Genomic DNA, 72,089 nt, shown 5'->3' on the forward strand with positions numbered 1-72,089 from the left:
ACAGTGCAAATATGAATATTTAAACTATAAACATATATTTAGTGCTATTAGCAATGTGTTTAAGTTTAACAAAAGTAAAAAAACATATTTCTGCATTGACACGAAGGTCAGGTTACTACAACCCGGCCAGCACAGAGTTCCCCCTTACATCACAGTCTGCAGGATTCCCTCTTACGGTGAAATGAAACTCTTATGTAAAGGGAAACTCTGCAAATCATGATCTAAGGTGGAACTCTGATGTACAGGGGGGCTCTGGTGACCAGAGACCACCTTATATCAGAGTCCACTTTGTTCTCTTTACATCAGAGTTCCCACTTACATCCGGGTCCGCAGATTGAGTTCCTCGTTGCACTGTAAGGGAGAATCCTGCAGACTCTGATGTAAAGGGGAACGCCAGGAACTCTGATGTGGGGGGCACTCTGGTGACCAGAGACCACCTTCCGTACAGTGAATACACTAAGATAAGGGGGTTTACTAATATAGGGGGAAACCTTTATATCGGTGCCCCCTTACATCAGTGACTCCCCCTCAGATTGGCCTGGCGGCGCTGTCACTGACCTCCTCTCAGGTGCACCATGCAGGGCTCAGTCAAATGGCTCCAGCTTGGTGGCTCTGGGTTTTATCCTACAAGAGATGATCAGAGACTGCGGACATGCTAAAGGAGACGGTCGGAGACTGCGGACATGCTACAGGAGACGGTCAGAGACTGCGGACATGCTACAGGAGACGGTCAGAGACTGCGGACATGCTACAGGAGACGGTCAGAGACTGCGGACATGCTACAGGAGACGGTCAGAGACTGCGGACATACTACAGGAGACGGTCAGAGACTGCGGACATGCTACAGGAGACGGTCGGAGACTGCGGACATGCTAAAGAAGACGGTCAGAGACTGCAGACAGGATACAGGAGACAGTCAGAGACTGCGGACATGCTACAGGAGACAGTCATAGGCTGCGGACATGGTACAGGAGACAGTCATAGGCTGCGGACATGGTACAGGAGACCAAATGTGCTCACTACTTACTCAGATAAAAAAGAAATATATGAATAAACACCTCAAGACCATCAAGCACAATACATAATCAATTATATTATGACCATACAGTACAAACACAATATACAGCAGCACTTTTCATCAGAAAATACCAGCCAAATCATATTGCTGCTGCTGCCTCCCCTCTCCTGGCATGCTGGGATTTGTAGTGCCCCAGACACATGAGTTGGTAACTCTGGAGAGGACTGAGGAGGCTGTGCTTGGACTGGTGGTGAGCAGGAGATTGGGGGCAAAACGTCCTCCCTTTAGAAGAAAAGCAGATCTGACACACAAAAAAACGATCTGCACAGTGCACACAAGCCTGCTACAGAAGCCTGCAACACAGCAACACCTCTGCCCCCCTCCTCCTGCCCACTAACACAAGTAGACACAACTGCATTTAGCTAATTATTGCTAGGCTAGCTAAGCTTACCCCCTGCTAGGCTGAAGTCCGTCCGGGCGGGCGCTCCACTGCAGGCTCACTCCACTCCTCCCCTCCCCCTCCCAGCATCTCCCAGAATCAAATCAGGCGCGCTGTCGGAGGAAGGGGGAGGGTACAAAACAAGTAGCAGCAGTCACAGGGATGATCGGAGACTCTCGGCAATGCTTCGGGACTGCACACGCGCAGTTCCGAGCCGGGACCTGCGCGTGTGCAGGGCATGAAATTTTCTTTACGGGTTTTCATTGACATGAAAAAATAGCCCCGTTTTTATGGGCTGCCCTTAAAAACACGGGCGGTTGGCAACACTGGTAGAAACCCGTACGCCCATGTTAATTAGGTTTCTGGTCACAGGTGTATGTTCAGAGTAATATGAGCAGGAGGTATACACCTCCTCTTTTACTGTATAAAAGAGCCTGTATTCCTTTCAATAAAAGAGATTCCTGGTTTAACTTACATACAGCCTGCCTGGTGTTTGTTCTGAGCTACACAACTGGATTAGAACGGCACAGAGCTGTAGTTCTAGTCCCGGAGCATCGGATGACCGAACCATCAGATGTTGCGATCTGCAATCTGATTCTATAGCCGCAGAGCAGTGCCGGGAGAGTGGAACCGAGCGAGCAGGGGCTCGTTACAGGGATATATAAGGTCAGTCTCTGGTATATCTGTTCATGCTGTGGTATATTCAGTGGGGATCTTTGCCGATTGTCGATAGCCATTTATTAAGCCAAAATATCAGGTAAGCTCGTGGCCCTTATGCATTTACATCGATCGATTGGAAGAGCAGTGCACTCATCAATTGTTTCTAGCTATTATAGTTTACACATTGATACCTACTATTTTTTCTTGATCTTAGGTTTATGCTTCCATCTTAAGGCTCATATATTGATCTTTTTGGGCGATCCCATTTACTTGTGTTCATCCCATTGGATGTTGCATTTTTGCGACAGTAACCTACAAGTAAGCATATCTTTCATATACTCATAGTTTATCAATATTGGTGCAAATACACCATTATTTAGGCAGCAGTTATTAAATATCTAATTTATATATATTCTTTAATTATAGATTATTGAACCTGTCATCATATTATCCATTGGCTCAGGAGTCACCCCTCTGGGTGCCCTCTCCTTTCTTCCCCACTCTGAACTCCCTCAGCACACTAACCACTCCAAAGTGAGGTAGGTTTAGTTATGAGCATCCCTTAAAAATATATTAAAAACATCATGTTTTTTCTGATAAAACTCACATGCCCTGACTTTCATGTGCATGTCTCTTTCTATATAGCTTGAGTGTAGTTTTTTACTTTATTTATGCTCTTTATAGGATTATCCAGACTTGGGCTATTCACACCCCTGCCACGGATGGCCAGATTGTGGGTCGGGATTCTCTCCTCTCATTTGGCTCCCCCTCTTGATCTCCATTGTTTTCTGGCCTTCCTTGCTCCCGCCGTCTGGGTTATCGTTGGGGTCAGCGCAGCCAAACTTTTCCTTTGTTTGTTGTCTTTAACCCTCAATTTTTTTTTTGTATTCAAAGATACCTGCTTTCACATTTCTGGTCAGTAGACATGGTTATAAAACTGTAATTAAGTGCTTGTCTGTTAAATTAAGGAATTGTCTGTATACATATATTCTGTACTCATTGTATTTTTTGAATTGTAGATATCATAAACCTCTATATCACTTGCTCCTGTTGAAGAGGAATGACGCACAATCTTGAAACGCGTAGAGTTTCACTCTGTATATTTGTACAAGAGTAATGTAAAATAGGTGGTCTTCTATGATTTCATGTGGATATATACCATTGAACTTGTAAACTTGTGACACAAATTTCCCATGTATGTATGTTTTTAGAATTTGTATTATTAAACTTATCTATTGTCTATACATACAATTTTTGGAGTCATTGCCTTTCAAAGTCCTGCCAGAGGGTTTCTGTTTTGTTGTTTCTGTGGGAAATGCCCCTTACATTGGTGGTCAGTGGGAAATGTCCCTTACATTGGTAGTCAGTGGCAAATGGTCCTTACATTTGTAGTAATTTGAAAATGCCCCTTACATTTGTGGTCAGTGGGAAATACCCCTTACATTGGTGGGTAGTAGGGAAAAGGCCTCTTACATTGGTGTTGGCCAGTGGGAAGAATGCTCCCTTTACAGTCATGCCACTAGCTCTGACAAGTGCTGTTGGGCGTGGAATTATACGGGAACCATCACATGGAGTGGTTGATTGATCTCCCACTTACAATGACCAACAATACTTCAATTATGCCACATTGTTCATTATTTTATTTAAAACTGTCTACAACATACCGATCATGCTAAAGTACCATAAGCTGTAGATATAATTATTTCTAGCTACGGTTCCTTGAGACCTAAAAATTATTTCAAGGGTTCCTCTAGGGTAAAAAGGTTGAGAAAGGCTGCTACAGAGGCTGATTAGGAATACAATACTATTGATTGTTATACAGAACAAATATCCTCCTGGGGTTTTGTGACTACTTTACATATTATCACCTACGGCCGCTGTAGTAAACCTTCCTCCTAGGCTGCATCTTTATAAAATAATAAGCAGGGCAGCCAGATGTGTGACCTGATTTTAGAAGATGATTTCATGATACTTCCACAGTTTATTATTTTTTATAAGTGAAAGGTATTTTAATGCAAGTGGCAGGGGGTTCTCTGCTAAAATGCGTCTCTATTCTGGCACCTCGACTCCTGCTTTAATTCTTCCACCTACTGCAATCTTTGATCATTCTCCTCTTGAACAGCTTTTTGTACTTTTTTCACTTATAAAGACTTGTCACAGCTGGCAATATTTCCTTGGCAATTGAGAGGGTTGGAGCTGTGTCAATTTGGAAAAAGGCTGTAAAATGACATTATCTTATAGCAGAACTAGGGGCAAAAGATAAAAATGACATACGGTATATGATATTGGAGTCGCCTATCTTTTAATAACTATTGATCCTGCCAGTATACCAGTTGATTTTCCCCTTCCTGTCATGTGGTGACAACGCTTCGTGTTTTGCAGAGAAACCAGTGCAGCATTGTTATAGTCATGGAAAGGATAGTCTTAAATGGACATGTTGTTTCAGATGAGGTCACAACCAATAGAAAAACAATACCAAAAAGCATCTCCCTTGGGATTTTGTTGCAGCCAAGAAAGCAAAATTCATCAATAATTGTACAAAGAAAATCTTTATTATCCACCATGAGGACTGCAATGAGGCTGGGAGCCTTGCTTTATTGACGGCTATTGTGGTTGGGGTGGCCCACCCCCTTATCAGAGCCCCTATACATACCTGGTAGATTTTATGTACAGCACCATTTCCTTTTGTCAATTGTTCATTTTTTTTCTTAGTGACTAATACATTTTATACTGTTATTCAAGCTTTTCATTGCCAATATTCCCTCTGGTGGTCCCTTTTTCTACATACTTGTTTCAAGATCACTATCGACATGGTCAGATTTTCACATGTGTTTGTCTTGTCGTGTTGCTGTTGAGTCTTCTTGGCCAATATGATTTTTTGACTCTTTATTATAATACTCTTTTCACTTAGATAATACTGGGGGGAACTGGTACTCCTCAGCCCTTTGTGACCATCCATCCTAGCCTTTTGTGGGATACCAAGGTCAGGCCATCATGGACATGGGGTTCTTCCAGGACAAATTGTAATACTTTGTTTTTTCACTCTGGTACATCCATGTGAGTTAACTTTGCCTGCAAAGTGTTTGTTTGTATATATATACTTGCAATATGTTTTTTTTCTATATTCTACTATTCTTTTTGTGTATTTAGGCACTCTCACAAGTATTCCCTGAAAAAGATTTTTCTAATGATCGAAACGTGTTGGGAGTCTTGTGGCATACCAATTATCTGTTCAAAAACATATTGATGCTTCATGTGCCCATTTATGTGTATTATACTATACTGTATAGTGCATGTACACAGACCAAATTTTTAATATTGAATTTTTTTTTTATTTGTATATAACTAAATATTTACCTTTTACAATTATTGATGTATTTTGCTTTTTTGGCTGCAACAAAGGCCCATGGTAGATGCTTTTTGGTTGTGTTCTGCTTTAAGGGATGTAGCAGCCCTGAACTCATGTACCATAGCGTTTTTAGTTTGGAAGTTCTCAGATACAGTTTAGTTCTACTTTAATATTGTGTCATTCAGAATGTTTTGAGTAAGAAAACAATAAGGCCATGCTCAACTGCAATTCCAAACACATGTTGTCTTCATTTTATAAATTGTCTTCGTATATGTAGCACAGGCAAATGTATTGATTCATGGTAAAGTGAGTATGAATCTGGGTCAGGGTTTACTGCAGGTCAGGCTGGATGACTCACAGAGGCAGGTCTCTGGTGGCTCCCCCTGGGTCTGGAAGTTTGGAGAATCTTCTAGAAGTTAGTGGGTGGAGGCCAGGAGGGTTGGTTTGCATACTTGAAGAACGTGGCCAATCCCCAGGCATACTGTCCTGGAAGGGTGACTAGGTCAGCCCTTAAATATGGATGAATCATGCCAGCAGGGGAGTTGGCCTAGGAAGGGATCCCTAAGTCTGCTGGGGCTCTGCCTCCAGGCTGAGCTCGGGCTGGTTTGGGAATACGGATGAGCCGAACACCCCCCGGTTCGGTTCGCATCCAGAACATGCGAACAGGCAAAAAATTTGTTTGAATACGCGAACACTGTTAAAGTCTATGGGACACGAACATGAATAATCAAAAGTGCTCATTTTAAAGGCTTTAATGCAAGTTATTGTCATAAAAAGTGTTTGGAGACCTGGGTCCTGGCCCAGGGGACAGGTATCAATGCAAAAAGAAGTTTTAAAAACTGACGTTTTTTCGGGAGCAGTGATTTTAATAATGCTTAAAGTGAAACAATAAAAGTGTAATATTCCTTTAAATTTCGTACCTGGGGGGTGTCTATAGTATGCCTGTAAAGGGGGGCATGTTTCCCATCTTTAGAACAGTCTGACAGCAAAATGACATTTCTAAAGGAAAAAAAGTCATGTAAAACTACTATCGCTAGCGCCGGCTATAGTGAATTGTCGGTCCGGCAATACACATAAAAGTTCATTGATAAAAATGGCATGGAATTTCCCCACAGGTGAACCCCGAACCAAAATTTTAAAAAAAAATGCGTGGGGGTCCCCCTCAAAATCCATACCAGGCCCTTCAGGTCTGGTATGGATATTAAGGGGAACCCCACGACAAAATAAAAAAAAAATGGCTTGGGGGTCCCCCTCAAAATCCATAGGGTCTGGTATGGGTTCTAAGGGGAACCCTGCACCAAAATTTTTTAAAAAATGGCGTGGGGTCCCCCCAAAAATCCATACCAGACCCTTACCTGAGCAAGCAACCTGGCAGGCCACAGGAAAAGAAGGGGGACGAGAGAGCGCCCCCCCTCCAAAACCGTACCAGGCCACATGCCCTCAACACTGGGCGGGTGCTTTGGAGTAGCCCCCCAAAGCACCTTGTTCCCATGTTGATGGGGAGAAGGGCCTCATCCCCACAACCCTTGCCCGGTGGTTGTGGGGGTCTGCGGGCGGGGGGCTTATCGGAATCTGGAAGCCCCCTTTAACAAGGGGACCCCCAGTTCCCGTGTGAATTGGTAATGGGGTACAAATGTAGCCCTACCACTTCACAAAAAAAGTGTCAAAAAGGTTAAAAAACACAAGAGACTGTGTTTTCATTAATTTCTTCTTTTTCCATCTTCTTTCTTCTGGTCTTCCTTCGGTGTTCTTCTTCTTCCTCCATCTTCTTCTTCTCCATCTTCTTCTTCCTCCGCTCTTCTCGTCCCGCATCTTCCTCCGGCTTCTTTTCCGCTCCGTTTGTACGATCCGCCTCAGTGGGAGTCTTCCACCACGTGACGCTTCGGTTCTTCTGACACTTCTTATATAACGGAGGGCGGGGCCACCCGGTGACCTTGCCTTCCTCTGGCGCACGGCGACTTCACGGGGAATTCCCTGTGGCTTTCCCCGTATTGTCAGAGGGGGGCGGGGTCACCCGGTTACATAACCGGGTGACCCAGGCATACTATAGACACCCCCCAGGTACGAAATTTAAAGGAATATTACACTTTTATTGTGAGGTAGAAAGAAATCCTGGATAGCCGCACTCTGGGATAAGGACATCTTTATTTCAATAAAATCCAACAATACAGTCAATTGCAGAGACATACAGGGTGGTAGAATGCTAACGCGTTTCACATCATATGGATGCTTATTCTTAGCAAATAAGCATCCATATGATGTGAAACGCGTTAGCAGTCTACCACCCTGTACGTCTCTGCAATTGACTGTATTGTTGGATTTTATTGAAATAAAGATGTCCTTATCCCAAAGTGCGGCTATCCAGGATTTCTTTCTACCTCACTGCAAACCAGCAAAGCCAGCACCTGGAACCAGTTCTTACTAGGGCGGTGTCATTCCAGAGCAAGAGTGTTTGTGAGCTGCATTTCCTTTTTTCCATTACACTTTTATTGTTTCACTTTAAGCATTATTAAAATCTCTGCTCCCGAAAAAATGGCCATTTTTAAAACTTTTTTTGCATTGATACATGTCCCCTGGGTCAGGACCCGGGTCTCCAAACACTTTTTATGACAATACCATGCATATAAGCCTTAAAAATTAGCACTTTTGATTTCTCCCATAGACTTTTAAAGGGTGTTCTGCGGCTTTCGAATTTGCCGCAAACACCCCAAATTGTTTGCTGTTCGGCGAATGGGCGAACAGCCAATGTTCGAGTCAAACTCATGTTCGACCCGATCATAAAGTCCATCCCTACTTGGGAAGATCCTGACAGCAGTTGTGTTTTGAGGAGGAATCTTGCCTAAGCAGCAGCAGGGAGCAAGGAGGACAGTGTTTTGTACATCAGCACACCCAGGCATTCACAAAGGGAGAGACTGCCTGTAGCAAGTCTTTCAGGAGGACCGCACTGTGCTCAACTCTTCCTACCTATCCCTTGCCCTGAGAGATCTTCAGAGCAGCCAGGTGGGTTGGTGGAGAAGCAGCGAGGTGGGCTTGTACTTCCTGCAGGCAGTAGAGCTGGTATGAGTGTCTACGGTGGAGTTGGAGATACTCCTGTATGCAGCTTACAACACACTGTGCTACTTTCTAAAGGGATTGAGAGTTCCTAGTCCTTAAGGGCCTTTTGCTTTTTAAACTCCAAAGACTGTCAGTGTCCAGGAAGGAGGACAGTCCAGGATCTGGACAGCATAGTGAGGAAGGTGTCCCTGGTTATTGTTTCCGTAAAGCTAGGCATCCCATAATTCCTATTCCCCATCCAAGTTATTACCCATAATAAAACAAAACCCAAGCCCAAAGGCTGTTCCTTGTGTCTGGATGAAAGTACAAAATGCTTGTCGCCTGGCTATGCGGGAGTGGGGAAACCAGTTATCAGCAGACCTTGCGGAGGTAGTGCTACATATTTTAAGTGAATACCGGTCAGGAGCAGCCAAAATGTCAAATTCACAGCAAATTCCAAATCCATTTGCTCACTTCTAATGGTTTGTGTTGGAAACATAGACAATATTACGGATTCTAGACCATGATGGAAAATCGGATTCCTGTGGTAGGGTCAGGGATGTCCTGACCACTGAGGTCAGGGATAAAATCCAAGAGTTGTTAAAATAACAAAGGTCATGGTCAGTGTGATGGTGTGTGGTTTGCCAAGACAGCTGTACTATTTTGAAGAGGTGGAAAGCAAGATTTAGCTTTATCACTGAATGGTTAATACCATAAAATGTATTTAGTGTATGAAAAGCTGAAAGTTTTTTTTTTGTTTTTTTTTTTTAAGGCTGGGTTCACACTATTACGAATTGGAAGACCTGAGCAATGTTGAGTGGCGATGTGATAGGCGGGTGAAGGTAAGTAAAATTCTTCTTCATTGTCAGTGTTGTAATATACTCATTTATACTCACGTAAACATGCTTACAGACAGGTAAACACATGCATGCGAGTAAATTACTGCACTCAAATGTAACATTTTTCATTTTTGTTTTAGGCCTCTTGCACATGGGAGTAAAAAACGTTGCATTTTTTACTGATTTAAAGTGAGATGCATTGTTGTCTATGGAACAATGAACACCGCTGAGAAAAGATCAGTCAGGCCCCGTTCACACCTGAGCATTTTGTAGCTGGAAGCTCCAAAACGCTGGAGGAGTAAAAAAATCAATGATCCTCTATGTAGATGGTTCCCATCCCCTCCTGAAGCTCAAAAAAGTTCTGGAGCTTTTTTTGTAGCTTGAAATAGGCAGATTGCTGCATTTTTTAAGCGCTTTTTTGTTCCATAGAAACGCATGGATTTGGGCTTTTTTCAGCATTCCAGCACATTTTGTCGTTCGTTTTTGAGCGTTTTTTGCTCAAATGCAATATTTAAATACAAATAAATAATAAATTAAATAAATAAAGAAAAAAAAATGATAAAGAAAAAAACCTCAACACTAATATTAACCCCAAACCCTAATCCTAACACTAATCCTAACAGATAATCCTAATATTAACTCCTAACCCTAATCCTAACCCCTAACCCTAAGAGCCCTTTCACACTGAGGAGTTTACAAGCACTTTGGCGTTAAAAAAAAGCACCTGAAAAGCTCACGAAAAATGCTTCCCATTAAAACGCTCAGCGTTTTATGGGCAGTTAAGAAGCTTCTTAGGCTGGGTTCACACTATTGCGAATTGTATGTGGGTTTCCCTGCATCCAATTTGCATAGCAGGAGATTGTGACTGGCTCTCCATGGAGAGGAGGCCTGTGTATCTTTTGGTCTGTTTCAAGTCCGAATTCAGCCAAAAATTCAGGCTGAAATTGGACCTAAAATGGTGAATGGGGATGCACCGGACTCCTGCTGTGAGCCGGAGCGTGCTGCAGGGTGAACCCAGCCTCAGTGTGAAAGGGCTCTTATAGTGACCTCTATCCCTAATATTAACTCCTAATCCTAACCCCTAACCCTAATATTAACCCCTAACCCTAATCCTAGCCCTAATAGTGACCCCTAACCCTAATATCAACTCCTAATCCTAATCCCTACCCCTAACATTAGCTCCTAACCCTAATCCTAAAACTGAATATTAACCCCTAACCTTAATATTGACCCCTAACCATAATAATGACCCCAACCCTAAACTCTAACCTAACAAAATAAATACATAAAATTAAGTAAATAAATAAAAGAAATCAATTAAACACTAACTATAACCTTTAACCCCTAACCCTGACCACCTTAAAAAAAAAGTTTAACCAACTAAATAAATAATAATAATAATACTAATAATAATAATAAATAATTAATAAATAAGAGAGGATGAAAAAGCTGAAAAACAGTGACAAATGATGAAGCAGATAATATTTTCTTTATTGGCTAATAAAAAAACCAACAAAACTCAAAAACGCCTTAAAAACACTGTCCAAAAAAAAAATCAGAAATGCGTATACAAATGCCCCAAAAAATGCTCAAAAACATGACGTTTAGGTGTGAACGCAGCCTAATACAGAAATGAGTACAGAGCAGTAAACAGCAGGGAAAGATTAAAGTGGATGTAAACCCACTCTCATCCTTTCTAAACTACTGCCATATTAGTTATCTATAAGGATATACATGCCCCCTGCATGTATCTTTACCTGTCAAATGTCTCCCCTCTGTCTGTTATGAGACCCGAAAAACCTGCAGATTCTGTGGGCGGGTCTGTTGTCCGGAGCTCGGTGGGTGGAGTCGTGATGTCAGTAGACTCCCCGCCCACCTCTACACTCCCCTTGTCAACATGCATTTTCTCCTTTTCTCCTGTGTATTTCTTACACTGAACTTCTGCTATGATTTCTAACATCCAGTCAAAACACAGGAAAGTCACCACATGACTTCAGCATGCCCAATCATGCTGAGGTGTGGAGCAGCCAATCCTGGGAGAGCTGGAGAAGAAAGGAGGAGGGGATCTGAAGTACACAGAATGCCTCTCTCAGGCTCCTACATTTGATATGTAAATTACCTGTCACTCACAGCAAGGGGGGAGAACTGACTACTATTTCTCTGTGTGTCAGTTTTTATCTCACTGAAAAAAGATAAGAGGACTGCAGTGCTCAGAGCTGGGTTAACTCTCCGTGAGCACAGATGACATGAAATCCCCAGTACAAGGTGCAAGCCTTAATTAAAAAAAAACATTTTTGGGTTTAGATCCACTTTAAACCTTTATCAGTTTAATTTTTACTACCTGTGTACCACTGGGGAGATTTTTCTTAATTATCTGCTCTGAAAGTTCAACAGTAAAGGAGAGGAAAGCTGTGCGTTGTGGATGGACTCCGCAGTCTTCTGGGACGTATGATGTGTCCCAGAAGGCTGCGGGGAGAGATGGAGAAAAGGGAACTTTCACTCGGATCACCTTGGTGATCCGAGCAGAAGTGGGAGGGAGCGGGTACCTGTTAAAACTAAAAACGCTCCCGCCCCCCCTCAAAAAAAAAATAACATGCCAATATGGGAGAGGAAGGGAGAGGAGGACTTAAAGCAGAGATTTCCCTTTTTGGTGGAGTTCAGCTTTAAAGTGGTTGTAAACTTTTACATATAACCAGTGAAGTTACTGGCCTCAGGTAATATGAAAGAATTCCTCCTACATATGTTGTACCTGTCTATCTGCAGTCTTCTCTTTTCTACATCTGTTCAAAGTCCAGAATTTACAAACCTGGTCTGAGAGCTCAGAAAAATGGGCCAGAGAGCTGAAATTCCACTCTGCAGAGCTCAATAAGGAGAGCTCTGAGAGCTTAGAATAGCGTATATTAGCCGAAATACAGCACCACATCCCGGATTGAACAAAAAGAAATAGAGTAATGGGACTTTTAGATGCGGAGACTTCCTAATGGAATAATATATGACACAGTGATGTATAAAAATAACAACATTTTATTAAAAAAAATAAAAATGTCTTATGTCATTTAAGACGTGCAACAAAAATATGAAAGAGCAAACTCTGTATACACCCGTAAACAGCCCTGACAACAAGACAAGCAATTTCCTCAACAGTCACAAAAAGGTGTAATCATGAACTACGATAACACACTCGACCAAAGTATGAGAAAAGAGACACATCCCAACACGCTTCGCATGGTAGCTTCTTCAGGGGTTTTCGTTGGCAGAGAAGTCGATGCACTAGAGCTGATTGAGTAAGTAGTAATTCTGGGACACCTCAAAAGAGGCGTTGCATGTTCCCACCAGGGCACTGCAGAATGGGTCAATTGTCTGTCTCAATCATGTAGGTCTGGAACCAGCCCAAGAAAAGCTGTCCCACAAAGCACATCAGAAATCCCATACTCAGGAATTGGCAATTCCAAGCTAAATTGATCAAAGTTCTGCCATGCTGCACTGGGAGAAATCTCCACAGAATAGCCACAAACAACTGAAAAGGTAATGAGCAGCTTCCAAATGCTGATATGGTTACAATGTTAAATCTTCAATCATGGCAGAAAACATCAAAAAGCCAACCGCAAAAAAGGCTCCCTTCTCGGTGTCACAATAACAGCAACATTCCCTATGGAAAGCAATCTCCAAATGAGGATCCACCATTCGAGAGATGATTGGAGGGGAGGGAAGGGACACCCAGGTACAGAGCTGAGGCTGTCAATCATAGGATGTGTGCTAGAGATCCCTGCCCTGTCACCTTTTTTCTCTTGGTGTCAGGAAAACTTCTCAGAAGTGACTCAAGGTGAAAGCATAGGAATGAAGCAGCAGACACAAATGACACTTAGAGCGCTTAATTGAGACAAGTACACACTATATAGAGAGATATGCTTTGTTCATATTTCATGTCTGAGGTTTACAACCACTTTAAGAGCTCATGCACACTGAGTGTTTGCCAGCTCTTCTGAATGCTTTTCCACCTAGCTGGAGAAAAGCTGCTTAAAAAAAACGCAGAAAAAGCAGCGTGTCGGACAAGCTTTTATGAGCGTTTGCATTCTTTCATTCTATTCTTTTCGACAGAATATTAATTTATTCTGGCCATCAGAATGCATTAACACGCGTAAATGCACCTACAGTTTAGGCGCGTGTTTGTGCGCATTTAGCATTTTTTCTGCCCAAACGCCCCTCTCCTCAACGTACTGGTGAGGAGTATTTTTTCAGCCTGTAAACACATCCAAAATGGCTGTAAACACGCATGGACACATGGGCTAACATACAAGTGCGTTTACAAGTTGAATAAAAAAGACAAATGCCTGTAAAATTGCTTCTTTTCTACCCAGTGTGCATGAGGTCTAAGTGCTTTATAACCTAAAATATATATATATATATATACACACACAAACAATATATATATTTGCAAAGTAACAAAAAAAAGTGGATTCAACTCGTTGCAAATGAGCACCAATTGTTTTAAGGCACTTCTGTACAGCCGCAATACAACGGGTACACTTGCCGGTGTAAGGTGACCAGGCATTTGCGGTTAGAGATACCGTCTCCCTGGCAGATGGCTTATCTTGCCGTTTTAGTAAAACAACACCATACACAAGGGAGAAAAAAGAAAGAGCGCTCCTGCTTCTCCTCGCCACCACCGTCATGCCGAGCCATTCACGCTCCAAGCCTACAAAGGACCCTTTCAGAGGCTGTTTCTGTAGACGGTGCTTAAGTATAAGCTGTTTAGGTAAAATGCCAAATCCTGTTGTTGCTAAGATTAGGCTTTCCTGGCTCTGGAAGAAGACTGCGCCCGCCTGTTTATTTTGTAATGATATTTAGGCCTGCCACCTTTCAATGTGCCAAGGATGAAGGTCTTAAAGGGAAAGTCTACCAACACCTGACATTTCAATGCTTTGGTTGGTATTGACAAGTTTGATCATCCATTGCCTTCTTTTACGTCTCTACCACTCTATTGGAGAGATCTCTGCTCTTAAGTTCCCAGAGCCATCTCCCAGAGCCATCTCCTAAGAAAAACTTTCCAAAAATGTTTTTTGTAGCACTAGATTTATTGGGGATACACTGGGGGATGCACTGTATAGTAGTTACCATAATTAATGCTGTGGTGTCTTCTGACATCTAGTGGCATCTACTTATTTTTTTTGTACTCTTGTATTTTCTTTCTTTTCCTCTTGTTTTGTGCTAGTTGTGCAAACCTAGGAATACCCTTTCCTGCTTTTCTTGTGTTCCCTCAGTTTAGTCTCAGTTTCATCCATAGGCATGCTCGCAGGGTGTGCCACCAGGTGTGCCTGGGCACACCCTAATCACCCTGTGCCCGTTAAGCTGGCCATAGATGGGTCAAATCTCAGTCCAGTTCAACAGGGACTGGACAAGATTCAATCTATCTATGGGCAGACGGGTTGTACTGAAATCAGTCCATCAATCGACTTCAGTACAACCAGCCTGTTGGATTTTTTCTTTCAGTACAACCAGCCTGTTGGCTATAGGAGCCAGCAGTGATCTTTGTGTTCTGCTGGCAGGGGAGGCTCTATTGCTCTGTGTGCGAGTGGGGAGATGAGAAAGATCTCCCTGTGACTGACTCTGCCATAAGATAAGTGCTTCCGCACTTCTCTTTCTCTGTGCTGGTGGGGAAATCAATGTGCCAGCACTTTTATATACTATATATATATATATAGGAGGTTGAAATGTTGGATTGTTTGTCACCCTGCCCAGCCTGGCATTCACCTCTCAGACACTCAGAGACATAGAGCAGTCCATATGCTTTTGTTTTATTGAGGGGATTGCACTTGGATGGGGCAAGGGAAATATGGGATGCCCAGTAGAATTAGTAGAACTTGTTTGGGACAACTGAGCCACTCCCAGCCCAGAATGAAGACAAACAGGCCTAGCAACCTGCCAGGCCTGCTTAAATTTACCTATCCTAACAAAGAATACTAACTCTAGCACCTACCTACCCAGAGGGTGCTGCCTTTACATGCACATTAACTTTAATGGCATCACAGTCTTAGTCCGTAGGGTTCAATATTGAGTTGGCCCACCCTATTGCAGCTATAACAGCTTCAACTCTTCTGGGAAGGTTGTCCACAAGGTTTAGGAGTGTGTCTATGGGAATGTTTGACCATTCTTCCAGGAGCGCACTTGTGAGGTCAGGCACTGATGTTGGACGTGAAGGCCTGGCTCGCAGTCTCCGCTCTAATTCATCACAAAGGTGTTCTATCGGGTTGAGGTCAGGACTCTGTGCAGGCCAGTCAAGTTCCTCCAACCCAAACTTACTCATCCATGTCTTTATGGACCTTGCTTTGTGCACTTGTCCAAATCATTTGGTGGAGGGGGGATTATGGTGTGGGGGTTGTTTTTTAGGGGTTGGGCTTGGCCCCTTAGTGCCAGTGAAGGGAACTCTTAAGGCGTCAGCATACCAAGACATTTTAGACAATTTCATGCTCCCAACTTTGTGGGAACAGTTTGGGGATGACCCCTTTCTGTTCCAACATGACTGAGCACCAGTGCACAAAGCATTCTATATTTATAATTGTTATATAGTAAGCAGATAGGAACCACTTTTTTTTGTTTTTTGCCGATTTTTAACAGACTGTCTTTGCTAGTCTTGCCCGAAGACTCCTGGGATGTATGACAATATTATCTGTCTGAGCATTTTTTTTTAAATCTTAGGAGATTTCCTTGCACAATGTAGGAAGGACTTTTCAAGCTTAGCACGCCCTAAAGTCTGCTGAGCATTGGACATCGGCGCATGTGCAGTAGTAAGAATGGAATTAAGCACTTACTGAGCGTTGTTACACGGCTTAAGCTTTTTATTTACATGTTGCCATACAGGCAACGTAAGCTACCTTTCGCCTACATTGCCATTACTATGGCAACCTGTAAACAAAAACAGTAAAAGGCAGATAGATTTTGGGAAGTGACTGATAGCTGAATGATCTGTCCTTACTTGAGATAACTTTGGTATACAAACCATCCACACATTGACACATTGGTGAGTTTCATTTGAATGTTGAAAAATAATAAAATAGTGGATGCTGCTGAATCAGCAAATGACCATACTATCCAGACAGATCAAATTCTTTGGAGGTATGTATGTCCGTGCAAAAAGCAGCAGTTGAGACTGAACAAGATAAGTGACCCTGCTATCTCCCTCCTGCTATGTAGCGATGGCTACGTATGATGTTTCAGTGAGAGAGAGAGAGAGAGAGAAAGAGAGACAGTCTGGACAAGTGGAAGACGAGTAGAAAACTCATAAATAATAGTAAAAAGATAATGGCACAGTTTTCTCACTACCTTAAAGCCCAAATGTAGACAAAATAAAAAACAAAAAAAAATTAAAACAAGGGCCATGGTTGGATGGTTGGATGGTGTAGTCACTAATTTTATCTGGGTGGTGAGGGTTCCATGGCTAGCTTTGTTGACCTTTCAGCTTCCTCTTGGTTATGGCGGATTAACTCTCCAACTAACTTCCAACTATATTATTGGGCGACTTTGCTCATCACGGTGAAATGGTGGTTCTCACAGCATTGGGATAATCCTGCTGTTACTTTGGAAGCTGACATAGTTGGCTCCTACTCTACACTTAGTAATCTTGTTTTCCTTGGTCTGTGGGCTCAATCTGCATTCACCAGGCAGATGAAAACAACTATCCTAGTATGGAATAAAGCCAGAATCAAATTCCGCTCCAGTGAAGTTTTTCACTGCATATTACATTGTGGGGCAATTCAACTCTCCCTCATTTTTAAAGCATCCCTGACCCTAGGGTGTGGGCCACTAGAGGGGTGATAGGCCTAAAACATATAGTTACTGGGAGTCGACTTAGAACTTTTTCTGATCTCAAAGTTTCCTTTAACCTCCCTAATTGGATGTTCCTTAGATACCTGCGAGTCCGTCATAGACGTGGAGTCACTGTACACCAACATACAACAAATTGATGCCATGAACGCAGTTACATGGGCATTAAATGAACACACCAACTTAAAATTGAAACAAAAACGATTTATACTAAATAGTCTAAAGTTGGCCACGACTGATAACTTCTTTTGGTATGGAGGGCAACACTACAACCAAATAAAAGGAGTGTCTATGGGGGCCAAAGATGCCCCCAGTGTTGTCAACATCTTCCTCAATAAATGGGAGAGTGAAGCAATACATAGAAAAACATGGCTACACCTTCGATTATATCGAAGGTACACAGACGACATTTTAATAATATGGCAAGTAACAGAAAGCCCTCTTAACAATTTCATTGGCCATATTAACAACAATGATTATGATATCAAATTTACAGTCAATGCGCATAAACAACAAATTGACTTCTTGGATTTGAACATCTTCAAAGATTGAGACAAACTTGACACCAAATACACTTTAAAAGCACTGACAGGAATGGGTACATCCCTATGAGAAGCTGTCACCATCCATAATGAAAGCTGGCAATTCCTAAGGGTCAGTTTATGCGCATAAAAAGGAACTGTTCTCGTATTATTGACTATATGGAACAAACTGATGTATTGATTAAAAGATTTATAGATAAAGAATACTCCCACGATAACCTACAAATAATAAGAAAAACTGTGAGGAGAAATGGACAGGAAATAACTCTTGGAAGATAAAGTCAGAGAACAAAATCGTATGATATGTCATTTATTACAGGTTTTACTAAACAATATAAGCATTTAGAAAAAAGCATTAGGAAACATTGGGCAATTCTAAAAAGAGACCCCACCTTGAGGGATCTCCTACCCAACAATCCTTCCTTTATTTATCACAGGGCACCAGGGCTAAGAACCCAAGTGGTTCATAATGTTCCTAACTCTCCAAAAAAAAGAAATAACCATGTTTGATTTTAAAGGCTTTTTTTTTAAATATTAAAGTTTTATTAAATACGCACAAGGGGAGAAATCCCATCATTACAGTAAAAGTAAAGAAGTCATTATACATGAAATACAGTGTGTTTGGGAACATTAAACATGTTACATCAATATCATCCACGCATGTATGGAAAAATCACGTATCTCATTTTGCATATGAAAAAGTCGAACGACAGGGTCAGCCCCGGCTCTTTTTCTTTAAGAGTAGTAGTGCCAGAAATAAGAAAGGGAGGGAGGGAATAAGGAGAGAGGGAAGAAAGGGAGGGAAGGGGGGAACCAAGACAGGGCTAGGGTGATGAGAAATATTGCCATTCTTGGGCACTATGTGCCCAGGAGGGTTGTCCCCTCGTCGGAGTAAATAAAGATGTTCCAAAGACTCCAGGTCTTTGTGTATTTCTCCTGATTGTGTTGAGCACTGAGGATCAAGTCTTCCATTTTGTTGATCTCTTCCACCTTTCTTGGCTGATTTTAAAGGCTTTTATCGTTGTGGCAGATGTGGTCCCCGTAGAAGTACTAAGCCAGCACCCAGGAAGAGAACCATATTTATCTCCCACCAGACATTCAAACAATTCCCCATTAAAAATGTCATCACATGTGGAACAAGGAATGTCACATATGTCATGGAATGTACCTGTGGGTACCAATATGTTGGAAGAACGTCTAGAACCCTGGAAGTAGATGAATTAGTGACCACATAACAAATATACATAAAGGGTTCCCAAAACATGGTGTCTCCAATCATTTCAGATTAAAACATCAAAAAACCCTGCTGAGATTATCTTTTACGCTATTGATAGTGTTAAGGGACACGGGAGGGGTTCTAATATGAATAGGAAAATATCTCAAAATGAAACTAGATGGAGGGGTTAAATGTTGAGCTAGACTTAAAGGGGTTGTAAACCCTCATGTTTTTTCACCTTAATGCATCCTATGATAACAGTTTGCTGAAGACAAGCAGACTAAGGACATGGATTACTGGAACCATGTCCTGTGGTCTGATAAGACCAAGATAAACTTGGTTATGCAGATGGTGTTAAGCGTGTGTGGCAGCAAACAGGTGAGTAGTACAAAAGAAAAGTGTGTCTTGCCTACAATTAAGCATTGTGGTGGGAGTGTCATGGTCTGGGGCTGCATAAGTGCTGCCTGCACTGGGGAGCTACAGTTCATTGAGGGAACCATGAATGCCAACATGCACTGTGACATACTGAAGCAGAGCATGATCCCCTCCCTTCGGAGACTGGGCCACAGGGCAATATTCCAACATGATAACAACCCCAAACACACCTCCAAGTCGACCACTGCCTTCCTAAAGAAGCTGAGGGTAAAGGTGATGGACTGGCCAATCATGTCTCCAGACCTAAACCCTACTGAGCGTGGGGCATCCTCAAATGTACGATGGGGGAGGGCAAGGTCTCTAACATCTACCAGCTCTGTGATGTCGTCATGGAGGAGGGGAAGAGCACTTCAGTGGTAACCTGTGAAGCTCTGGTGAACTCCATGCCCAAGAGGGTAAAGGCAGTGCTGGAAAATAATGGTGGCTATACAAAATACTGACACTTTGGGCCCAACATGGAGCGCATAGTGAACAAACAATGACAAAATGGTGGTGCTGAAATATATTCCAGTCCAAACATGAAAAAATTAATAGTAAAGTCCTTCAACCCAGTGTAGTAAACTAAACATATGGTAAACCCAAAGTCAATGTACTAAAGAGCAGATGGGTAGGGGGTATAATATCCCACTGTGTATAAACATGGATGCAATCCCCAAAAAGAATGGTGTTCAAAAGGATGTCAAAAGGCTATGTTGATCCGGAGGGGCAAACCACATCAACCGGAAAATGGCATCAAGGAAAAAGACGGTATGAATGAACTCTTACCAGATCCAATGGACTCCCTTGTCAGCGACATGGAGTCTTAAAGGCAGTGTGCCACCCTGGGTGTATGGAAGGATATCTCATCAGTCAGAACCTCCAGATTGGACTCTGCGTAGACTCCAGGGATCACCAGGTAGATCTTCACGGTCAGTAAACCCAATATGGATCCGGAAGATGGAATGTCCCTCGTATGGCGGAAGCTAGGCATTCACTCCCATTCCAATCACATTGTGTTAAGCGATTTCTCCTGAGCCTAAAATTCTCCAAAGCCTCCCCCACTCAGTCCCAGCAGGGAACCCCAGCCAGCCACCACATTGACAGAGGGAGCCAACCGCTTGTGCGTGTCTTGCGAGGAGTCACAAAAGTGGATAAATTCCCAAAGCCAGGGAGGGGCGTGAGGGCAAGCGAGCAGCACCTATCTTCAGATTGTTGGTCAATATGGCCGTCCTGATGGAATAGTAGGGATAGACCCTACTACAAGCTGTACACTCACTACTTTACATTGTAGCAAAGTGTCATTTCTTCAGTGTTGTCACATGAACAGATGTAATAAAATATTTACAAAAATGTGAGGGGTGTACTCACTTTTGTGAGATACTGTAAATCGCAAATTGCCCCAAGAAGTTTGACAAGATTTGGTCTGTATGGATAGACTCTTGCGGCTCAGCTGTTGATCTGAAAGTACAGCCCTTAGTGGTTCTACCTATCTATGGAAGTGTGCTGGTAGAGTCAGTGGTTCTAGCTCCCTCATGCTGATTTCATATGTGCTGTGTGTTTTGTTGCAACTGTTAATATATTTTATTTCAAGTTCTTGTAAAAAAAATAAAAACAAGGCTCATGACTTGCTATTAAGTCACTGGGGTTGATTTAATAAAGGCCAATAGAGTGTGCACCTTGGAAAGTGCAATTGCACTCTGCAAGTGCAGTTGCTCCAGAGCTTAGTAAATCAGGTAAAGCTTCACTTTGCACAGAATACCCAATCACATGCAAGGAAAATAAAAAAAAAAACTGCATTTTTGCTTGCACATGATTGGTTGATGAAAGTCAGCAGAGCTTCTGCTCGTTTACTAAACTCTGGAGCAACTGTTCTTGCCGTGTGCAACTGCACTTTCCAGAGTGCACAGTCTTTTTGCCTTTAGTAAATCAACCCCACTGTGTCCCTTGTGCTGCTGGCTCTTTAATTTCCCTGCAATTTTACTTAATCAACCCCACTCCCTACCCCCACCGCCATAATCTCCTGGGGCAGAGGGTGTGAACAGAACTAAAGAGCTGTCATTTGCACTCATCAAGAGAGCCTGACTATGCCTACCCTTTCCCCGCAGCTCCTCCATTCATAGAAGCTGGTACTACAGCGTGTATGAATGAAACAGGATCCATGAATGATGGATGTGGACCTTTGAAGCGTCTGCCCGTCCTTCATTCATAAATCACGTTTCATTCATAGAAGTGACGGTACGGCTATTACTGTGATCCACTGATTACTATGAGTGCTCATTGCATAAAGGAGAGCACAGCTAAGAGTGAACAGATAGCCCTTACCACCTGCTCACAAGATGTTTAAAACAACTTTGTCCCTTCATCCAAAATTCCAAAGTATAGCTCCCCACCATAGAAGATTGTGAATACTTATCTTTCTGGCAGATAACAAGTCTGTCATGCAGCCTCTGATTATGTTTCCAGCATCTGACACTTCTTGTGACTTTTGCTGTTCCCTTTGGTTTCATTCTTAGTAAGGCCCAGAGCGAGAAAAAATAAAATGAAATATAGTGCAGGGCCGGCATGGGGTTAAGGATTGTAGGTGGGGAATGGGGGAGAGGTGGATTGGTTGGAGCAACAGGATGAGGAGGGGTTTGTGGCAGTGATTTAAGGGATAGGTGGGGTCTTCTGGGCAGCAGAGAAGGGACAGGTGACAAGCAGCCGGTTTCCCACCCACCCTCCCTGTGATTTGTTTTAGTTTGGTTGGTTTGCTTTATCTCTTTGCAGGTGCAATATGAGCAGAGGTCATCATGGCAGCTGATCGTGAGGCGGTGGTTGGTCTTTTGACGGTGGAAGAAAATACGGTTGAGATGGAAGTGTGGGGGGCTCATCGGTGGTATGTACTCCTCTGATGTATTCTAGTTACTAAGGTAAGCTGGAATAAGGTAATGGTGCACTGCGGTTGTGGGTTGTCTCCGAGCTGATGTGTCATGGCTGGAGGCCTGGTATGGTAAAAGGTCCAGCAGTGTTACAAGTGGAAAAAGTTGGAATTCTGGGTGCCGTCAATAGACCAACAGGCTGATAAGTTGTTTTTGTTAATAAAAGGCTGCTATGGCCATTTGTACTCCAGTTCATGTGTGGTCTCATTAATTTAGTTAATAGCAAGGGGGATGGTGAGTACTGATGGTCGGTCGGGCAGACACAAAACAAGGTGGGACATCTTATCTACGCTGGTCATGACTTTTACATCATTACAGGACATATAGCTGACTGTCATAACCTTCAGCATTTTTATTCTGCACATAGTGGCCCCATGTCATACCCTTCACCACTTCTCTCTTTTTGACACTGCCTGCTGTCATACCATGCAGCACTCCCCTCCTACGCATACTGTCTACTTTCATACCCTCCGCACTCCTCTTCAGTACAGTCCGTCCACTGTCATACCTTCCACACTCTTTTACTGTACATGCTGCCCGCTGTCATACTCTTCACACTTATTTCCTTTAAATACTGACTGCTGTTACACTCTCCACACTCCTCTCCTGCACATACTACCCTCTGTCCTACCCTCTTCTCTCCTTTTCTATGTCATATCCCTCACATGCATTTCCTATGCATACTGCTCCCTATCATACAGCCTGCACTCCTCACCTGCACATAGTGCCCATTGTCATACCTTCTGCACTCTTCTTCTGCATATACTGCCCCCTGTAATACCCTCCACACTACTCTTCTGCAGATATTAAAGTGGTTGTAAACCTGAAAAAAAACAAACAAAAAAAAAACCCTGTAATACAAAGCCCCGCACACCGATGTGACATGTCTCCCAGAGTTATTTTCGGGTTTGTGGGCTCCTGCGCAGTGATTGCGCGGGAGCCACCGGTCACGGCACGCTGCTGAAGAAATGGCATGAGCGAGCCGTTTCTTCAGTGCACATGCGCCAATGACGTCGGTGCAAGCGTATATGGTAAATATCTCCTAAACCACGCAGATATTTACAGTACCTACTGGTAAGCCTTATTATAGGCTTATCTGTAGGTGCAAGTGGTGTAACAGGGTTTACAACCACTTTAACCTCTGTTATATCCTGTGCTATCCTCTCCTGCCCATACTACTTGCTATCATGCCCTCCATAATGCTTTTCTGCAAATGCTGCTCACTCTCTCCTGTACATACTGCCCACTGTCATACCCTCCACACTTTTCTACTCCATATATACTGCCTGCTCTCATACTCACCCTACTACTCACAACATAATGCTCACTGTCATACCCTCCATCCTGCCCATACTGCCCGCTGTTATACCCTCTGAACTCCTCTCCTGCCCATACTGCTTGCTGTCATACTGTCCACACCCCTCTCCTGAACACACTGTCCTCTGTCATACCCTCCACACTCCTCTCCTGAACATACTGCTCACTGTCATACCCTCCACACATCTCTCCTACACTTACTGCCTGCTGTTATATCCTTCACGCTCCTCTACTGCACATAGGAAATTTGAATTTCCTTCTTCACTACAAAATTGACATATTGTTTATTCTTCTTAATAAAACTCCTTTATATAAAATGCTTACAATAAAGCAGTATTCTAATCCCCAGTCTTGCCCATCCTGGAAGGAGCATATTTCTGCTAGCTGATCATAATAAAGAGTACCTATCTCTTCAAGTTGGTTAAAACGTCCAACAGAAGCAAAGAATTTTTCATTCATACTCATTCTTAGTATGTTGATGTCGAACTCCCCAGAGATTGTGTGTGGGCTGTAAAAGCACAATCATTCAGTGCTATGCTAATGCTTTTGTCTACGAGCGCTTCTTCTTTTTTTGCAAAGAAGTTTACGGTTAAACGCCTGCATCATATCACTTTATAAAGAACTCTTTTTATAGTCAGGGGAAGAAAAGTTTCTGTGCCACTTCCCATGGGCAAAAAAAGGGCAAAGCCACCAGGCAAAGTAACTGCATAACAATGGATTCTGATTAATTCGTGTATGATTTAAAGGGAAGCTATAGTCTTTTGAAATAAACCTGTCAGTCTTATGAAGGTACTGAACAGATTATGGTAGTATAATGCAGGCAGTTAGCATTGCTTGCACATACCTTTAAGCAGCGCACTCCCAAATGAGGCGCTGGCTTTGATGGTCCCGTTTCCTCAACTTAGTGCACGAATAGTCAGCAGGCACACAGTATTTTCTTACCTCTTACTGGCTCAAATAAACTGTCTAGGATGTCTTTTGTATTCATTGCTGAGTTGAACTTGGATGGGTATGGGGGAACACTTGGGATAACCCAAAAGAACTGAAAAAGCCAAGGATATTTCTTGCCTCACTATTCTGACAGGGGCCTTCCGCAAAGTTCACTACTTGCTGGGAGAATGCCTAGGACTTGCTTCTTTGTAGAACTGAGAATGCAGTTTTTACGGCACAGGATTAGGTCAGTACTCACAATGCCACGGGAACATCAGTTGCCTGCCTGATATCCTCCAGGCACTTCTCGGTGAGGGAGACACAAACTCACGATACCACATAACCACTGGAAATTCTTCCCTCCAGCCTTCACCTGGTATCCTCCAGTGAGCTTCTCAAGACCGTAAAGGAGAAATCCCAAACTTTAGAGAATAGGCATTCCAGCTTAGACTATAGCAGGGACCTTGATGACCTCCAAGCAGTGTCTCCAACGCACTGCCCAGTGGGACAGAGCCCCTTAGAAAGAGGACACCTCTGGCAGGGCTGAGTCCAGGATTCAGCAAACCACCCCTACTCCGGGCTTCTGGTTTAGGGGGTTCTCCAACTACCTACTGGACTCCCTGGGATTGGTTGGGTCCTCATAAATCCCCATAAATATTCAGGCTGCCTTTCTATTCTTTCTCCCACTGTAAATTTTAAAATCCTCTAGAATGCAGGGGAAAGAAATTAGTCCAACAGCCTGTGAAACACTGAAACACCCGCAATAGAGGGAAGATCTTGACAACCTGGAGGCAATGGAGTTCCAGGAGACTTCATGGAAGTGTCTGCTAATAACAGCCGCCTCTCCTCTGCACAGTTGTATACACCGCTCTGCCCGACCTCCTCTGAACCGCCAGCAAGACAGGCTCAGACAGCGGCTCTACTTCCGGGTGCTACTGGAGGAGTTTGTCCTAGAGTTGTCATCTTTAGCCGAGTGAATACAGTGTAGGAGGTCGGGCAGAGCGGTGTATAGAACTGTGCAGAGGAGAGGCGGCTGTCATTAGCAGACACTTCCATGAAGTCTCCTGGAACTCCATTGCCTCCAGGTTGTCAAGATCTTCCCTCTATTGCAGGTTGGCAATACAAGCTGGTTTGACCCATACGGTGTATGCTGTTTTGGGTTCAAACCCTCCGGTAAGCCTCCAATCATTTTGGCTGTGGGAATTGCACAGATTTCTGTACAGGACACTTGGGTGAAGGTTTTTCAGGTCTTTCCCCCCGCTGGCCATCAAGATTTCCTGTATATGATTGGTGGACAATTAGAAGCCAGTTTGACTCATTTATTATCCATGTCAGCTTGGGCGTGAACTGTCTAACAGGCTCCCACTTTGGTGACGGCATTTCACTATTTTTTTTCACAGCTGGTGACCATGATGGCCCTATTTATATACAGATTGTAAACTACTAGCACATTGATGGACGTTTAATCTTAATTTAGACACCATATTATATGTAATTTATTTTTTCACATTTTGTGCATTCATCATTTGTACCTCAATTTTTGTAGCGCTACACTTTGCTTTACTTGTCACTTTAACAAAAATTCTATTTGTTGTGTTAGCTGCTCACATTTTAGAGTAAGCGCAAATTTATCACTGTTGTTTTGTGTACTGTAAAGAAGCACCGTGATATAAAAGGGACTGCACTGTAAAGGGGCACTGTAATGATTACAGTGTCCCTTTACAGTGCAGTCCTTTTTGTATCACAGTGTCTCCTTACATTACAGTGCCCCCAGCAATCACAGCCCCTCTTCACAGTGCCCCATGCAGTCATGGCCCCCGTTTTCTCTCCACTCATAGTGCCCCCTTTACTCTCTGCCTCCGCTGTTCAGTCCTATCTTCGGCAGGGCAGAGACAGGATTCAGCCTGTGTGTCTTCTCCAGGGTCTTCCACCCCGCCGAAGATGTCATCAGACGTGTGATTACCTGCTTGTTAATATGAAAAGACCCCTGCTCTCTGTGCAGATCTACAACTCCTTGGGGAGTCGAGGGAGGAGACACAGGCATGGCCTCATAACAGGAAGTCAACGGCGACCGTGGCCTGTGTTACCACTGTCCGGACCACGGTCGCCGCTTACCCCCCGCTGTGCAGCCCAGTCATCAACAGCTGACCATCATTTATTAAAACGAAGTATTGCACTTACACTTTTTTTTAAGTGTAAGTGCAATACTTTGTTTTAATAAATGATGTTCGGGCTATATTACACTATGTTTACACTACACTATAGTTTTTAATTGCCCCGATTACCCAATTGAGTGAATGAACACTATAGCGGGACAAAGAGAGCGATCCGCACTATCCGAATCACCGTCCCTTTTGTGGTCATCTGCAAGCTTAGAGGCCTAGGCTGGGTTATAGCCATCTGCCTTTTAAGCTTACCGTCTGGTAAGCAGAATCTACAGCTACGGTGGTCGGGCACTTTTTCTTATTTGTGTGTGAACACTGCGGTGACATTTAGGATATGAATATTTTGAATGATTTTCTTGTTTACATATTAATTTTTGTGGACATACATAGTAAATATTTTAGTGCAGCTTTTCAGAAGTAGAAGCGGTCGGTCTTGTAAACTAGCGTTTGTAATGGAGAATTAACATTTGTGACGCGAAAATTATGAAATCTCCAAACGCAGCGCACAATTCTCTTCTTCTTTAATGGGATAATAATGAAGCTGCTTTGCTGGTGATACTGATGAAGTTATTGCAAACAAATGTTCAAATGTTTTTTTTTCAAGTGATAACAAGAATAAAAATAATAATAATAGCGTAAAATAAAAAACGCAAAAAGAAAAGCGCGAATCAACACTCACCAAACTTCTACTAACACGAAATTAGCATAAGGAGCCCAACGGGTGGCGCTAAAGAGCTGAAAAACCATGTAGTACGTCACTACGTTCGTAATTGTTGGCCAACATTTGTGTGACCGTGTGTATGCAAGACAAGTTGGAGCCAACAACCTTCGAACAAAATTCCACGGTTTTGGTGTCGGAAAGTCCAATCGTGTGTACGGGGCATTAGAGTTATTGTGAGTTTGGTCCAGGCATCCAGGCTCCAAAAAAACTCTGGTCATGAACGGATTAAAAAATGTAAATGTAATGTAAGCCCATGTAACATCTCTAGCTTTATGAACTTTTAACACTTTCACTGACACCATCAAATGGCATACATCATTAGCAGCTGGGGGGCTTACACACATTCCTACACACCAAAATAGTATCACATATTGCAGGGGTCCCCAACCACCTGAACGGGAGTCCCCAACCCCTGGCCCGGTGCCGGGCCGTGGCCTGTTTGCAGCCAGGCTGCGAAGGCCGCCCTGTCAGAGGTCGAGCAGAGAGATAACATCATCTCTCAGTGCCCGCCCTGCATCACCGTTTTTCCACTCTTACAGCCAGGCTGCTACAATGTTGGAGGTGCACCAGGCGAGACATGACATCTCTCACTGTCCGCCCCGCATCACCACTGTTCCAATCTCACTTGGAACCCACCACCTGCCTGCCTCTGTGCTCAATGGACAATGCTGCCACCAATGAAGTGACAATCCACATCTGGTGGCAGGTGATGTGGCAAGTGACAATCTGCATCTGGTGGCAGGCAACGTGGAAAGTGACAATCCGCATCTGGTGGTTGGCGACGTGGCAAGTGACAAGCCAGGTCTGGTGGCAGGTGACATGTTGAGTGACACGCTGCATCAGGTGGCATGCTACGGTGGAAAGTGACAAGCTGCATCTGAAGGCAGGCGACGTGGCAAGTGACAAAAAACACAAAAGGCAGCGCTCTATGAGTAAAATCAGAGAGTACATGTAGACCAATATCTAAATAAAAGCTAGCTTATTGCACAAGAACAGTAAATAACCAATGCAAAAGTCTGAGAAAAACTGTGGGTTATTAAGAAGGATGCAGCAATCAGCCATAAAAGCGTAGATGAATGTAGCAATTAAAATTATTGAATGTTATGATATTAAAAGCAAAAAATGGTACTACACTGACATCCAGGTAGGGAGGGATTAACATCATCTTGGTGGCTTGTGGAGAATGGATGACCTGAACCACATTAGCAGCGATGACAACCCGATGGAAAAAGAAAGGTAAACAGTTCCCAGCCTTCAGGCTGGAGATCAGGCTTCGTTGGTGTCCAGGATGGAGACGGCAACGGTGGGAGGACACTCTGCTGGCTACTGTAAAATGCTGGGGCTTTTGCCGAGCTGCAGGCAGTGGGATACGATATCCGCTGCTGGAGAATGACGCCAGGGGGGCCGAACAAAGCCACAGGAGTCGGGGACGCTGGGTGGCGTCAAGGCTGCTTCAGGATGTGAAGAGAAGAGGAAGCTTGTGTGAGGTGGTGGACTGCAAGCTTTAGGTTGCCGTGACTAACATGTTTCGCACGCATGCGCTTTGTCAAAGTCACGGAGGAGACGGCAACAATGATCTTTAAAGGATCACCAAAGATACTTTTTTTTTAAAATAACAAACATGTTATACTTACCTCCACTGTGCAGCTCGTTTTGCACAGAGTGGCCCCGAACCTGGTCTTCTGGGGTCCCTTGGTGGCTATCTCGGCTCCCCCCCGCAAGGACTCAACACCTTCATGCAAGCTCCCTCTCATGGTGTTGAGTGCTTGCAGGCGCGCTCCCGTGATACAGCCGGCGGCCATAGCCGCTCACTGTATCACTCGGCCCCGCCCCCGGCGTCGCGTCATTGGATGTGATTGACAGCAGCGCGAGTCAATGGCTGCGCTGCTTTCAATCCATCCACTGTAACCAATCGACGGCCAGGCTGAGCGGCGAAGAGGATGTCGGGGACGAGCGCGGGACTTTCGAGGGGTCAGGTAAATAAAACGGGGGGGCTGGGGGGCCGGTATTGTCGGATGTTTTTTCACCTTAATGCATAGAATGCATTAAGGTGAAAAAACTTTTACCTTTACAACCCCTTTAAACCAGTTGGAGGGAAGGGGAGGGGGTGGAGATGGCTAGCCTGGAGTGTACTGCTAACCCCTCTCACCCTGTAACATGGAATAATGGCTTTATAAAGTTCCTATTGCATATAAGCCTGTGTGACTCATATTTATTAAAATAGAATAGATACACTGCTTGATACAAACTATATATGCACATTATGGACAATATATATATATATATATATATATATATATATATATATATATATATATATATATATATATATATATATACAATTACTAATAAAATATTAAAAACATATATATATATATATATATATATATATATATAAATATGAATAAAAATAAAAGACATATATAAATAATCACATTGAGTTCATAAATAATGAAAAAAATATTATATATATAGAATTTATATAATAAAAATAGAAAGAGAAAGTATATACTGAGTGAATAATCGATGGTAATAGAACAATAATGCAACATGGCTAAACTAAAGTGAAATGAAATACAAAAAGATTTTTTTTTTAAAATAAAATAATCAAGAACAAGACATAAGAGTGGATATAATGGACCAGAGTTAGATGGCAAGTATTGAGTAGTAGTATATGTGATAAAAACCAAAACATTGCATGTATTGATCTACATTTATTGGTTTCAATAGACGCCTTATGAATAGACGTACATGCAAATAAGACAAATTCATTGGGCCATACTGAGGACATGATGTAGCAGGTGTCGTGTATGAAAATCTTACATGATACTAGGAATTTCAAGTTCTTTATTGAGGCCCTCAGGCGAGAGAGAGCCCAGCAGATAAATCCAAAAGGTTTCCCTCTTGCAAAGGAGGGAAAACCTCTTGTTATTAGTCAGCGTCCTCTTAGGGATGCACTCAATCGCCAACACCTCCAGGCTTCTAAAATCTTTATTATGTGCCTGGAGGAAATGGCATGGGACACTGTGTTTGTCAAATCCCTTTTTTATGAAAGGGCCTCAATGAAGAACTTGAAATTCATAGTATCATGTAAGATCTTCATGCACGACACCCGCTACATCACACAACCCACAACTCAACACACAGCCATTAATGTCTAAGCTACTGGCAACAAAAGTGAGCAGCTTTTATACAGTATTTTATACAGCTCAATATACAGTATCTCACAAAAGTGAGTACACCCCTCACATTTTTGTAAATATTTTATTATATCTTTTCATGTGACAACACTAAAGAAATGACACTTTGCTACAATGTAAAGTAGTGAGTGTACAGCTTGTATAACAGTGTAAATTTGCTGTCCCCTCAAAATAACTCAACACACAGCCATTAATGTTTTAAACTGCTGGCAACAGAAGTGTGTACACCCCTAAGTGAAAATGTCCAAATTGGGCCCAATTAGCCATTTTCCCTCCACGGTGTCATGTGACCCATTAGTGTTACAAGGTCTCAGGTGTGAATGGGTAGCAGGTGTGTTAAATTTGGTGTTATCACTCTCACTCTCTCATACTGGTCACTGGAAGTTCAACATGGCACTTCATGGCAAAACACTCTCTTAGGATCTGAAAAAAAAGAATTGTTGCTCTACATAAAGTTGGCCTAGGCTAGAAGAAGATTGCCAAAACCCTGAAACTGAGTTGCAGCAGGGTGGCCAAGACCATACAGCAGTTTAACAGGATAGGTTCCACTCAGAACAGGCCTCGCTATGGTCGACCAAAGAAGTTGAGTGCACGTGCTCAGCGTCATATCCAGAGGTTGTCTTTGGGAAATTGAAGTATGAGTGCTGCCAGCATTGCTGCAGAGGTTGAAGGAGTGAGGGGGTCAGCCTTCCAGTGATCAGACCATACGCTGCACACTGCATCAAATTGGTCTGCATGGCTGTTGTCCCAGAAGGAAGCCTCTTCTAAAGATGATGCACAAGAAAGCCTGCAAACAGTTTGCTGAAAACAAGCAGACTAAGGACATGGATTACTGGAACCATATCCTGTGGTCTGATTAGACCAAGATAAACTTATTTGGTTCAGATGGTGTCAAGCGTGTGTGGCGGCAACCAGGTGAGAAGTACAAAGTGTCTGGGAGTGTCATGGTCCGGGGCTGCATGAGTGCTGCTGGCACTGGGGAGCTACAATTCATTGAGGGAACCATGAATACCAACATGTACTGTGACATACTGAAGCAGAGCATGAGCCCCTCTCTTCGGAGACTGGGCTGCAGGACAGTATTCCAACATAATGACCCCAAACACACCTCCAAGACGATCACTGCCTTGCTAAAGAAGCTGAGGGTAAAGGTGATGGACTGACCAAGCATGTCTCCAGAGCTAAACCTTATTGAGCATCTGTGGGGCATCCTCAAAAGGGAGGTAGAGGAGCGCAAGGTCTCTAACATCCACTAGCTTCGTGATGTCGTCAAGGAGGAGTGGAAGAGGACTCAAGTGGCAACCTGTGAAGCTCTGGTGAACTCCATGCCCCAGTGTTGCCAACCGTCAGTATTTTTACTGGCAGACAGTAAAAAACAGGCACTTTTCTCCTGCTAGTAAATGTCAGTAAGAGGAAAAGGTTGCCAGTAAAAAAAAAAAAATGGCTGTGACGCTTGGCTCGGAACCACCCGAGTACCTGGTACAGTGTGTTCGGGGGCGCATCTGGTGGAGGTGGTGCCTAAGCATGTCGTGTGATGTCATGATGCAAGGGAGCGGAGCGGCCAGAGCCTCATTTGCAGGTCTGCGGGATGGGAGCAAGGCAAGCCGGGAGTGGGACTGTTAGTGCTGTTTGGACTGGAGTGGACTGAAGAGACCACCTGGCATGGAGAGAGACTGTTACTGTGACTCAGGAGGGGACGTGTTGGTGATCTGTGCTGCTGCACACTGCTCAGTTTCATGTGTGTGTCCCTGTCCATTCTAATTTCCTGCCCTCTTGAGTCCTGTCCCTGAGCCACTTACTATATTGAAAATAAAATAAGAAATTTGCTGTAGTATCTACCTTAAATCATATTGCTCATTGCATATTGTACTTATTTGTAGCCTAAATACTAAAATTTGCACTTAAAACTGTATTTTTGTAACTTTTGGAAATGCCAGTAAAAACGTGGCTGTGCATTTTGGGTGTCGTGTCAGTAAATTTCAATGAGGTAGGTTGGCAACAATGCCATACCCAAGAGGGTTAAGGCAGTGCAGGAAAATAATGGTGGCCGCATAAAATATTGACACTTTTACTTTGGGCCCAATTTGGACATTTTCACTTAGGGGTGTACTCACTTTTGTTGCCAGCGGTTTAGACATTAATGGCTGTGTGTTGAGTTATTTTGAGGGGACAGCAAATTTACACTGTTATACAAGCTGTGCACTCACTACTTTACATTGTAGCAAAGTGTTATTTCTTCAGTGTTGTCACATGAAAAGATAGAATAAAATATTTACAAAAATGTGAGGGTGTACTCACTTTTGTGAGATACTGTATATATATATATATATATATATATATATATATATATATATATATATTTTTTTTTTTTTTTTTATTATTTTTTTTTTTTTACTTTAATTTATTATTATTGTCCATAATTATACACACATATGTGCATACAGTGCCTTGCAAAAGTATTCACCCCCCTTGGCATTTTTCGTGTTTTGTTGCCGCACAACCTGGAATTAACATGGATTGTTTGAGGATTTGCAGCTTTTAATTTACAGAACATGCCCACAACTTTGAAGATTTTTTTTTTATTATTGTGAAGCAAACAACAAATAGGACAAAATAACAGAAAAAGTCAATGTGCATAACTATCCACTATTCCATTTTCCAGTGGTCAGCAGCTGCACTGGGTTGCAGTCTAATTTATACTCTCCTTAAGGAACTTGGTGTTTGACGTGGCAAGTGACAACCTGCATCTGAAGGCAGGCGACGTGACAAGTGACACTCTGCATCTGAAGGCAGGCAATGTGGCAAGTGACAAACTGCACCTGGTGGCAGACAACGGTGGCAAGTGACAAGCTGCATCTGAAGGAAGGTTACATAGTTACATAGTAGGTGAGGTTGAAAAAAGACACAAGTCCATCAAGTCCAACCTATGTGTGTGATTATGTGTCAGTATTACATTGTATATCCCTGTATGTTGCGGTCATTCAGGTGCTTATCTAATAGTTTCTTGAAGCTATCAATGCTCCCCGCTGAGACCACTGCCTGTGGAAGGGAATTCCACATCCTTGCCGCTCTTACAGTAAAGAACCCTCTACGTAGTTTAAGGTTAAACCTCTTTTCTTCTAATTTTAATGAGTGGCCACGAGTCTTGTTAAACTCTCTTCTGCGAAAAAGTTTTAACCCTATTGTGGGGTCACCAGTCCGGTATTTGTAAATTGAAATCATATCCCCTCTCAAGCGTCTCTTCTCCAGAGAGAATAAGTTCAGTGCTCGCAACCTTTCCTCATAACTAAGATCCTCCAGACCCTTTATTAGCTTTGTTGCCCTTCTTTGTACTCGCTCCATTTCCAGTACATCCTTCCTGAGGACTGGTGCCCAGAACTGGACCGCATACTCTAGGTGCGGCCGGACCAGAGTCTTGTAGAGCGGGAGAATTATCGTTTTATCTCTGGAGTTGATCCCCCTTTTAATGCATGCCAATATTCTGTTTGCTTTGTTAGCAGCAGCTTGGCATTGCATGTCATTGCTGAGCCTATCATCTACTAGGACACCCAGGTCCTTTTCCATCCTAGATTCCCCCAGAGGTTCTCCCCCCAGTGTATAGATTGCATTCATATTTTTGCCACCCAAATGCATTATTTTACATTTTTCTACATTGAACCTCATTTGCCATGTAGTCGCCCACCCCATTAATTTGTTCAGGTCTTTTTGCAAGGTTTCCACGTCCTGCGGAGAAGTTATTGCCCTGCTTAGCTTAGTATCGTCTGCAAATACAGAGATTGAACTGTTTATCCCATCCTCTAGATCGTTTATGAACAAATTAAATAGGATTGGTCCCAGCACAGAACCCTGGGGAACCCCACTACCCACCCCTAACCATTCTGAGTACTCTCCATTTATCACCACCCTCTGAACTCGCCCTTGTAGCCAGTTTTCAATCCATGTACTCACCCTATGGTCCATGCCAATGGACCTTATCTTGTACAGTAAACGTTTATGGGGAACTGTGTCAAATGCTTTTGCAAAATCCAGATACACCACGTCTACGGGCCTTCCTTTATCTAGATGGCAACTCACCTCCTCATAGAAGGTTAATAGATTGGTTTGGCAAGAACGATTCTTCATGAATCCATGCTGATTACTGCTAATGATACCGTTCTTATTACTAAAATCTTGTATATAGTCCCTCATCATCCCCTCCAAGAGTTTACATACTATTGATGTTAGGCTAACTGGTCTGTAATTCCCAGGGATGTATTTTGGGCCCTTTTTAAATATTGGTGCTACATTGGCTTTTCTCCAATCAGCTGGTACCATTCCAGTCAGTAGACTATCTGTAAAAATTAGGAACAACGGTCTGGCAATCACTTGACTGAGTTCCCTAAGTACCCTTGGATGCAAGCCATCTGGTCCCGGTGATTTATTAATGTTAAGTTTCTCAAGTCTAATTTTAATTCCGTCCTCTGTTAACCATGGAGGTGCTTCCTGTGTTGTGTCATGAGGATAAACACTGCAGTTTTGGTTACTGAAGCCCCTTGATTCACTCGTGAAGACTGAGGAGAAGAATAAATTCAATACCTTTGCCATCTCCCCATCCTTTGTAACCAGATGTCCTTCCTCATTCTTTATGGGGCCAATATGGTCTGTCCTCCCTTTTTTACTGTTTACATACTTAAAGAATTTCTTGGGATTTTTTTTGCTCTCCTCCGCTATGTGTCTTTCATGTTCTATCTTAGCTGTCCTAATTGCACCCTTACATTTCCTGTTGCATTCTTTATAAAGTCTGAATGCTGAGGATGATCCCTCAACCTTGTATTTTTTGAAGGCCTTCTCCTTTGCTTTTATATGCATTTTTACATTGGAGTTAAGCCATCCAGGACTTTTGTTCGCTCTTTTAAATTTATTACCCAATGGGATACATTGGCTAATGCCCTTATTTAATATGCTCTTAAAGCAAACCCATCTCTCCTCCGTATTCTTTGTTCCTAATATTTTATCCCAGTTTATGCCTTTTAGCAAGGTTTGTAGTTTAGGGAAGTTGGCTCTTTTGAAATTCAGTGTCTTTGTATTCCCTTTATGTTTCCTATTTGTGTGATTTATACTGAAACTAATTGACCTGTGATCGCTGTTACCTAAATTGCCCTGTATTTCCACATCCGTGATCAGGTCTGTATTGTTGGTAATCAGTAGATCCAGTAATGTTTTATTTCTAGTTGGTGCGTCTACCATCTGACCCATAAAATTGTCCTGCAAGACATTAAGGAACTGGCGAGCCTTAAATGAATGCGCGGTTCCCTCCGCCCAGTCTATGTCTGGATAATTAAAATCCCCCATTATGATAACACTTCCCATCCTTGCTGCTAATCCAATTTGTGACAGGAGATCCGTCTCCACTTCCTCCCTCAGGTTAGGGGGCCTATAGCATACTCCCAGTATTATTTTCCCCTTAGCTTCATCCCTTTGGAGCTCTACCCATAAGGATTCCACCTCCTCTCTAGCTCCCTCAGTGATGTCATCTCTCACATTCACTTGTACATTATTCTTGATATATAGGCACACCCCTCCCCCTTTTTTACCCTCCCTATCCTTGCGGTATAGGGTATACCCTTGAATGTTTGCCAGCCAATCATGAGAGCTGTTGAACCAGGTCTCTGAAATTCCCACAAAATCCAAATCCTCCTCGTACAACAGTATCTCTAGTTCACCCATCTTGTCCGCCATGCTCCTGGCATTGGTGAACATGCCACATAGTTTAGACCGGTCGCATATTGTCCTCGTATTGGGTGTATCGAGATTGCAACTAGGACTTGCTACTATACTCACCTTGTGTTTTTGTGCTTTGGTTAACCTGCCACTAATGCCCCCAATACTACCCTCTGGAATATCTTCCGCGCTGGCTATCTCTGCCTCTGGACCCTCCCCCCCATCGCCTAGTTTAAAAACCCCTCTAACTTTTTGGCCATCTTCATTCCCAGCAGATCTGCACCCTCCTCATTTAGGTGCAGTCCGTCCCTTCTATAGTACCGGTTACCGACTGAGAAGTCGGCCCAGTCCTCCAGGAACCCAAACCCCTCCTTACTACACCAGCTCTTCAGCCACTTGTTTACTTCCCTAATCTCCCTCTTCCTTTCTGGTGTGGCTCGATGTACCGGTAATATTCCTGAGAATACTACCTTGGAGGTCCTTTTCCTCAATTTAGCTCCTAAGTCCCTAAAATCGTTCTTTAGGACACTCCATCTGCCTCTGACTTTGTCATTGGTGCCAACGTGCACCATGACAGCCGGGTCTTCCCCAGCCCCTCCCAGTAATCTGTCCACAAGATCCGTGATGTGCCGAACCCGAGCGCCCGGTAGACAACATACTGTTCGGCGCTTCAGGTCTTGGTTACAGATTGCCCTCTCTGTCCTTCTAAGAATTGAGTCCCCTACCACCAGAATCTGTCTTTCCTTTCCCTTTGCTGCCCCCCCACTCTCACTGGAGGAGTTCTTCCCCCGGCAGCTAGGAGAGTCCCTCAGCTCCAGCAGTGCTGGTCCCTGACTGGTTTCACCAATGTCACTCAATGGAGCGTACTTATTGGGATGCTCCAGTCCTGGATCGGCCTCCCTGGCACTTCCCCCTCTACCCCTCCTGACTGTCACCCATCTACTCTTTGCTAGTGCCTGCACCTCTTTGTCTCCACCCGCCTCTGTGCTGGCCCCTGCCGGCACCTGCCGTGTACGTTCCTGGCTCTCCTTTAGTATGGAGGGACTTCTCAGTGCTGACAGTTGCTTCCCCAGATTCAGAACCTGGGCTTCCAGGGAAACAATGTGCTTACATTTTTCACAGCAGTATTCGCCCTCGATCGGATGATCAAGGAACGCATACATGCGGCAAGATGTACAAAGAGTCGCCTCTCCACACCCGCCGGGCATCGTACCTATTAAATTTAGTGAGGATTGGGGATTTTACCCTGTGCAAATTACCTAACAGCTAGCTTCCTGGCACTAATACTCAAGACAATACACAGGTACTCACAGACCTACGTGCAATCGCAGAACAGTCGCAGACCTACGTGCACTCACAATACTCAAGTATACAGTACAGGTGACATGGCAAATGACAAACTGCGTCTCGTGGCAGGTGACGTGGCAAATGACAAGCTGCATCTGGTGGCAGGCAACTTGGCAATTGACAAGCTGTGTCTGGTGGCAGGCAACGTGACAAGTGACACTCTGCTTCTGAAGGCAGGCAATGTGGCAAGTGACAAACTGCACCTGGGGGCAGAAAACAGTGGCAAGTGACAAGCTGCATCTGAAGGAAGGCGACATGGCAAATGACACACTGTATCTGGTGGCAGGCGACTTGGCAAGTGACAAGCTGCGTCTGGTGGCAGGTGACATGGTAAGTGACACTCTGCATCTGAAGGCAGGCAATGTGGCAAGTGACAAACTGCACCTGGTGGCAGACAATGTGGCAAGTGACAAGCTGCTTCTGAAGGCAGGCGACTTGGTAAGTGAAACTCTGCATCTGAAGGCAGGCAACGTGGCGAGTGACGCTCTGCATCTGATGGCAGGTGACGGTGGCAAGTGCCAAGCTGCATCTGAAGGAAGGCGACGTGGTAAATGACACACTGCATCTAGTGGCAGGTGACATGGCAAGGGACAAGCTGCATCAGGTGGCATGCTACGGTGACACTCTGCATCTGAAGACAGGTGACGTGGCAAGTGATAAACTTTAAAGCGCTAACACCAGCCACTGCCTGCGAAAAATTGCCTACCCCGCCCCCCTTATGCCAAGCAACACCCCTGACCCTCACTCTACCTGAGCCTTGGAAAAATTTTCTTCCACGCAGCCGGTCCCTGGTGCCAAATAGGGGACTTTTTTTCCCATTTAAAAAAAATAAAGTTTAGTGAAAAAAAAGTGTAAAAAAATAAAGTTGCACCCAAGCACTTCAAGCCCAAACAAAAATTGTAAGCCCCCCACCCCCACATACTGTACATGCACATACAAACATAAAACATGCGTCAGCGTGCCTACGCATGAAAACCTTGATTGTGCTACACATGTTACAAATTGCGGCGCACGCTGGTGAGACCAATAATTCTAGGCCCATTATTCTTGGTTATCTCTAAATTATCGACCTGTTGGGGCTTTTAAAGTGACATGTTGGGTGTCTATTTACTCGGTGCAACCGCATCTTTTATATTTTACAACAAAATTTGGTAATATATAACATTTGTGTGCCCTAAAATTAACTTGAGTGTATTTTTAAAGCGTAACTCCCCTTTTGTTGAGAAAAAAAACATACCTCCCCGGGTGATCTATGTACATTACAAGGATTATAACAACCTTTGTTGCAGATTCCTACCTTTTGTTATTCTGAAGAAATCCCTGTGTGTTTGTCTGTGCCTCTGAGCTCAGTGGGTCTAATGGGGGTGGTTTCATAATTATCAGTCAGCTGTGGCAGCTGCAGAGCACTAATGAGGAAAGCTGCTGGGCCTGCATCCCTTTAGGATTTGTTCCTATTGGAAATATTTCACCAAAAATTACATTGAAAATTGGTGAGCCAATCACACAAGCAGGAAATGATGTTTCTGGGGGGTGTTCCGTACACATTCTATGTACAGAACAACTCCATGTAGCCATATTGAATTGCATTTATAGAAAATTACAGCGCCTGCAGATTGAAAAGGAAAGGTCATTTTTAACAACATTCAATTACAATATGACTTGTATCGCAGATGTAGACGCTATATTATTTTTTCTTTATTTGCTATTTTTTCCCCCACGAAAGTGGAGTTACCCTTTAACTAAAATTTTGCTGTTAATAAACTTATATCATGTGATTTAAAAAAAAAAAATTGGAACTGCCACTATTCTATTCCCAAGAATTTCAGAAAATATGCAATATTTTGGGGGTTTTAAGTAATCGGCAAGCCTAAATGAATTTTTAAGAGTGTGCAAAAAAAAAAAAATGGGTTTAAGGGCCGACTCCAGCTGACTGAAAGGGGTTAACTGCTTCAGCCCCAGAAGATTTTACCCCCTTCCTGACCAGAGCACTTTTTGCGATTCGGCACTGCGTCGTTTTAACTGACAATTGCGCGGCCGTGCGACGTTATATCCAAACAAAATTGACGTCTTTTTTTTTCCCACAAATAGAGCTTTCTTTTGGTGGTATTTGATCACCTCTGCGTTTTTTAATTTTTTGCGCTATAAACAAAAAAAGAGCGACAATTTTGAAAAAAAATCAGTATTTTTTTACTTTTTGCTATAATAAATATCCCCAAAAATATATAAAAAACTATTTTTTTCCTCAGTTTAGGCCGATATGTATTCCTCTACTTCTTTTTGGTAAAAAAATCGCAATAAGCGTACATTGATTGGTTTGTGCAACAGTTATAGCGTCTACAAAATAGGGGATAGTTTTATGGCATTTTTATTATTAATTTTTTAAATTAATTTTAAGGCGGCGATCTGCGATTTTTATGGAGACTGCGACATTATGGTGGACACATCGGACACTTTCGACAGTATTTTGGGACCATTGTCATTTATACAGCGACCAGTGCTATAAAAACGCACTGATTACTGTGTAAATGACACTGGCAAGGAAGAGGTTAAACACTATGGAGCAATCAAGGGGTTAAGTGTGTCCTAGGGAGTGATTCTAACTATGTGGGGGATAGGCTACCTAGGACATGACAGCGATCACTACTCCCGATGACAGGGAGCAGTGATCTCTGTCATGTCACAAGGTAGAACGGGGGAAATGCCTTGTTTACATAGGCATCTTCCCGTTCTGCGGCTTCGTGACACGATCGAGTCCACCGGTCCCGCGGGCACGGTCACGCTGTACGCGGTGGACGCGCATGCGTGCGGCCGCTAGCCATACCAATGTAAGGAGACGTACAGGTACGCCCATTTGCCCACCGCTGCCATTGTCCAGACGTATATCGGCGTGCAGCGGTCGGCAAGTGGTTAAGGATGGTGCAAGAAAAAAAAGCGTATTTGTACAGTATTTCTGATTTTTCAAAAATGTACTTAGTGTATTTTTTTTCTTTATTTGCAATGACGCCAGAACTGTTTCATGAAACAAAGCTCTCTTGAAACAACCCTGTGAAGGACACTCTCTGCTTTATTCCTTCTGTTTCAAACCTCTCCAAAGTTTCAGAAAGCCTTCTCTTATCTGCACCCAGCAGGCTAAGAGACGGAACAGGTTAAAGGAGTGCGTTTGGTCGATGACTTCTAATTCCAAGGCAGGCGGGAGCTGGGAGCGGATATAAAAGAATGTTTAAGGCAAACAATAAACAAAATGTACTTTGAAACATGTAGCCGCGATGCCGTCAGTGCTGTAAACGTTCGGGATTTCTGAAAAGTGCATTTCATTCTCTTCACCATATCCGCAATGCTTTTTAGTCAACTTCAAACGCAAGTCTCCTAATGAGGATGCTGGCTCTCCAGACACGTGCTTTGTACTATTTTATATGTATTCTCAAGTACATGATGTTTTCCTTTTCCTTATGCTTTATCATATTTGTGTCTCTGCAACTTTAAATCTCTTGACGCAGGCAAGAACGAAGGTTAGCGTTTAGATAAAGGTTTACCACTAATGTCATTTAACTGCTTCGCGTCCGGGGCAATTTTTTCATTTTTCACACACATTTAAAACTGAATTCCAGGAATTCAGCTCCTTTGTAGAAAATTCAGAGCACTCTATGAGTTAAGTCCAGCAAGGAGCATGGCAGCACTTGGACTTAGCTCTATTATTTATATCTGACAGATTTATATCGTAGTGCTCCCGAAAGACCTCTATTGCTGGAGCTCTGGGAGAGTGAAGCTGATCCTTCTGAGCTATGCATCTTGAACAGGAGAGTCGCTGCAGCTGCTATACCCACTCTTCCCTTCCCCCTGCCTATTTACAGATGCCTTTGTATTCTGTGAACAGATTTACAAAATACAAAGGCTTCTGTGAATGGGCAGCAGAGGAAAGGCTCGGGCATACAGTGCAATGAAAAAGTATTTGCCCCTTCCAGATTTTTTTTTTTTTTGCATTGCATATTGGTGGCACCTAATTATGATTCAGATCAAACAAATTTTAATATTACACAAAAATAACCGGAGTAAATACAAAATGCCATTATTAAATGATGATTTAACTTATTAAGGGAAAAAAGCTGTCCAAACCTGTCTGACCCTGTGTGAAAAAGTAATTGCCCCTAAAACTAATAACTGGTCATGCCATCCTTGGCGGCAACAACTGTGCAATTAAGCGTTTGGTATACCTGGCAATGTGCCTTTCACATCGCTGTGGAGGAATTTTGGCCCACTCTTCTTTGTAGAATTGTTTTAGTTCAGACACATTGGCTGGTTTTCCAGCATGAACGGCCTGCTTAAGGTCATGCCACAACATCTCAAAAGGATTTAAGTCCAGGCTTTGACTAGGCCACTCCAACACCTTCATTTTGGTTTGTTTTTTTGAGCAATTCAGAGGTGGACTTGCTGGTGTGTTTTGGATCATTGTGCTGCTGCATAACCCAAATGCACTTGAGCTTCTCCTTCAGGATTATTTGGTAGAGCTCAGAATTCATGGTTCCATCAACTATGGCAAGTCGTCCAGGTCCTGAAGCTGCAAAGCAGCCCCAGACCATCACACTGCCACCACCATGTCTGACTGTTGGTTTGATGTTGTTTTTATGAAAAAGCGGGAAGCACGCCTTCCAAAAAGATCATCTTTTTTCACATCAGTCCACAGAATATTTGCCCAAAAGTCTTGGGGACAATCTAGTTTTTTTTTGGCATTTGTGAGAGGAGCCTTTGTGTTCTTTTTGGTCAGCAGTGGCTTTCACCTTGGAACTCTCCCATGGATACCATTTTTGCCCAGTCTCTTTCTTATTGTTGAATTATGAATACTGACCTTACTTGAGGCAAGTGAGGCCTGCAGTTCTTTAAATGTTTTTCTGGGTTATTTTATGACCTCCTGGATGAGTCCTTGTTGTGCTCTTGGAGTAATTTTGGTAGGTCGCCCACTCCTGGGAAGGTTCAACAAGTTTTCTCCATTTGTGGGTAATGGCATGGCTCTCACCGTGGTTCGTTGGAGTCCCAAAGCCTATTGCCCTGTACACACGGTCAGACATTGATCGGACATTCCGACAACAAAATCCTAGGATTTTTTCAGACGGATGTTGGCTCAAACTTGTCTTGCATGCACACGGTCACACAAAGTTGTCGGAAAATCCGATCGTTCTGAGCGCGGTGACGTAAAACACGTACGTCGGGACTATAAACGGGGCAGTAGCCAATAGCTTTCGTATCTTAATTTATTCTGAGCATGCGTGGCACTTTGTGCGTCGGATTTGTGTTCACACGATCGGAATTTCCGACAACGAATTTTGTTGTCGGAAAATTTTATAGCCTGCTCTCAAACTTTGTGTGTCGGAAATGGCTTTCCAGACTGATACATGTCAATTACTTTGTTTCTTATCTGTTCTTAATTTCTTTAGATCGTGGCAGGATGTGTTCACTTGGTCATACAGCTGCTATTTAAAGCGGAGTTCCACCCAAAATCTGATTCCTCCTCCCCGCATTTGGCACCTTTCGGGGGGGGGGGGGCGGATACCTGTTTTTTTTTTTTACAGGTACCCTGTCCCCACTTCTGGGAGATTGGGCTGCAGCGAATTACATCAGCAGCTTGGTCCCTCTCCTCCCTGCCCTTCTGCTGGGCCAGTGAGAGAGCGCAGCACGCATGTAGGGATACACTGCCGGCTTCCCTTACCCACAATGGCGGTGGCAGCACCTGACTAGCCAATGTAAACATCAGCTGTGGTGCCAACATCACTGGACTCCAGGACAAGTAAGTGTCCTAATGTTAAAAGTCAGCAGCTGCAGTATGTTTTAAAGGGGCGGGCGGACGGACCTCCGCTTTAAGTGATTTCTTGAGTCAACAGGTCTGGCAGTAATCAGGCCTGGGTGTGGCAAGTGAAATTTAACTCACCTTTACAAAAAATGTGGTTAATCCAAGTTTAATCATGATTTAGAAAGGGGGGGGGGGGGGGCGGCAATTACTTTTTCACATAGGGGCAGGCAGATTTTTTTCCCCTCAATAAATTAAATCATCATTTAAAAACTGCATTTTGGATTTACTTGGGTTATATTTGTGTAATATTAAAATATGTTTGATAAAAATATGCAAAAAAAAAAAAAATCATGAAGGGGGCAAATACTTTTTCACAGCACTGTAGCTGCTCTTAGTGTTTCTCTCCTTCCAGATCCCGGAAATTCTATCCAGCAGAGCAATAAACCTGTCACATGTAAATAAAAAAGAAAAGTCCAGGAGATGTCATACACCTCCTTGGACTTAAAGTAGTTGTTAACTCTTACATATACAAAGTTTAAGTGACTGGCCTCAGGTGATACACAGAGATGAAACAAATCCTCTTATGTACTTTGTACCTGTTTATCTGCAGTCTTCTCTTCTCCACATCCATTCAAAGTGCAGAACTTTTAAACCTCGTCTGAGCCGTTAAAAAACAGGGGGCAGAGAGCTGAAGTCTCACTTTGCTCAGAGCTCAGTGAGGAGAGCTCTGAGAGCTGATTGGAGGGAATGGACACAGCCCCCCTTCACACAGCACACAGAAACAGAGCTGAGGCTGTCAATCAGTTGGAGGTCCCTCCCCTGTCACCATTTTTTTCTTGGTGTCAAGAAAACTTGTCAGAAGTGATTCATGCTGATAGCAGAGGAACAAAGCAGCAGACAGAAATGACACTTTTTTATGGAGAAAAGTACACACTATAGAGGGATATGCTTTGTTCATATTTCATGTCTGAGATTTACAACCATTTTAACTCATAGTGTGCCTTGAAATTCAGCTTTAAATCAGCGTTTCTTTTGCTAGAAAATGTCTTTGAATCCTCAAACATTATATATTTTTTGCGTAAAGCAGAGGCCCTATAGAATAAAATGGTGGGCATTGAAATAATTTTTTTTATGTCATACGATATTTGTGCAGCTGTTTATTCAACACATATTTTCAGGACAGAATACACTAAACTGAATTTTTGTGCAAAATAATACACATTTTTTTTTTCCGGTAAAAATATAAAAGACGAGGTTGTGTCAAGTAAACAGATACCAAACATGTCAAAACTCAAAATTACATGTGTGACATGGCAAAAATTTATGGTACCTAACATTTTTCATCGCTGACGCTTTAAAAGCCTTTACATCTATTGAAATCGTCCTGCTACCCTAAAATAGCCCTTAATGATAAACAAGGTGAGATAGAGACTCATGCGCTCGGATGGCCCCAGTACTCAGGCATTCAAACGTCCAATCAAAGAAATAAAACATATAACAAATAATTATGACTAAGGCCTATGTAAGAGGCTGAAACACGTCAATTAAAATGCATTTGTAAGGTTCAGTATCACACAGCGCTGTATTTTTTTTGTTTTTTGAAACACGTCAATAATTAGATGTATTGATTCCTTTTATTGGATGGATCTAATTTGTATATGTTTTATTTTTGTGACATCATCGTGCCAGATTTTTTTCTCTTTGATTGGATGTTAAAAGCCTCTACAGTGGATCCAGTTCCCTAATCTCTGTGACTAATGAACCCAGAAGCGATGATGATTTTGTCACTTCCAGCTTCAGAGTTATTATTCCCAGGCTATTGTAGCCGGAGCAGCAGCTAATCAAGAGCCATCTGTGCTTGATTAGCTGAATTGGAGGGCGGGAGAGACATTGTGGGCTCCAAAAGGCCCCCCGATGTCTCCATAAAGAGCATCTGTCACCTGCCAATGCTATCACGTAGGGGGCTTGCTTTCTGCCTTGTGATCGCAATAAAGTTTAAAAAAAAGGGTAAAAGAAATGTTATTAAAATAAATAATACATATTTTTTTAAAAAGCACCCCCCCTGTCCCTCCATTCACACATGGAATTCAAATGGGAATTGTGTGATGACAGACTGTTGGCGGAAAATCCGATCGTTTTGTACGCTCCATCGGACAATTGTTGTTGGAACAAATGTTGGATTGCAGGCTTTAAAATTTTCCGCGGTCTGTTGTCGGATTTTCCGATCATGTGTACACAAGTCCGTCAGACAAAAGTCCAAAGTACAAACACGCATGCTCGGAATCAATGCTCACCAAACACAACATTAGCAGAAGGTGCCCAGAGGGTGGCGCTAAAGAGCTGAAAAACCATATAGTACGTCATTACGTTCGTGTTTGTTGATGAAAATTGTGTGCCGTTTGTATGCAAGACAAGTTCCTGGCCAACGCCCTTCAGACAAAAGTCTGACGCTTTGTCTGCGGAAAATCCGATCGTGTGTACGAGGTTTAAGTGTGATGCTTCCAGAAATGAGATGAAAGTACACTCCCTTACATTGCCTTCATCTGCTTTCTTCCCCAGATGGACTGAGCCACCTTTGTTTACGCATCATCCAGGGTCACCATCTACTTCTTGAATTGAGATGCCGACTCAGAGTTGATAACTTCTCACCTTGTGACTTGCTACAAGGTTACACCGTTTCTGCCTGTAGCAGACTGATTATGTCATCTCAAACCAGGCAAAAGTCACTGGGCTGAAGTTCCAAGGATGGGCTTTTAAAAAAAAATAGTTGCTGTATATTGTGACGTGTCTGGAATTTATTAGACATGTGCGCTGCCAAAAAATGTGTTCGTTTTCATTCACTCGTTTTTGTTTTTTTCGTTTTTAGTGTCATTTGTTATGATCGCAATTCGTAAATTGGAAAATTTGTAAGTTCGAAAATCCAAAAATAAGAAAGAAAATCCAAAAATAAGAAAGAACGAAAATCCCAAAATTTTAAATAATAGCAAACTATTCAATTATAGGTATTGGAATTTCCTTTCAAATTTGGCTGTTAGTGAACGTAACGAATACGAATTTATCCGAAGTTACGAATTATCCGAAATAACGAATGCCGCATCCAAACAAATGGAACAGAACTAATTAATAATAAATAATAATTAAATGTTTTTATTATTAGTATTGTTATGTATTATTATTAATTCGTTACGTTCCATTTGTTTAGATATGGCATTCGTTATTTTGGATAATTCGTAACTTTGGATACATTCGTATTCGTTACGTTCATTAACAGACAAATTTAATAAATAACAATAATACTTTATTTATTATTTTTTATTATTATTTATTAATAAAATAATATTAATAAATAATTATAATTATAATATTAATAATTTATTAATTATTTATTAATATTTATTATAATAATAAAAATGTTTTATTGATATTTATTATTAATTCGTTCTGTTCCACTTGTTTGGATGGGGCATTCGTTATTTCGGATAATTCGTAACTTCGGATACATTTGTATTCGTTACGTTCACTAACAGACAATTTGAAAGGAAACTCCAATTCCTATAATTTAATAGTTAGGTATTACTTCAGATTTTAAAATTTTCGGTTTTCGAGAATTCCGAATTTTGAATTTCGAAATATTCAGGAAAAACGCGTTAAATGGGTTTTTTCGTTAATTCGGATGTTTTCGAATTAGCGAATTTGTCTAGAATTTATTCATGCGGACTGAAGAAGTTACTCGCCTCCACTTTAAATGCCCATTTTTGGGATGGCATTTTTTCCGGGGCTTTACCCACAAGTCATGATCCTTATAGAAAAGTGAATCTAAACCAGAGAGGTGCAAATATGAGAATTTTTAGGCTGATAACGATAATACCTGGCCCCCCACCTTTACCTAGAATTGTGGTCGATTTTGATTTAAAGGTACAGTTAACCTTTAAATGTCTAGTTACAAAACAAAAGTACTTTTTATTCTTTCTGAAACTTTATTGAAGATAAAAGCAGACCCCATTCTGGCTTATTACACCATGACACTCGTCTCTCTTTAAACCTTTCCTCGCTACAAAGCTGTGTCAAAGCTTAGATCTGTTTGATGTGAGATTCAGTTTCCTTTCTATTTGACGCAAGTCGCATGGCGCTTCCTGTGTTTGCAGGATCACAGCGATCTAGAACAACTAGAAAAAATGCTCCAATATTCGAGCAGCGTGGTGCACTTGTAGGTTCACTTCCTTCCTTTGTTAGAAGCAGCGGGAGAGTAAATATGTGTCTACATCAAAACAGGTGTCTGAGATTCCGAAAAGTAAATGAGTAACTGAGATTGCTCTGCAAGGCTCGGCTCATACTTTTTGCATCGCGGGAACACACGCTGGGACGCTCATGTTACTGCAGTGCGCCAAGACGTGTGTTCTGGGTTGCTGCTGTGCCATTAATTCTTAGTGGCATGAGGCCCGGATCCATGCCCCCCTCCCACATTTTAGTTATACAACACCCCCAAGTCTCTGAGAGTGCATCCACCGCTCCATGAGCCTGTCTGATGGGTAAACTCTGATTTAAACATTTAATGTAAGGAGGTACTCTGCTGGGGACAATCCATGTATGCTCTGATGTGCACACCTGGTGAAAGGGGCCACTCTGATGAGGACATCTAATGTAAGGGGGCACTCTAAAGGGCACACCTGATGTAGGAGGGAAACTGATGGGGCCACCCGATGTGGGGGGGGGGGCTCTGATGGGGACAATGGGTGTAAGGTGGGACTCTGATGGGGACAATGGATGTAAGGTGGGACTCTGATGGGCACAATGGATGTAAGGTGGGACTCTGATGGGCAGGAGAATTGCTAGGTGGCAAAAAGACCAGGGTCTTCAGCCCGAACACCAAGGCCGACACGGGGGGGGGAGGCGGCAGCAGTAGTGGCACAGGGTGTTTTTGTTGGGCGGTGGGGTTGTGTGGTTGTGTGGTGGGGGGTAAGCTCACTTGCTGGTTGCTGCCTGGCTTACCAGTGCCCATCAATGCTGACCACTAAACTCACCTACCTGACATACATTGACCTACCTGACATACATAAACTGACCTACCTACCTGACATACACTGACCTACCTGACATACATACACGGACCTACCTACCTGACACATACTGACCTACCTGACATACACTGATCTACCTACCTGACACACACTGACATATACTGACCTACCTGACACACACTGACCTACCTGACGTGCACTGACCTACCAACCTGACACACACTGACCTACCTAACATACATACACTGACCTACCTACCTGACACACACTGACCTACCTGACATACACTGATCTACCTACCTGACACACACTGACATATACTGACCTACCTGACACACACTGACCTACCTGACGTGCACTGACCTACCTGACATACACTGACCTACCTGACACACACTGACCTACCTGACATACATACACTGACCTACCTACCCCACACACACTGACCTACCTGACATACATACACTGACGGTAGTGACATACACTGACCTACCTGACCAGGAGACAGACTTCATGTGTCCTGCAGCAGCAGCTCAGCCATGGTGTGTGGTGCACCCATCATCACAGCAGGCAGCCAGAGGAGGAGAGGAGAGCCGCCCGCCCGAGCACCGAGCGGGAATCTCACAGTAATGGTGATCTCACAGCGCGGCAGCCGCATTGTAATTCCCGCCTTCTGGAGCCTGCGGCGCCTATGATGGACATCACATGTCCCGCAGTCCCGCCATTGGACCAGTGGGACGTCCATCATAGGCGCTGCAGGCTCCAGAAGGAGGTACCTGCTATGTGACTCAGCGGCACTCGCCGGTGCTCGGGATCAGATCAGTCCCTGCTCGGTGGTGCTCGGGGCTACTAACATAGTTGTGCATGCCTGACACCCGGGGCTTTTCGGGGACCCATTCGGGGCTCCAGCCCCCCCAGCCCCTCCTCCCGACGCCACTGCTGATGGGTAACCTGATGTAAGCAGGAACTCTAAAAAGGGCTTTGATGTAATGGGGGACTCTGGTGGGGACCTTGATGTAAGAGACCACTCTAAGGCCTCTTGCAAATGATACTCCTGTATTATATGCAGACATTTTTTGTTGTATATATTTGCACGTATTTATGTGCATTTTCACGTATATGCTTTCACATGTTCTCGTTCTGCACAATATGTAAATAGACATTTGTGCAAAAAATGCACGAGTGTGCGTGTATTTGCGCGCATGAGGCGTAAATTACCGACCAAAAAAGCTGATTTTTCTTTTTTTTTTTTTTTTTTACTAAAGAATGCATGTCACTTGTTTACACGCCTGTGTGCATAGGCACATTACAATTAATGGCCTGTATTTTAGCTCAGTAAAAAAAAGCTGTACTGAGCTTCTTCAAGCTGCAGTGTGCAAGAGGCTTAATGAGGACACCTAATGTAAGGGGGCACTGTAAAGGGGGCAGCTGATGTAAGGGGATGCTGTGATAAGGACGCACTCTGATGGGGACCCTGATGTAAGTGGGAATGCTAATGGGGACCCTGATGTAAGGGGCACTCTGGTGAGGACATCTGGTGTAAGGGGAGACTCTGAAGGGGACCCTGATGAAAAGGAGGACTGATTAGTACTCCTGATATAAAGAGGAACTCTGGTGAGGACTACTGATGTAAAAGGGGACTCTAATAGAGAAAGCTGATATAAGGGGGCACAGGTTCAGCTTATTCCTAATCTAATGACAGTCTAAAACATGCTAATGTTTCCTGGGACATGACTAGTGGTACAGAATCATGCCAATTGAACAGGAAATACTGGTTCCTGGCATCTCTATCACACTGTGTGAAAGACTGTCAGTCACTCATGTACATTGTAGACATTGTGCCCCCTAACTTTTTTGTACCTCACCGCCAGATCATTAAGGTTATATATCTGACCCCGAGTGGCACCCCAATAAACCTTGCCAAGAGACTTGGATGCATAAGCAACAGACAGCATGGATTCAGGAAAGACAGAAGTTGTTAAACAAACCTGATTTCTTTTTATGAAGAGGTAAGTAAAACATTGGACAAAGGGGTGGCTGTGGAAGTGGTATACTTGGATTTTGCAAAAGCGTTAGACACAGTTCCCCACACATGGCTCATGTGTGACACCAAACTATGCAAAGGAATAACGCCCTTACAGGATGTCTCCAACTTACAAGCTGACCTCAATGCACTGTCTGATTGGGCAACTAAGTGGCAAATGAGGTTTAATGTTGATAAATGTAAAGTTATGCACTTGGGGGATAAGAATATGCATGCATCATACATACTAGGGGGAGTACAACTGGGGGAATCCATAGTGGAGAAGGATCTGGGGGTTTTGGTAGATCATAAGCTCAATAATAGCATGCAATGCCAAGTTGTGGTTTGCAAAGCGAGCAAAGTCCTTTCTTGTATTAAGATAGGTATGGACTCCAGAGAAAGAGATATCATTTTGCCCCTGTTCAAATCATTAGTAAGACCTCATCTGAAATATGCAGTTCAGTTTTGGGCACCAGTTCTCAAAAGGATATCTGGGAACTGGAGAAAGTGCATAGAAGGGCAACCAAACTGAGTCATGGAGGAGCTCAGCTATGAGGAAAGATTAGAGGAACTGAATTTATTCACTCTTGAGAAGAGGAGATTAGGGGGGGGGGGGTATAATCGCCATGTATAAATACATAAGGGGTCCACATAGTAAACTTTGTGTTGAGTTATTCACTTTAAGGTCATCACAGAGGACAAGGGGGCACTTTTTACATCTGGAGCAAATGTCCCCATCAGAGCCCCCCTTTACATCAGATGTCCCCATCAGAGTCCTCCTTTACATCAGGTGTCCCCATCAGAGTCCTCCTTTACATTAGATGTCCCCATCAGAGTCCTCCTTTACATCAGATGTCCCCATCAGAGTCCTCCTTTACATTAGATGTCCCCATCAGAGTCCTCCTTTACATCAGATGTCCCCATCAGAGTCCTCCTTTACATTAGATGTCCCCATCAGAGTCCTCCTTTACATCAGATGTCCCCATCAGAGTCCTCCTTTACATTAGATGTCCCCATCAGAGTCCTCCTTTACATTAGATGTCCCCATCAGAGTCCTCCTTTACATCAGATGTCCCCATGACACAGATCAGCCCCTGCAGCAGCCTCTAATCTAGCTACAAAGTTACATTGTACATTCTGATTACTGACTAACTTCAAATTTAGTTCCTCAAGAAGCCATCAAGCAGCTTTCCAATTCAATGCCTAACAGAATATAATAATTTCACTGCTTAGCTTTGCTATAAATGTCATATCTCTTATCGATTTTCAGTGAATAAGTGAAATACAATTGCGTCATGTAAAATATTTTATTCTCTGTAATATATACAGTATGTAATTATTTTGCAAAGTTGTATCAATAACTGTTAATTTACTGCCACTAAAGTTTATAGTATGAGTATTTGGTTTTTTTTTTTTTTTTTTTGGTGGAAGGTAGGTGAATAAAGGGTCATGTTAAAAAAAATACAGCTAAACTATATATATATATATATATATATATATATATATATATATTATATATATACACATACACACACACAGTATCTCAAAAAGCCTTTAAAATTTACAATATCTCACAAAAGTGAGTACCTCACATTTTTGTAAATATTTTATTTTATCTTTTCATGTGACAACACTGAAGAAATGACACTTTGCTACAATGTAAAGTAGTGAGTGTACAGCTTGTATAACAGTGTACATTTGCTGTCCCCTCAAAATAACTGAACATACAGCCATTAATGTCTAAACCGCTGGCAACAAATGTGAGTACACCCCTAAGTGAAAATGTCCAAATTGGGCCCAAAGTGTCAATATTTTGTGTGGTCACCATTATTTTCCAGCACTGCCTTAACTCTCTTGGGCATGGAGTTCACCAGAGCTTCACAGGTTGCCACTGGAGTCCTCTTCCACTCCTCCATGATGACATCACAGAGCTGGTAGATGTTAGAGACCTTGTGCTCCTCCACCTTCCGTTTGAGGATGCCCACAGATGCTCAATAGGGTTTAGGTCTGGAGACATGCTTGGCCAGTCCATCACCTTTACCCTCAGCTTCTTTAGCAAGGCAGTGGTCGTCTTGGAGGTGTGTTTGGGGTCGTTATCATGTTGGAATACTGTCCTGGGGCCCAGTCTCCGAAGGGAGGGGATCATGCTCTGCTACAGTATGTCACAGTACATGTTGGCATTCATGGTTCCCTCAATGAACTGTAGCTCCCCAGTGCCGGCAGCACTCATGCAGCCCCAGACCATGACACTCCCACCACCATTCTTGACTGTAGGCAAGACACACTTGTCATTGTACTCCTCACCTGGTTGCCGCCACACACCCTTTACACCATCTGAACCAAATACGTTTATCTTGGTCTCATCAGACCACAGGACATGGTTCCAGTAATCCATGTCCTTAGTCTGCTTGTCTTCAGCAAACTGTTTGCAGTCTTTCTTGTGCATCATCTTTAGAAGAGGCTTCCTTCTGAGACGACAGCCATGCAGACCAATTTGATGCTGCTGGAGTGCAGTGCTGATCTAGGAGCCAGTAGACATGTCTCTCTCTCCACCTGACAGACATCTCTGCCCAGTCATTTCTATATACCATCCCTAAGGCCCCCTTTTTACTCCACGTAGTGGGAACACACATTCCTGCTTGTGTTTTTTTTTTTTTTTTGCTTGTTTTTCACACACAGGGGAGCCTATTCACTTGAATGGGCTGCCATGTGTGTGACAAACACATCACAGAGGCTCTAGAACCTTTTAAGGCATGCAGCTTTGCCACATGACAAAACGCAGGTCTGCTAATTGCATTTGGGGTACCATTAACAAATAATGGCACCACAAGCACTATGCGCATTTGCAGTGCATTTCCAAAATTTACTGCAAAATACCCGTTACCTGTGCACTTTGTCACACATTAAAGGGGTTGTAAACCCTCAAGGTTTTTCACCTTAATGCATTCTATGCATTAAGGTGAAAAACCTCCTGTGATGTAGCCCCCCTTTTCCTTACCTGAACCCGGTCTTTCCAGCGATGGGGACGAGCACAGCAGCTCCAGCCGGTGTCTCGGTTCCTCACTGGATAGATTGATAGCAGTGCACCCATTGGCTCCCGCTGCTATCAATCAAATACAATGACATGGGAGCCGGGGGGCGAGGCCGAGTCCTGCTGTCTGTGTCAATGTAGTGCCCCGAGGGAAAGCGGCTCTAGGGTTGCCACCTGTCCAGGATTCACCCAGACAGTTCTGGTTTTGAATCATGTGTTCGGGTTTCAGTCCACCTGAAACCTGGACATAATATTCAGACAGGAATGTGGCTCAGAACAGGGCCCCATAGGAGGGTGAGGGGGCACTATGTGTGCCACATTTCTATTCTCTTTGGAGTGCCCAAAGATGCCCCAGGTCTGTTACAATCCTTCAGTGTATGCTATAAAAAAGTTTTTTTGCTGCGTGCCGCTAAAGTGTTCGGATTTGGCTTGAAGAAAAAGTGGCAACCCTAAGCGGCTCTCCAACGGGGGCTCGAGAAGAAGAGGAGCCAAGAGCGCTGCTGAAGGACCCCAGAAGAGAAGGACCGGAGCCACTCTGTGCAAAACCAACTACACAGAGGAGGTAAGTATGACATGTTTGTTTTAAAAAAAAAAAAAAAAACCTATACATATCCTTTAAGGAAATGTGAAATGTGAATGCGGCCTAATGCCTAGTATACACTGCTAGTTTTTTTTTTCGTTCAACCCCGCAGGCTGAAGGAGAAAAACCTGACACCTCCGGTCGGAGCCAATCAACAACAACCCAATGTTAGTACAGCAATCTCCCCTGCAGTTCTATTGTGTTCCGACAAGGGGATGCCCCCCCCCCGCCAGAATACTCCGGTCAGCACTCTCAGCCCATTGGCTGAGAGCACTGATCGGGAGATGGTCGGCAGACCTTTTTTGGTCATGCCCCTTCGACAGAAGCTGGCTGTCATATAGTCAGACAGGGCTGTATACATGACATGACTGTGATGCTTTACTTCACAGCCGCTGCCTTTTTAACGCAGACTGTAATTTGACAGGCAGCACCACCTGTCAAACTTCTCATTGAGTTCAATGGGGCCGCTCTGCACCTTGAAGCCAAATAATTAGTTGCAATAACAGTTGCAATGTGGTCTCGCAATGTAAAATTGCCATTTGACAATTTAAAAAAGTAAAAAAAAAAAAAAAACAGGTGTCATGAGGCCTGTCAGGTAGGTTGTATGGGGCCCCATGATTTCTAACAGCGGGCCTGCTCTTACTAATTACATTGGACTGTCTGCTTTACAAAAGGGGGTCATTTGGGGGGTGTTTGTACTGTCCCCACGTTTTCGGGTCTCAAGAAATGAGCCATCAGTACATCAGGATTGATCAATTTTCATATATGTATATATATATATATATATATATATATATATATATATATATATATATATATACACTTCCTACCAGGGGCGTTGCTAGGTCTACAAAAGATCTGGGGCTAGAGCCCATTACAGCTTAGTAAAGAAAGTCATACGCTTGGGGGGCATACACATGTATATACAGTAATATATGTGTATGTGTGTATCCCCAGAAAGCCTACCCCTTGCATCAGGGTCCCCAGAGAGCCCCCCCTTGCATCAGGGTCCTCAGAGAGTCCCCCACTCACATCAGGGTTCCCAGAGAGCCCCCCTTACATTAGGGTCCCCAGAGAGCCTCCCCCTTAAATCAGGGTCCCCAGAGAGCCCCCTCTTACATCAGGGTCTCCAGAGAGCCTCCCCCTTGCATCAGTGTCCCCAGAGAGCCCCCCCTTGCATCAGGGTCCCCAGAGAGTCCCCCACTCACATCAGGGTTCCCAGAGAGCCCCCCTTACATTAGGGTCCCCAGAGAGCCTCCCCCTTAAATCAGGGTCCCCAGAGAGCCCCCTCTTACATCAGGGTCTCCAGAGAGCCTCCCCCTTGCATCAGTGTCCCCAGAGAGCCTCCCCCTTACATCAGGGTCCCCAAAGAGCCTCCCCCTTGCATCAGGGTCCCCAGAGAGCCTCCCCCTTGCATCAGGGTCCCCAGAGAGCCTCCCCCTTGCTTCAGGGTCCCCAGAGAGCCTCCCACTTACATCAGGGTCCCCAAAGAGCCTCCCCTCCCCTTGGGGACCCTTGCAGAGACTCGGGCTATGAGCCCCAGATTCGGGCTATAGCCCCAAAAGCCACCCCCTAGCGACGCCACTGCTTCCTACAGACTAAATAATAACTACTGTGTCCGGTATTGAAGTGGTTAAAAAGTGTTTATGAACTGTGAATGAGGTTGCAGCCCATCATTTTTTTTTTTGCTGGCTGCAAACTTTTGGCAAAAAAATTCTCTCCTTTAGCCATCCAATTTATTTTAATGATATTAACAACGATTCAATTTGCATTTCAAATAGTTTTGATTTGTCGAGCAATGCATAAATTCGCTGTGTATTTGTATCATTTAATACGGCTGATAACAAATTAGCCTTTCTTTTTTTATGCATTACATAATGTTCTCTAATGACAAAAGAGTCTGCAAGTTTCAGATAATTAGGTAGATTAAATTAAAGTGTAATGCATTTTAATGGACTCAAGAAATGGGTTGTTCAAAACATTTTTTATCGTCAAGTGGTAAAAAAGGAACTTCAGGTGTTTTTTGGATTACTTTTTACCTTGGTCTCGTTTATTTTTCCTCCTAGTTCAGAAAGGAGGTTTATGGAAGGGACCACTATGACAAATATATAAAAATAGAAATATAATTTTATTAAATATAATCTTAACCACTTCCAGATCGCCGCACGCCGATATACGTCCCTACTTTGAGGACGGATATCATTGTTATGGCAGCAGCTAGCTGCCATAACCCTGGTATCCCCGTGTTCGTCCGGCGGTCTGGTACAAGATAAAAGTGGTCTCTGCGGCGAATTTGCCGCAAGATCACTTTTATTGGCGGCGGAGGAGGGCCCCCCCCCTCCCGCCACGATCCAGTGCGTTCCGCCGCTTACCGGAGCCGTCGGCAGCGGCAGAGGCGATCAGGTCTGTTCCCTGGGCTGACATGGAGAGGAGTGAGGGGAAGATGGCTCCCACCCGTCTCCATGACACTGCAGGGCGGAAGCGACGTCAAAACGTCACTTCCGCCCATAGCTCTTAAAGGGCCATTTTATTATTTTTATTTTTTTAAATGACAATTTGGTTTTTTTATTGCATTTTAGTGTAAATATGAGATCTGAGGTCTTTTTGACCCCAGATCTCATATTTAAGAGGTCCTGTCATGCTTTTTTTCTATTACAAGGGATGTTTACATTCCTTGTAATAGGAATAAAAGTGACAATTTTTTTTTTTAAAAAGTGTAAAAATAAAAAATAAAAGGTAAAATAAATAAGAAAAAAAAAATGTAAACGCGGCCCGTCCCACCGAGCTCGCGTGCAGAAGCGAACGCATACGTGAGTAGCGCCTGCATATGAAAACGGTGTTCAAACCACACATGTGAGGTATCGCCGCGATCAGTAGAGCGAGAGCAATAATTCTAGTCCTAGACTTCCTCTGTAACACAAAACATGCAACCTGTAGAATTTTTTAAATGTTGCCTATGGAGATTTTTTAAGGGGAAAAGTTTGTCGCTATTCCACGAGCAGGCGCAATTTTGAAGCATGACATGTTGGGTATCAATTTACTCGGCGTAACATTATCTTTCACAATATATAAAAAAATTGGGCTAACTTGTCTTATTTTTTTAATTCAAAAAAAGTGCGCTTGTAAGACCGCTGCGCAAATACAGTGTGACCAAAAGTATTGCAACGACCACCATTTTACTCTCCAGGATGTTAGAAAAAAAATGTAAAATGTTTGGGGGTTCTAAGTAATTTTCTAGCAAAAAAATTAAAGTTACGTACCGGTAACGTCTTTTCCTGTAGTCTTTCAGGACAGCCACCATTGAGAGATAGTCTCCTCCTCTTCCTCTCAGCCCATAAAACTCTCACTTCCCCTGCCAGACCTCAGTTTTTACAAGATCACCTCTGGTCAGCTGGGGAGACACAAGAACACATTAATAACATACCATCCCATATCATTATCATACTGCGTTCTGGTCTTTAATAAGACCCCCCCAAAGTTTAGGGTGGGTAACTAGGGCTGTCCTGAAAGACTACAGGAAAAGACGTTACCGGTACGTAACTTTAATTTTCCCTTTATGTCATTCAGGACAGCCACTATTGAGAGGATAATCGAGCACTTACCAATTAGGGTGGGACTACAGCTTGCAGAACTTTTCGCCCAAAAGCCTGCTCCCCTGCCGCCACCAGGTCTACTCTGTAATGTTTAACAAAAGTGGAGTAGCTGGACCATGTCGCTGCCTTGCATATTTGCTCTAGCGTTGCTCCAGCCTTCTCTGCCTGGGAAGTTGCCACGGCTCTGGTAGAGTGTGCCTTTATACCCATAGGGAATCTCCTTCCCTGCTAAAGAATATGCCTGCCCAATAGCTAATCTAAGCCATCTGGCAATCGTGCGTCGAGACGCTCTGAGTCCTTTTCTGGACCCGGAAAACAAAATAAATAGAGAATCAGACTTTCTTATTGTTTTAGTCATCTCTAGGTATTGTAGGATACACCTCCTTACATCTAAAAAATGAAATTTCAGTTCCCCTTCTCCTGAAGGGTTGTGACAAAATGAAGGTAGGACTATTTCCTGGCTTCTGTGAAAGCCTGACGCCACTTTAGGCAAAAATGCTGGATCAGTCTTAAGGACTATCCTATCTGGCAAAATAACGCAAAAAGGAGGTCTAATTGATAATGCCTCAATTTCATTGACTCTCCTGGCAGTTGTCACTGCTACTAAAAATGCTGTTTTTAAGGTTAATTCTTTTAACAAACATTTGTCCAAGGGCTCAAATGGAATTCCCGTTAGGCTCTGTAACACTAAAGATAGATCCCACCCGAGAAAGGGAGGACCTCGGATAGGTCTCTGTCTGGACAGTGCCCTAAAGAATCTGACCACCCATGGATTGGTGGCCAAAGATTTCTCCAAATAAGCACTGACACCTGGCTTTTAAGGGTACCTACGGATAACCCTTTGTCTGCTTCACACTGCAGAAACTCCAAAATGGCTATGGGGCTCTGCACCCGAAAGGATTTTTATGCGCACCATTTGTTGAAAAGGAGCCAGACCTTTTTAAAAATCTGACGTGTCTCCTTTTTTATACTGTTGTGGAGGGTGGAGATTAATCTCTGAGAAAATCCCTTAGATTTTAATATACTCTCCTCAGTAGCCAGGCCGCTAATTTCCACTGGTGTACCTGTGGACAGAGGATTGGACCTTGTGAGAGAAGATCCTCCTGAGGTGGAAGGAATAGGGGCGGTTCCGCTGCTAGTTGATTGAGAATTGAAAACCATGCCCTCTTCGGTCAATGTGGAGCTACTAGAATGAGGGAGGTGCTCTCTAGTTGGAACTTCCTCAGAACCGCCGGTATTAACACCGGAGGAGGGAAGGCATAGCATGTCTTGAAATGCCAATTCTGTGTTAATGCGTCCACCCCCAGTGCTCCTTCTCCTGCGTTTAGGGAGAAAAAACAGGGGTTTTTCGCAATGTCTCTTGAAGCGAAAAGATCCACTTCTGGGGGTCCCCATTTTTCGGATATGAGATTGAAAACCTCCTGGTTGAGGGCCCAATCTCCCTCTCTCAGCCTCCTCCGGCTGAGAAAGTCCTCTATAACTTTCCTTTCTCCTCTCAGAAAAAACGCTGAGAGTGAGAGAGTGTTGGTCTCGGCCCAATTTAGAATGTCTGTTGCTAGGGCCAGCAGGCTTCCGCTTCTGGTGCCTCCCTGTTTGTTTATATAGGCCACGGTAGAAGAGTTGTCTGACCGTACCTGTATATGGTGGCCCTGAAGCTCTTTTTTGAAAAACCTGAGGGCCAGGCCGACCGCCCTTAGCTCCTTCCAATTGGACGATCTTTTTAGTTTGTCTCCGTTCCATATGCCCTGTGCTAGAAGGGATCCCTGATGTGCCCCCCAGCCTTTGCGTTCGTGGTTACTATCTGTGAAACTGGGATAAGCCACAGACGTCCCTGCTACAAGTTCGCTTCCTTCCTCCACCACCAAAGAGATCTCTTTAACTGATGGGGAACCTGTAATAAGGTGCCTAGATCCTTCTGACTGTGGTCCCATATCCTTAGTACATATGACTGCAGGGGACGAAAGTGTAATCCTGCCCACTGCACTGCTGGGAGAGTAGAGGTTAGAAGACCTAGCGTTGACATTATGGACCTTTTGGAAACCCGATGGTTGAACTGGAGAGATAAAACTGCTCTGTCCAGTTTTAGAATCGAGTCCAGCAGGTGTCCTAGGTACATAATGCGCTGTGAAGGAATGAGACTGGACTTGTCTAAGTTCAGGAGCCATCCCAATCCTGTTAGTACCTTTTTTGTCAGGTCGAGATCCCTGAGTAATTTTTCTGGGGATACTGCAAATAGGAGCAGGTCGTCCAGATAGGCTATAACTGACACTCCCTGCAGTCGCAGGAAGGCCATAGCCTCTGCCAGGACTTTGGTAAATATTCGGGGCGAGGAGGATAGCCCGAAAGGCAGGGTCTGAAATTGTAGGTGCAGTATCGCACCGTCCAGGTCTATTGCTAAACGGAGAAACTTTTGAGAGGTTTCTGCAATAGGGACGTGTAAATACGCGTCTCTGAGGTCCAGAGACACCATGAAACAATTCTGCGATAGCAGAGCCCTGACCGTAAAAATTGACTCCATGCGGAATCTTTTGTAGCAAATTGACCTGTTTAAGGGCTTTAAATTCAGAATCAATCTGAATTTCCCTGAGGGTTTCTTTACCATAAATACATGGGAATAAACCCCCTCTCCTTCCTCCCCTTTTGGTACTCTGCGAACAACGTTCTGCAGTTCTAACTCCTTCAGGGTGTCTAACAAGGCCTTGGCTTTTGTCATGCAACTGGAAAGCTGCGTGACAAGAAACCTTTGTGGGGGGGCCCTGTGAATTCCAGGAGAAACCCCCTTCTTATGATCCCTAGGATGAACCGATTGGGGGAGATGATCTCCCACTGTGGAAGGAAGGCCCCCAGTCTTCCTCCCACCGTATTTAAAGAGTCATTGATCTTTCTGGGTTTTTTCAGGAGGGCGAAAAATCGCCCCTCCTCTGCCCTTGCCTCTTTGGCCCCAGGTTTTCTTTTGTCCCCCTTGTTTAGGGGCTTCCCTACGCTTTTGCGGACGAAACCCCCTTTTCTTCTGTGCTGGGGTTTTTCGTTTGAGTGGGAAGGACTTCTTTTTGTCTGCTGTACGGTCTAAGACTGTATCTAACCCAGGACCAAAGAGTAGATCACCTGTCAGGGCTATCCCACATAACTTGACCTTAGAGGCGGTGTCGCCCGGCCAAGTCTTCAGGCAGAGGGCCATCCTGGCCGAGTTAGCCAGAGCCGCTGATCTGGCTGACATATGCACTGATTCTGCCGAGGCGTCTGCTATGTATGCGATTCCTCACAGAATCGTGGGGAAAGAAGCTAGGATAGTCTCTTTAGCCGTGACAGCCTCAATATGCTCTTGAATCTGGAAAAGCCAGTGTTCTAATTTGCGGGCTACCACAGTAACAGCCATTTCTGGTTTTAAGTTACCGACTGTTGAGTTCCACGTCTTCCAATATCCTCGAATGCCAGGTCTGTGTGCCTAGAGACCTGAGAGAAGGCCGCATCCAACTTGGGATTTTTATTCCAAATGGACGCTGGATCCTCTGAAAATGGGAATCTTCTCTTAAGGGAACTAGAGATAAAGGGCTTTCTTTTAGGATCCTGCCACTCTTTTTTAATCGTCTCCACCAGAACCTCGTGTACTGGGAAAACTTTTTTCTTTTGATCTCCTAAGCCCTTGTACATAAGGTCATGGAGTGAGAGGGGTTTTTTATCCTCGTGTATACCGAGGGTTGTATATATTGCCCCTAGGAGATCTTCCACCTCCTCCAGGGACAATTTATACCTGGAGATTTTCCTGGACTCCCCGTCCTGGTCCTCCCCCTCTGATTCCTCATGAGAGTCAGAAGTGCCACTGTCTGGTTGCCTAAGCTCCACCCCGGAAGGGCCTGAAAACTCCTCTGCCATAACTATATTAGTAGATCTGGCAGGAGCAGAGCCCTGAGCATGAGGCGGGGTTGTATCCTGCTGAATGGGATTAGGGGGAAGCTGAAATTTTTCAAAAAGCGTTTTAAAAGATGAAAAAGTGGATGACAGCTCCTTCACAGAGGCTGCCAAGCCGGACTGCTGTTCAGAGTCCCTTTCCTTTACCAGGGAGTCTATGCATTCCTTACACAAAACCTTGGTCCAAGCTTCCCCTAAACTGTCCCTACAAGAGGCACACTTCTTTTTAGAGACATGAGTGGACTTTGTCTTTTCTGTGGATTTCTGAAATTACATACAGAAAGCATATTATATTCAGCGATTTTTTAACGGAAACAACCCTGGGAGTGTACCCGACCCACCTGTAGGGATCTGAGTCACCCCCTGACCACCCAGCGGGGCTGTCCCCCCTCTAAGTAAGGAACCATACATGGGGGGGACAATCCTAGATAGAGAGGACCCCTCCCCAGGGAACTCTTACCTTCGGAAGGCTGGAGATAGCGTCCGCATGTGTTGCAGCATCTGCCTCAGATATGACTGCAGGTGGTTGCCTGTGTAGAGTCTCACGCTGTCTGCACGTGTAAAACGACTCACTCCAGCCTGAGCCCGGCCCCCTATCAGCACTGCGACCCAGAACCGGAAGTCGCGGGTCAAAGGTAGATGTCCGCCCTCCGCCGGAAATTCGGCCAGTACAGCGTACAGGGAGAGCGGAGTGTCTCCTTGCTGCGGCCCTGTGGACGCGATAGGGGTCCCCCACAACCTGATGCGACGCTCGACAAGGTGGCTGCTGTTTGCGGGTATGTACCGCCATCCAAACGCTGGAAGCCCCTGCTTCCCTGGGGATGTTTGAGAGAGGCCACAATCTCCCTGACTGTATAAGCCTGGTTCCCTGCACAGTGTCTCCCCACCGGAGGAAACACTATTAACTGAGGTCTGGCAGGGGAAGTGAGAGTTTTATGGGCTGGCGCAGTGTTTCCTAGAGGAAGAGGAGGAGACTATCTCTCAATAGTGGCTGTCCTGAATGACTTAAAGGGAAAACAGGATTTTTAAAACAGCTTACCTGTAAAATCCTTTTTTTTTGAGGTACATCAGGGGACACAGAGCCATAGTAATTACTATGTGGGTTATAGGCCACCTTCAGGTGATGGACACTGGCACGCCCTGAATTAAAAAGCGCACTCCCTATATAACCCCTCCCACTACTGGGAGTATTCAGTTTTGTAGCCAAGCAATACACATGTATACCAAGAAGAGAGGGACCTCTGTGTCCCCTGATGTAACTCAAAGAAAAGGATTTTACAGGTAAGCTGTTTTAAAAATCCTGTTTTCTTTTCATACATCAGGGGACACAGAGCCATAGTAATTGCTATGTGGGATGTCCCATAGCAATGGCAACTGAAGGGAGGGAGACACAATAAAAGGTAGGGCATTAAGAGGCCAGAGGACTTATACTACAGCCTGCAGTACACTATGCCCAAAGGCAATATCCTCATGACCTTTTACATCGATTTGATAGAATCTGGTAAATGTACGGACTGAAGACCAAGTTGTGGCCTTGCACATCTGAGCCATAGAGGCCTGGTAACGCACCGCCCATGAGGCACTAACAACCTTGGTGGAATGTGTTCTAACATGAAAAGGAGGAACCTTCTTCCTCAGACCCTAAGATTGAACAATCACTTAACTAATATATTTGGAAATAGTAGATTTCGATGCTGCTTGTCCTCTTTTAGGGCCTTCTGGCAGCACAAACAAAATATCTGTTTTTGCAAATCTGAGTGTTTTCCTAACCGCTCTTACTACATCAAGGGAATGTAGTGCCTTCTTTTCCTTAGATCGAGACTCTGGGAAAAAAGGCAGAATAATATCTTGGTTCAAATAAGAACCGGTCATCACTAGAAATTTAGGATGAGGCCGCAATACCACCTTATCCTTATGCATGATTAAAAATATGGCTCTTTACAAGACAGATAAAAGTATAAAAAAGCCTTTGCGCTACTAAGATGTGTTCAAATGGTAAAAAATGTATAATAATAAATAAAAACAATTATGAAAAAACAAAGTGCGTAAGTGTAATTATAGTGCAACTAATTAAATAAATATATTAAATGCCGTTTGCAGCAAGATCTAACAGTGTTCACATCCCACTCATACAAACAAAATAATCAATCAATGATCCCGCGCTCCAGCAATATAAAGTGTAACCAGTGCCTAACACAAATAAAGTAATATATCAGTCCGGGGGCATATATAAATAGATAAGATTATATAAACATTAGTATGGTAGTGATCTTCTAGTCAGATGTTTTCTTCCAAATTGATATCCAAAATGTCCCTTTAAAAAAAGGATAAGACAGTTCGCCACATCTTGCATGTGAGGGATATAAAATCTCACTCTCACCTCAATATCTTTAATCAACAGCATATAGTTGTGTAAAATTCTATATTCCGCTATTCCAGCATCAACCACCAGGGGGTCCTCCGCTCCAGCCAACTGGAAACTTCAATGGAAGCTTTAAATCCTTATAATGTTCTTGTACTCCACGGGGGGCGGGGGGGGGAAGGAAGGAATGGAGGAAGACAGTATTCCAATAGTGTAGTATTGTTAAATGTCAGATGCTTTTATTTAATCAAAAAACTGGACTCTTACAATAAATAAAATCAAGACAAGCAGTAAAATAAATCCTGTGGCGTCTGAGCGCCGTTCTCACGTCACTTCTGGTATCTTAGTTTAGCCTCCGGCCACTCCCTGCACGACTTCTCGTGCCCCCTTGGTGATTGATGCAAGCCATAGCCGTGTCATTGTCGGATTGAATCCTGACAGGACAATTCCGCAGCTTGAGCGTCTAGAACTCCAGGGCCAGATGTACTGCCCTAATTTCTAGAACGTTGATGGAAAGGGTCCTTTCTGGTCCTTGGACCATTTCCACTGGACAGAAGCTTCTTTCAGGACTGTTTGCCAACCTAGAAGGCTGGCATCCGTTGTTACCATTTTCCAAGATACTGGTAAAAAAAAGAATTTCCCCTTCCCCCAGACTGACAGAATAGCGTTTGTAGCAGTGTTGAATGAAACTGCACATAAGGAACGGCCTCGAAGGAGGCCACCATTTTCCTTAACAATTTCATGCACATCTGAATGGAAGATTTCTCTTTGCTTTGACAAGTTGAATTAGTTCTTTAATGGAACAAATTCTTGCCTGAGGTAGGAATACCTTCTTTATACAGTATCTATGACTAGCCCCAAGAACTGTAATCTCCTTGTTGGTTTTAAGGAGGATTTTTCTAGGTTGAGTATTCAACCTAGGCATTCCAGGTAGCTTACTGCAGCGATTAAACTTTGGTTTAGACCAGAGACTGATTGATCTACCAAAAGCAGAGCATCTAAATAGGCTAGGACCTTTATGCCCTGGGCCGATAACCTGACTAAGGGAGGTGTCAGGATTTTTGTGAATACCCGTGATGCAGTGGCTAGACCAAATGGCAGAACCACAAACTGAAAATGGCGATTTTCTACTTCGAAGTGTAGAAATTTCTGATGAACGGGAAATTTCAGTACGTAGAGATATGCATCTTTGATATCAATTGATGCCAGAACTCTCCTCCTTGCGAAATGGAGACCACCGATCGGATTGACTCCATGCGAAAGGACCAGATATTTAAGTACTGGTTCAGATCTTTGAGATCTAAAATGGGTCTTACCTCCCCGTTTGGTTTTGGAACAGTAAGAATAAAAAGGTTTGAATAAAACCCTGAACTCTGTTCCTCTAAGGGAACCTCTGATATCACCTCTTGAGATAAAAGATGATCCAGAGCTAAAAAGAGAGACTTCTTTCCTCTGGATTTCTGTAAACATTTGACTTTAGAAAACGAGGAAACGGGAACTCTGGTTTGTAACCTAGAGAAACTGAGTAAGCCCATCTGTCCTGACATTGTTCCTGCCACATTTGAAAATTGCAGAAACCTTCCCCTTCCGCCCAAGCGAGCAGGGGTGCTCCTTCATAAGGAGGCCTTAGATTTTGGCTTTGTCAGGCTTTCTGCCCCAAGACCTCTTCTGGCCCTGGGACTGTCCCTGAGGTCTACCTCTTGAGCTTGACGATGAAAGCCGTCGAGACTGCCTAGGGGCAGATGCCTCTGGTACTGAGAGGAAGCATGCTAAAAAGGAGAAATGTTTGAACTTCTTTTACTGGCAAAAGAGAACTTTTCCCATTAGAAATCCTTTGGATATATTTATCCAGATCGTCTCCAATAACCGTTCACAATGAAAAGGGAAACTGGCTAGGAGTTTTTACATGGTGCTTCGGCTGACCAATTTACTAGCCACAGGACTCTGTGTGTATGTACTAGTCCCAGCATAAGCCATGAGGCTTGAATGATACAATTTATCATCGCATCCACCATAAAACATAGGGCATCTACAGGTGATTTTGGGAGGAGACCTAAATGTAGCCTTGGATCCTCTGCTGGACACTTCCACGGGTTCCTCGCATCTGTCGTACGCGGCCCTGCGTCGGATTAAGAAAGCCCTGTCAGCTGTTCACTTGGTGGACGCGTGGAGGATTACACACAGCGACACTAGGGACTATACCTTTTTTTCGTCCCCTCATAACTCCTACTCGAGACTGGATTACTTTCTAATACACCATTCGGCCCTTCCTTTAGTGTCTTCCAGCAGTATAGGGGTGAGATCACTCTCAGATCACGCACCAATTTCACTGACACTCATGTTAGGAGAGGGGCGGCCACATCAACCAGGGTCTTGGCGGTTAAATGAGAGCTTGATCCAGAAACCACCATATGCAAAAATGGTGGAGGAAGAGATTAAGGCTTACTTTGCAACCAATACAGCTTCGGTGTCCTCGCCTTGCTTGTTATGGGAGGCGCACAAATGTGTAGTCAGGGGAGTACTTATAAAATTGGGAGCTAAAGTTAAGAAAGACAGTCGGAGGGAGGTGGACTCTCTCCTGGAGCGCATTGGGGTCCTAGAAAAGCAACATAAACTATCTCTAGCCCGTGACGTAGCCGTAGATCTACAAAATTTACGTGACTCCCTGAATTCTCTCCTGATGGCTAAAGCAAAAACCAAATTTATGTACTCACGGAGACAATTCTATGAATTCGGAGGTAAACCTGGCAGACCCCTAGCCCGTGCTTTACATGATACCAAGGCACGTTCCTATATCCCCTCTCTGACGTCCCCGTCGGGCCAAAAAATCTTTAAATCACAAGAGATTGCCAACTGCTTTCGCAGCTATTACGAGAAACTTTATAATCTGACCCCTACGGTAACAGAGTCTACATCACAGACTCACAACTCATTAATAGATGAATACCTGCTCACTTCAGGTGTTCCTACATTGACGTCTCAGGAGAGGGAAGAAATGGAAGGCCATATTACAGAACAAGAAGTGTTCAAAGCCATCAAAGGTATGGAACTGCGCAAGACACCGGGACCCGATGGTTTCCCCTTGCTTTACTACCAGACGTTTGCATCGCTTTTGGTACCCGCGTTTTGTGCAGGCCTACAATGCGCTCCTGGATGGGACCCCACTCCCAAGGGACTCCTTATTTGCCCACATAGTTCTGATTCCTAAAGAGGGTAGAGATGCGACAGACTGTGCAAACTACCGCCCAATATCTTTATTGAATACGGATCTCAAGATATTTACAAAAATATTAGCCAACCGTCTGATCCCCTTTGTCCCCAAATTAATCCACTATGACCAAGTAGGCTTTGTCCCAACCAGGGAAGCCAGGGACGATACGATTAGGGCCTTGAACCTTATCCACTTGACCCGGTCCAGGAAAACTCCAATGTTGCTGATTTCAGCTGACGCGGAGAAAGCCTTCGACCGGGTCAACTGGCTCTTTATGAAACGCACGTTGAAACACCTTGGCCTAGGACCCCATATGTGTCAATGGATAGAGGCAATTTACTCCCAACCCTCAGCAGCAGTCCGAGCCAATGAAGCAATCTCAGCCCCCTTTCCCTTGAGTAATGGGACAAGACAGGGATGCCCACTGTCACCTCTAATTTTCATATTGGTATTAGAACCCCTGCTAGCTCACATTAGGAATGATCAAAATATAAAGGGCGTCAGCACTGGCAACACACAGCATAAAGTTGCGGCCTACGCCGATGATTTATTATTTTTTGTGACAAGTCCCGTCACCTCTATCCCCAATTTATTACAGGCGCTCAAGATATATTCTGCTCTCTCTAACTATAAAATTAATGTGCACAAATCTGAGGCTTTAAACATTAATTTACCCAAGGAGACCCTCAATATAATTCAACAGAATTTCCCCTTCTCATGGGCTCGCCATAAAATGAAATATCTGGGCGTTTATCTTACCCCCTCACTAGCAGCAGTCTTCCAAGAGAATTACGTCCCCTGGCTTACCTCTCTACGTCTGGATCTCCAACGCTGGCACAAGAATACATTTTCCTGGTTCGGAAGGAATAGTATTTTAAAGATGGCAGTTCTGCCAAAATTATTATATCTCCTTCAAACATTGCCAATAACGATCCCAAAACATTTCCTTCGCTCTGTCAGAGGGGAATTTTTGAATTTTCTATGGGGCTATAAAGTTAAAAGATTGTCTCATCATATTTTATCCTTACCAAAAGACCAGGGCGGTTTGGGGTTTCCAGACCCGTTCAAATACTACCAGGCGGTTCATTTAACTAGAGCTCTGGACTGGGCCAAACATGCCTCAGAGAAGGAGTGGGTGGGGGTGGAGCAGGCGTTGACACCTCTCCCGCTCCCAACTTTGTTGTGGCAGACTTCTGCCTTGCCAGTACCCCTGAAATCCCACCCTTTGATTGGAACTACCGTGTCGGTGGCAATAAAAACGGGTTGTGTCACGTTGGTTTCCCATAGTCCCTCAACTTTGTCACCGGTGGTTGGCGCTCAGGAGTTCCCATGTAGTCTATCGGGGAGGAGGTTTAGGGAATTTCTGATGATCAACAGATTTAGGTTTCAAGACTTCCATCACGAGGGTCGTTGGTGTACCATCGAGGAAATACAAGCAATGTTATCGCCACCTTTAGATAGATGGAGAGCAACACAGATCAGACATTTCCTTACCTCCTCACAGTTTGTGCCATCCAATAGTCATTCCTCGTCTGCTTTTGAGAGGCTCTACCTGGATCCTACTCCCCTCCGCCATCTACTGTCCTTAATGTATGGGTTTCTTGTCGACCCCCAGGACGGCTTTGTTCCTCATTATATACGGAAATGGGAGAATGATCTGAGTCGACCCTTCTCAGAGGAGGAGAGAGAACGAATCTTATACTTTGCACACCGCTCCTCAATGGCGAACAGGTTCCAGGAGGTTGGGTTTAAGATAATGACCCGTTGGTATAGAGTGCCCAAGCTTCTCCACAAAATATATCCTTCAGTCCCTTCCTCCTGCTGGCGATGTCAGCATCCCGACGGTTCGTTACTGCACATCTTCTGGACATGCCCCCAAGTTCGTCCCTTTTGGGAAGCCATTAGACGCATAGTTCATAGACTGACGGACATTGCACTTGCAGATGACCCGGCTCAGTGCCTGCTCCACCTTACCCCGATCTCGAGACGTCGTTATAAGAAATCCCTCTTGATACACCTTCTAAACGCCGCAAAAATCTGCATTCCGCAAAAATGGAAATGCTCAGACCCCCCGTCAATTGGTCAATGGATAGCTGTGGTGAACGAAATTAATCTGATGGAACAATTGACGGCTGCATTACAACGTAAAGAGGAAAAATTCAACAAAACCTGGTTTTACTGGCACGATTTTCGATTTTCTCAGGACTACAACACCTATGTGACCCCCTCAGTAGAGCTATAGTGACAGAACATGTTTCCCTCTCCAAAGGCCTCCACCTTTGTTACTCCCCCCCCCCCCCTTTTTTTTTTTTTTTCTCTTTTCCCCATCCCCTCCTCTCCCCTTACTGCTTCCATATCCTCTCTTCCTCTCTCTCTTCTATACCCGTCTCATCTTATCGTCTCTCATCATGTCTATGTCTTTCTTCCCTTTGTTCGGATTTCCGAACTGTTATTTCCTTTATAATATTTGAAAATTTGTTTGTGTGCACCAGACTAGGGACGAGCATATTGTCTTTTCATTGTACATTGTAGTACTGTAAGTTTACTGTGGGTGAGCTGGCGCTATTTTTGAAGCCAACCGACTTGTCATCTTCATATAGTATGTCAATGTTTTGTCTTTGGACTATGTATCAATCTGCCCTCAATGTACAAACTGTCAACATTGGTCTTGCATTGTTCTACCTGGTGTACTCAATAAAAACTCTTTAAATGAAAAAAAAAAAACATAGGGCATCTGATACGCCAGCCCATTGCTGGGCCTGCTGATCAGGAAGATTCTTAAGTATCTCTACAAACTGATCCTTTATGGACTGAGATACCCCATTTGCCGTAAGAATCGGCTGCTCTACTGAACCTGCCAGAGACATATTGTTCTTAAGCAGAAGTTCCAACTTTCCAACTCCTTATAGAATTCTTTCTCCATAGATACACTTTTTTGAAGGAAAAAAAACAGCTTATCCAGGTGTTCCGAGGTGATTGCAGCCTTAATTGCTGCAACCTCCCATCTGAATATATCATCTTTTTTAGCCATGAATAAATAGGAAAAGCGTCCCCAGACGGGGAAGGTTAGTGATCCCAACCAGAGGTGGGCTCATCACTAGACTGCACTACAGGCAGCAAAAGGGTTAAACGAACCAATCTAGAGAGGGAGTGTACCAGAAATGTGAGATTACTCCCTCCATACTAGGATCCTCAGAAGAGAGACCTTCCTGATCCCCTGCCCCTTGAACCTCAAAATGAGGGTCGTGAGCACTGGATGGGGATCTGCTATGATTGAACCCACTATGGAAAGTGATCATAGCATCAAATCTTCTTTCCCACTAGAAATGGTAGAAGAAAAAACCTCCTGTGTGATATATATACAGGGGCTGAAGTGTCCAGCGCTGCTGCAACACCAGTCTCCCCTGACGGCTCATTCTGACCGACCGCATCACTCTCAGAGGAGGAAGACGTTCTTTTGGTCATGGATTTAGGTTGTTGTAAAAACACTCGGACCCTTAGAACCCTTTGTGGATTTCCTGGTCCCTCTTCCACTCATAGCCTTAATTTACAAAAAAACAGAGGCGATACCAAAAGGAATGCATACACTGCTAGGTTATAGTCCAGCCATATAATGCTGCTATTAATGCCCAGCCTGAAGCAATAATAATGTGTCAAGGGAAATGCCAAACCTAAAACAATGCCACCTCTTTGCTCTTGTGTCCCTCCACAGCCAGCAGCAGCACGCAGTGTGCTTTTAAACACTTCCTCCACGTGTTCCTGGCGTCTAAGAACGCCAACGCAACCCCCCCCCGCGTTGCCTATGGCTCTGCCCTCCTTTCAAAAAATGACAGGATTTTCCGCGCAAGCGGCGGACTACAGGTACCCTCGGACCTAAAGCCAGGGGGGGTAAAAAAGCCGCCAGGCGGCTGCAGCGTTTTTTTTTTTTTTAAAGTATCCGGGCTTAAAACCCGCCCTGAGGGGGGAATCCCAGCATAGGGACCACTAACGGGGAGACAATTCACCCCTTTCTTACCGGAGGATCTGCTGTTTTGGCCGGAGGAGAAGGAGGAAGTGTTCGGCTCCTGACACAGTGACTGTTTCCAGCATGAGGCGGTGAGTGCTCAACACAGCCCCCAGGCATGACAACATTATTCAGTTAAAGGAGACTTTACATGAAAAAATGTCAGAAAAAAATCTCCACTTACCTTTTCCCCGCCGCAGGGTTATCTGTGGTAAAACCATCAGACCCAATCTTCACCCTTCACGGTGGGCTCCGTAAAACCTTCAGGAACAGGGGAACCTTGAGGTATCCAACAATCCTGGACCTGCAATAGCACCCTGCCAGTAAAACTTTATTGGCCTTACTACCAAAAGTACTGGATCCCAGGGTCCAGCTCTCTAGAACAGTGTTTCTCAACTCCAGTCCTCAAGGCGCCCCAACAGGTCATGTTTTTAGGCTTTCCGTTATTTTGCACAGGTGATTTGATCAGTTTCACTGACTTAGTAATTACCACAGCTGTTTCATCTGAAGGAAATCCTGAAAACATGACCTGTTGGGGCGCCTTGACAACTGGAGTTGAGAAACACTGCTCTAGAAAGAGAAGCATTTGCAAGCAAAAAACCTTGTTTCTTCAGATACGAGGCCCGGGTACCATTCAACCTGGTCTAAAAGACACTCTGAATGGATCCGTCAGCATGGCTAGCCCCAGCAAGGATTGTTCCAGTGGAGCTCAGCACAGCACATCTTTACTCGTGACCTACACCTTAGACACTGGCGAAAAAACTGAATACTCCCAGTAGTAGGAGGGGTTATATAGGGAGTACATTTCTTAATTTAGGGCGTGCCAGTGTCCATCACCTGAAGGTAGCCTATAACCCACATAGTAATTACTATGGCTCTGTGTCCCCTGATGTATGAAAAGAAAAAATGTTTTTAACTTGTAAACAACACATCTAAAAAAAGAGGCCC

Source organism: Aquarana catesbeiana, linkage group LG05 (assembly GCF_042186555.1).
Source record: "Aquarana catesbeiana isolate 2022-GZ linkage group LG05, ASM4218655v1, whole genome shotgun sequence".
NCBI lineage: Eukaryota > Metazoa > Chordata > Amphibia > Anura > Ranidae > Aquarana > Aquarana catesbeiana.